We start from the raw sequence: 67,758 nt of genomic DNA, 5'->3' as shown, positions 1-67,758 counted from the left end.
GCATATTTTCAGTGTCTCCAGTGTTTAACTGCTGACACTTTTCTGGATCTGTACACACACCTTTGGCAGAGATGACATATCCAAGGTCCGTCACTTCGTTTCTGAATAATTTACATTTGGCGGGACTTAACTTTAGATTGACTTCTTTCTGAAGCATCTTTCTAAGATTTTCTCAAAACTCTTCCAATGATGATATCATCCAAGTATATGAGACAGGCTGCATAGGAAAGGCCTCTCAACACGGCCTCCATAAAGCACTCAAATATTACCGGCATATTACATATTCTAAACGTCATCACCATGAATTTCCAAAATTCTTATCCGGTAATATCTTTTCTCGGTCCCAAGATGTTATCTCTACTTGCAACTATACACTTTTTAAATCAAGCGTCGAAACCACTTGCTTCCATAAAGACTGTCAAGAATATTATCAATTCTAGGAAGAGCGTAGTTGTCTTTTTTCGCACCCTTGTTCAACGGGCGATAGTCTACCCAAAATCTAGTTCAAAAATATTTACGACCAGGACGACAGATGATTGGACTTGTTGAACGCTCAATAACGTAGCTTTCTTGCCTGTCCTTTGGAAGTTTTCCTACCTCTTCCTGTTTAGCAATTGGTAAACGTTTTGGCTGTTTCTTGATTGGTGGATGATCCCAGGTATCAGTGCTGTGTCAAACTGGTTCAACATACGTCAGAATACGAGCGGAAGAAAACTTCTAAAATTTCCGAAAGACACGTTCCACAGCAATCACCCTTCATCGCTTAGTTGTGCATTTTGCAATAACTCTGATGTTAGGCTCTCCAAAGACAGAGATTTGCGAAATGTTGGGACACTTAATACAGGTCACTGTAATACATACTGCAACCACTTCGCCTTTCCTAATGATTCTGGCTTTATCAGTGACTTTGGCTACTCTAATAACTGTCCTCGATAAGTCTACGAGTGCCGAGGCTACTAGTACTCCTTACGGAGTGTTACTGTTCTTGGGATGCTCCATGATGACGGACCGGAAATTTCAATTTTCGGCTATGGATCCAGGAGTAAAAAAATTCTGTTATTGCTGGTACTGTGATATTGTCTTGAGCTAAGATTTGGTGCACAGATTTGACTCCTCCATCTTTAATTCCAAACAGTTCTCAAAGGCAGAATGCAGTTCGTTAAACTCCAAGGAAAAATCTATTTACATAGAATGTATAATCCAAGTATGCAATCTGCAGCATTTGCTACATATGCCATTTGATGGTAGGCAGAATTTTCCAAACGTGACGTTAACATTTCCCATCGATGTCGATTTTATGCTCGGACACATTCTGTGGGTAACGCACGACGACGCCCAGATGAATTTATCTTCTATTTATTGAATCAAATTTCTTCAAATGATGGTAACATGGACTTCTGTATCAATGGTCATACTGCAACATTATATGTCTCATGATGATGTCCATTACTGCTGCCATTCACGGCAGCAATTTGAAACGCTTTAAAATCGGGCTTCTCATTATCTGGCAACCTCCGTGCCGTGAGATGGCCACTAATTTAGTTTCCCTCTTGCTGAAAGCGGTCCTAACTTCCGTACCACGGGGTGTTCTGCAGTTCCTTCATACATAGCCTTCAGCACCACAGTTCCAGCACTTTAGAATTGGTTTTTGTCACTCTATATTCCACATGAAAGCACTGATTTGTCTTGTTAAATAGTCTAGACAAGCAGTCACTTGATCCACTGGCTCTTGGACTTGAGCAGGTCTGATTGGGTAACGGTCTCTACGAGTTGTTAGCTGTGATGCCTAAAATTTCATGATGAAAACTAGAGCGCTTTTTAAATTCTTGATATTTACCAAACGCAGGGCTTTCTGTATCTCACATACCGGAAGCCATCGATGAAGTACAGCAGGGGCAGGATTTCCCTTCTTTCTGATAGGCAGTCCGAAAAGGCGAGATGGTGTTGGTGTATTTAACTATGGCAAAGCACACTAGGGCTATCTGCCTAAGGTGAGGGATGCGTTCGCGGAGGACATTCTAAGGTAACTGGCTCGTATACACGTTACATATGGGGAAAACGAAAAGGCGGGATGAGACAGCCTTACAACATCTGTGCCGAGCTCTTGGAGTGTTTCTAAGGGCTTATGTTGGCGAGATTTTAACTGAAGTCTGCTATAGTCTTTTAAACACTTCTCGCCAAAGCCCAGCTCCAACGCGCCGGATAGAACTTCGGCAGAATCTGAAGAACGTCCAATATGTCTGCTCTCAGAAAAACGGCAAGATGGCTGGCCTTAGCTTAAGAAGCTCATCCATTCTGTTCTTCAGAATTTGTTAGAAGACGTGAAAACGGGACAAGAAAAGATTGAAACAGGTCAAGAGGAAATAAAAAGACAAATTATTGCCATAATAGAAAAATTCAAGGATATGGAAGGCAGAATAGACACGGCTGAAGATAAAAGTTGGAGAAATTCAAGAAAGAGTTTTTGCTATCAAACAGAAAACTAAGTAGAGATTCTACTGTCCAAAAGAAATCGAAGAATGTTTTTCTACAGTCGAAAAACCAACTGATGACAGAGTTTCTGCTATTTTCGCCAAGAAAGCTGACAGTTTAAAGAAACCCATAGCGACAACTGGACACAATTCTGACGCCATCAAATTCTATCCGAAAACAGAATGTAGATTTAAATGCTCTATCCAGTACAATTATTAATGTCAAACAACCAACTAATAAGTTTCTGCTGCTGTCGCCAAGGAAGCTGACAGTTTAAAGTAATCCCTAGCGAGCAATTGACACAATTCTGGTGCTTTTAAACTTCACCTGAAGTAGTAGCACTGTGCAGACTTCGATGCCCTATCCAGAACAGTGTTTAAAAAAACTATAGCAAGCTTCAGTTAAAATCTTGCCAACAGAAACACTCCAAGAGCTCGCGTCAGATGTTGAAAGGCTGTTTCATCTTGCCTTTTCGAACTGCCCATCAGAAATGAGGGAAATCCTGTCCCTGCAGTACTTCGATGGCATTCGGGATCCTGAGATACAGAAAGCCCTGCGAAAGGTGATGTCAAGGGCTTAAAAAGCGCTCTAGTGTACCCCGTGAAATTCGAGGCAGCCCAGCTAACAACTCATAGAGACCGCCACCAATCAGAGTTGCTCCAGTTGGTAGTTCGGATTCTTAAGTTATCAAATTCTAAGCCTAAAGTCGTTCATTCCGAGAGGCCAGGCCCTTGCTATTGCCATAGTATGTAGTCCCTACAGTGTATGCAATGTAAACAGCATATTAAGACAATGGTCCTATTTATATGGACATTTGTAAATTTATACATTTATTGGTTTAGTATTTGATTTGTTTTGTTATTTATTAAAATTATTGCTTTAATACTGAACAAGCCCATAAAATTAATCCTGGCAAGGAGTACAAGATTATGCTTGTCGCTGGCAAAAACACTGGGCACCATATATGATTTTGCCCACTTTTACTTGTATTCTGAGTGTCCAAGGGTCTCCCTTTCCATATCACTAAGCTACATGAGAAGACTTTCAGTTCGCCATATATTTAAGAGGGCCCATATGCCACAAAAACACTATACATTTACAAGCATCCATGCCTTCTCCGAGATTCGAACCCGTACACCAAATTGGGTGAGAAATCACCAAACCTGGCACCATTTTGGTCCAGTCCCTGTAAAACTGTAAATGGACTAAATGCCCAACTGGAACTGTATCCAGCTCTTATATGTAACTGTAACCTCGTATGCCTTCAAGTAATTCCGAGAAACGGCTGTTTGTCTGGAAGGTACTGGAAATTTCTCCATGGCCAGGGGAAAACTACATAAGATGAGAGAGAGCATCAGTTCTCAGTTTTTTATGTTCAGAGTTGACTTCATGTACTGAGGAATTGTACCAGCTTTGCTCTTTAGATGCGCTTCGCATTTCATTGAGTTTAACATTATTAATAGTCTAAAGTGGTAACTACCGATTGGTCCGGCGATTTCTAAATGGACTGTAACTCTCAATTAAACTAATTTACAAACTACTTTGTAACATATCTTTATTATACTAATTTTTGAGAGACGCTCAGGCTCCCACAATCACTCTCCGCTTCGCCATTGAAGCCAACTCTAAAGTAATTCACATTCTTTTTGTAAACAGTAACGATGGCAGCGCCATCTGGCTTCAGAGGGACTTAACACTTCCCCGGATTGAAGTTACAAAATTTCAATAAATTATACAAACATTCTTAAAGTTAATATGCTTATAAACAACATAATATACTATTACTATAACTACAGCTATTAACAATACTATAACAATACATATGCAAAAATATCATTTCAGTTTTCTATCGGAAGAACGGCGATCTTTGTTATCGCTCTCTTCAATTCTCCTGATTTTGCTTTGATTTTAACCGTTCTTACTTTATTGTCAGATCCATGATAGACTTTAATAACCCGACCTAATATCCATTTGCAAATTGGCAGATAATCCTCCTTAACGAGTACCATAGTACCAACAGAAATATTGTCCTTCTCTATCATCCACTTGTTTCTCTGCTGCAGAGTTCCTAAATAGTCATTTGACCATTTCTTCCAAATAATTTGAACTACTTTCGTTGTTCTCTGCCACCGGCTTAACCGATTTTCATTTACGTCTATTATCATTGGCTCCGGAATCGTCTGTATTGATCTCCCTATTAAAAAATGACTTGGGGTCAAAACGTCATAACAATCAAAATCATTGGAAATAGGTGTAAGAGGTCTCGAATTTAGTATTCCCTCTACCTGCACAATTATAGTTTCAAACTCCTCATATGTAAAACGCATATCTCCTATCGTTCTTTTTAAATGATACTTTACGGACTTTACACCGGCTTCCCATAGCCCTCCGAAATGAGGGGACTTGGGAGGTATAAAGTTCCAGTCTATTCTTTCGGACGTGAAATATGAGGCCAAAGTTTTATCAGGAAAATTAATTACATTGTAAAATTTCTTCAACAGAGAATTTGCTCCTACAAAATTAGGGGCATTATCAGTGAATATTTTCGCACATTTGCCACGTCTGGCCATGAAACGCTTAAGAGTGGCAATTAAAGCCCTAGAAGTTAAATCTGACAAAGGCTCAAGATGAATAGCTCGTGTCACAAAACATATACATACACAAATGTAAATTTTATTTAGCATGCCCTTTCTCTGATGCTTGTAAGTCACATAAAAGGGACCGCATAGATCCAAACCTGAAACACTAAATGGAGGTGATCTATTAACTCTCTCGTATGGCAAATTGCCCATAATCTGTGAAGACAAAATCGGTTTGCATTTAAAGCACGTCACACAAAGATGTACTGTTTTTCGCGCCAAATCTCTACCACCTAATGGCCAAAATTTTAAACGTACTGCATTCAATAATCCTTGGGGGCCAACATGCAATAATCTTCTGTGCACACTAGAAAAATAAATCTTACTTAGCTTAGAATTTTTTGGTAGGATTGCAGGATATTTCTGAGAAAATGGTAAAGAAGCTTTTTCAAGACGGCCACCAACGCGAATTATTCCTTTATGATCATCAAAGGGATGTAAATTTTTTAAGTTACCTGTTATGTCCTTTTTACAAAACAGAACCTTCTGCTCATGCTTAATAAGCATTTCCTCAGCTATTCTTACCTCCTCTAGTTGAAGAGGGCCTACCTTTCTTGATTCACCTTTCCTGCAATTACAAATAAACCTACAAATATAAGAAAGAACATTAATTATTCTATAATAATTGTTACTAATATTCAAGAGTTCGTCTAAAACGTTAGAGTTCATGTCAATCAACATAGTTCTCTCAGAAATGTCATTAATGTCACTAGAACTTTTGCTTTCTTGCACAAAGGACTCCCTTTCATTTGGTGTTAGGTTTTCAACCTCTGGAACTATTGGTTGTAAGCACTTGTATGGAAGATGCGGCTCTGTAAAAAATTCTGCACAAGTCCACCACTTAGAATTGTCCACTAGAGAAGAGGCACTAACTCCACGCGTTAGAAGATCGGCTGTATTGTCTTTGGTTGAACAATAAAACCATGAATCTGGATTAGTCAACTTCTGAATCTCGTCGACGCGATTTTGAACGAAATTCTTCCATCTCCTGCTTGATCCTTTGATCCAATACAGTGTAACTTTAGAATCACTCCAAAAAAAGATATTAGATGAACCTTTACGATCTAAAACTTTTTTAACTTCCGTTCCCAATCTTGCAGCAATCAGTGCACCCAGCAATTCAAGTCGAGGCAAGGAAACGTTTTTTGACAGGTGAAACTCTGCTCTTGGAAGCCAGCAAATTCACAGAAATTTTTTCTTGATTCTGTACCTTTACGTAAACGGCTGCACCATACAACTTTTGACTTGCGTCAGAAAAAAACATGGATCTCTATATTTTCATCACATGAATCCAAAGCAAATCTTGGAACACTAATGTTACCAAGTTCTGAAAGCTCGCTACACCACTGAGACCACTCGTCGTTCAAATCAGAAGGAAGCTCTTCATCCCATGGTAATTTACGTAACCATAGCTTTTGTAGTAAAAGTTTTATTCTATTAGTGAATGGTGTGATGAGTCCAAGAGGATCATATATTTTTCCAGCTGTGTTTGGAGGATGAAGCGTTTGGTACTTTTCTTTCTCCTCGAAATTTTCGTCAAACAAGAAGTTTCTATACTCAAACTATCTTCCTGAATGTTCCATTGAATTCCTAATACCTTCAGTATCCTTTCATTTGAGCTTAGGGAATGAATATCAAAATTTTCTTCTTCCCATTTTTTAGCTAAATGATAATCATTCGTCACCCATTTGCGTAGATTCATCCCAGCTCCACGCATAATTTCCTTTGCTTCACTTGAAGTTTTTAAGGCTTCTGATACATCATCTGCTCCTGTAACAAGATCATCAACATACATGCATGTATCAAGAATTTGAAAGGTATCGGGATACACATTTCTGTACTTTTGGATATGCAGCTTTATAGTTGCAGCTAACAAAAAAGGACTGGAATTAACACCAAAGAGCACACACTTAAATCTATACACTTCTAGCTGATCGTCGGTATTCTGCAAAGGTGTATCAATATTCTTAACAAATAAAAATCTAACTGCATTTCGATCTTCCTCAGCTAATACGATTTGTAAAAATGCTTTTTCGATATCTCCTAAGATTGCAACTCTATTAAGTCTAAAATATATCAGCAAGTGAAATATATTTTGATTCAGATTAATACCTGGCCACAAACAATCATTCAGGGACAGACTGCCTATTTCATGTGAGCTCGCATCAAATACAATACGCATTTTTGTTGTAATGCTTTCTTCTCTATAAACTGCCTGATGCGGCATATAAAAAACTGGCTTGTTTACTGGTTTCGTAGAATCTAATACTCTTTCTATTATCCCTTGATTTAGGTACTCTTCTAAAGTTTCTCTATATTTCAGGTATAATGTATTATCATGCTGCATTTTTCTCATCAGGATTTTTATTCTTTTTTATGCGACACCAAAATGTTCCCAACGTTTCTTCCAAGGCAAACTAACAATATAACAACCATCTTTGAAACTAACAGTTTTGTTGAATATCTTTAATGCTTTATCTTCATCGTAAGAATTGGGATCATCTCTAATACCAATTGATTCCAAATCAAAAAACTTCTTCAACTGTGCTTCGACATTGTCATAAATTAACCCACAATGCATTAATTGTTTCTCATGTGGTAAATCTTCAATGCTACCGCTTACCAAATACCCAAATGCTGAGTTTTGTAACACTAAATTTGTATTTGGTACATAAATTTGCCCGGATCTTATCAAATCGAAAAATATTTCAGATCCTAAAAGTAACTGAATTTTACCCGGTTTGTGAAAGTCTGGATCAGCTAACGTAACTCCTTGTGGAATCTCAATATTACAGACTTCAATTTGTCTAGAAGGCATTAAATGAGTAATTTTCGGAATTACGAAAAAATCTAGTTTACGACTGTATGTATTTCCTCTATTTAAAATAACCGCACTTATTTTTGACTTCACCGTTGTTGAAATACCAGATAAACATCCTACTGATACGTTTACATTTTCTCTTTGCAAATGAAGCTTCTCAGCTAATTCCGATGAACAAAGATGAATCATACTTCCACTGTCAAGCAAAGTTCTGGCTGGAAATATTTCTCTTCCATTTCCCTTAATATAAGCAATTGCTGTCGATAGTAGGACTCTATTAACTGCATTACAATTTTTATTTACATTAGCTGTCATAAAACACTCGCTATCCTTATTTATAAATGGCTTTGCGTGAGCGTTCAGTTTCGCTACTTCCGTCGACGAACTGGCATCTGACATTTGATCCGACAGAGAGGCGATTTCGCAACTCTCTCTATTTTGGGAAATCGAAACTTTTTCTCGCTCATAACACAGTAACGAATTGTGCTTTTTTCTGCATACCCTACAAGAGTAATTTGAAGGGAAATTTCTCACTCCATGATTTCCAAAACAGCAGAAACATAAGTTGTGTTTTTTAACATACTCGACTCTATCCTTTAAGCTGAATTTTTAAAATTTAGGGCATTTAAATAATTTATGTTCCACATTACACAGTTTACAAATTAAAGCACGTTTTTCAGTCACACATGAAACCATTGAAGAAACCTTTGATTGACTTACTGAAGCTTTTGATTTAGACATTACTGGAATTCTAGAAGCGAATGTCCTCGCGTGATCCTTTAGAAATTCTAATAACTCTGTAATATTCGGTATTTTTTCTTTCTTTAAATTCCTTTCCCACCATAACTTAGTATTCTGATCAAGTTTCTGGCTAAGAATAAAGGCAAATATAGCGGATGAAACCCCATCTAACTTTTGTTCTAAACATTCTAACGATCTTACAACTTCACTTGTAACATCAATTAAATTTAGAATCGCAGAAGCTGACTCGTTTTGAATAACGGGAATACTCATAAATCTTTTAAGATGAGCATACACTTGTTCTCTAGGATTCGAGTATCTTTCTTCGAGGAGAGACCACGCTAACTTATAATTATTATCCGTTATAGCTATCGTTTGGATAATTCTAAAAGCATCTCCTTTCAGTGCTGATTTCAAATATTGCAATTTTACAGCATCTGATAAATTTGGGTTTTGATCAATACTCGCTTTAAAAATGTCCTTAAAGGAAAGCCAAGAATGCATTTCTCCTGAAAATGTCGGTAACGAAATCTTAGGTAAACGCACAACAGTATTTTCAGAAATTACTGCATTTTTTACTTTTTCTTTAACAACGTTCGACAATCTATTATTTATTTCAAATTCTATATCAATAATACTACTATTGATTTCATATTGCTCACTGAAGATTTTTTTCGATATTTTCTTCACTACTTAAATTGATAATAGAATCAAAAATATTATCGAATTCATTTTGCAGATTGTTAAATTTAGTTTTTAACAATTCTAAATCACTAACACTTAAATCTGGCTCACAAAGTTTCTTTTGCAACTTCGATAAGATAGTTTTTTGTTTTCTCTTTTTAATGAGAACATCTTTCAGTTTCGTAGCCATTTTCGCTACACTTATTAATAATAAATTATCACACAAACTTAATTCAGAATTTACTAAACGCAACAGTTAATAATGAATAGAGTTTCAAGGGTTTTTTACTTACCCATTTCTTTCAGCAACTGGCTATAATCCACAAATACAAATTCCATTGAAACAAAATGGCAAACTCACTGTTTTACACTAGATTTTTTATTTAGCTGATCTCTCTGGGGCTCTACTGGACCACTCAAATGATCCGGCGATTTCTAAATGGACTATAACTCTCAATTAAACTAATTTACAAACTACTTTGTAACAAGTAAGTAATTCACATTCTTTTTGTAAACAGTAACGATGGCAGCGCCATCTGGCTTCAGAGGAACTTAACACCGATTGCGGTCCGTCCTAATGAAAAGAGCTGCAGGAGTACTTTCGTGGAAAGTTACAGAACTGCAAAGCATTTCTTTCGTGAAAACAAATTTTATCAAGATATCATCGGTTCTGTGTGCATTCAATTCATTACTAACCTGTACATCCGTAACACTTTTTATTTATCAGTTCCAACTCTTATCTTCCCATGGGAAGTAACATCTACCAGTTTTACAAAAAGGATATACTACTTTTATTTCTGAATCCTTACTCAATTCTACCACAAATATATCAATATATGGAATTTAATAGTTATAAACTGTTTAAGAAGTGTTTCTGAGATTAGACAGCAGAAAAAGCAAAACAAGAACGCATTAATTTGTAAAGACATTGTAATACAAGGGTATTCTTAACAAAGCAGGCAAGGATTATATGCTTAGGGAAAAAAGACTGCAACTGCAAAAGTATTTGTAGTGATTGTGGTTTATCATATATTGGGCCAAACTATGAAAACCTTATAACATTGCATTAAGCAACATGAAGCATATATTAAGGAAAAAGGAATCCCATAAATACTATGTTGCATCCATTGCTCTGTAACCAAAATTATTAAAAAAAAATCTTATGTTAGGGGTTTTAGATACTTAGAGGTACCTTACATTCATAAAAATCTTTCAGTTCAAGTAATGATACAAATTCCAATCTTTACTCTCGACTTTTAAAGAAATGGTTCATAGTTTTCATTTTTTATCAAGAGATGATGCAAATAGCTTTGTTTACTTATTTGTCAAAGCGCTCTTGAATTTTCTGGTTTGGCAACACATACAGTTTCAAAAATTTTGAACACACGTTGCCCTTCACAATTTGCAAGCTGCAACAGTTGACACATAGTACTTCCAGCATTTCTTAAGTTAGCAGTGGAAAAGATTACGAGTGGGTGAGATTCAAGACACAGGGAAATAGAAATAAAGATGCCTAACTTATTAGGCAGTGTACTGCTCATGGTATTGTGCATTTTTTAGGAATGTACATTTTTTTTCACAGATATGATACTGTGAGAGTTACCAGTAGTTTATCCAAGAATATTTTTAATTTTTTATGTTGCCACTGTATGCGTTTCCATCAGAAATTAAATTATTTACATAATTTTCCCTTGATTCTTGTAAGATAAAATTAGTAAAAATGTAGAAGGAGGAATACCCAAATAAATATGGTATTTGTATAAAATTACATTCTCATTAGAATCCTTCTCTCTCTCTCTCTCTTTTTTTTTTTTTTTTTTTTGTGTGTGTGTGTGTCTGTTTTAGGTAGCTAGTAAATAATAAAAACATTAAAAAGCCACAACAACCTGTTTTTATTATGTCATGAGAAAAGCAGTTTTCATTTAAGCCACTCAAATTACAGCAGCCATACAAAAGGTCACCCATTTCAAGGGTTACATTCCATTCAAAACATTTTACAAAACAGGATTATGATAATAAGAATAATAAATACAGTTAAGAACACAAAACAAGTAAATATTAATCGCATCACATTTTACCCTAATGTAGAAACAACGGAGCAGTCAGACAATAATTGCAGCTTTACACAAGCGTGCTGTGTGCAGTGACTAGATATCAACACAGAACAAAATATATTGAAAGATAATTGGAAATAGTCAGCTTCTAAATACATAATGCAATTTAAAAATTAAACACAATTATAATATAATAAAAAGAGATTTAGACTAGTAATTAAACATGAACACCAATCATTGACATCTACTATATCTAAAATGACACTGGCTCTCAAAATGCAATAAACATTTCAAACAAATATACAACAATATACACATACCTACAGATATATATATATATAAAATTTCATTTCATGAAATATATTTCTTTCCATCAAAAATTGGATTTGGAAACTCTTTGCAGCTTTTCGAGCAGTAAAGCTTTTTTTTTTATAAAGATGAAATACATAGTTAAACACAGTATAGCAACACAAAATGATTCCATTTAAAAGTAGCAAGCTCAGATGTGAAAAAAGAAAGGGTAACTTTTCAATGCAAAGTAAATGATTTTTCTTTGTTTTCCAAATACATAAGACATTACTTTAAACACATTGAGCATGTGTTAGTTTATAAAAGATTTCTTCCCCCTAGCATTGCAATTCAAAAAGTTATATACATCTTGCTGCAATACCTTAAAAAACTGGTTGTAGACACTCAACCGACAGTCTAGCAGGGAGCACACATCGTCAACAGCACATTTATCCTAAAACACTTAGCTAACCTGAAAATTTATATGTGAACATTTGAAACTTTTAATAAAAATTATCCACAATGCTATCTATTTTCAATATAGTTTTTTGGTAGATACCTAACTCCTTAGCATCAAGATAAAGTGATGGAGTGTTGGTGCTGTGTTTTTCTGTTAAAAGATGCCAATAAGTAATTAATTACAAAATTATTTTACCTTTAAATTACAGTCATGAATCCAAACTGAACAACCACTGGCTGATTGGTCTACATTCAACATTGATACAAATGTAAATGTGGTGCAAAAATGAATGAGCCTTCAGCCCAGAGAAAAAGATATTTTTTGACTGTACAATACATTTCAGATTTAATGAAGATCTCTTTAAATATGAAACCATTATGAGAATTTAATTCCTGAGCCTTGAAGAAAAACTATTCTGAAAAATCATAATTCAGCCACAGTATCCCCTAGAAGATAAACTGAAGTAAAAGGAGAAAAGTATGTGTCGCAGCTTCTGGCATAGATTGTAAAAATTAGCTTTGGCATAACAATAAAATTTACTCACTGTTTTAAGCAATTTCTGATATTCTTTATTCTTTTAAATTTCAGTTTTATTTTTTAATTTTTTCTTTTATGTTAAATGTTGCAAGATTAAATTTATCTTATTAAATAAAAGATAAAAATTATAAATACACCTTTTTGTGGTGACACTGAAAATGGCCTTCAGCTGGCTAATTATGGTCAATTTTATTAAAACATTTTTCCATATATGTGCCATCTAAATGGTACATTGGCTAAATGAGTTTGCGGTCATCAGGTAAGTAAGTGATTGTCAGTTAAGTGTCACAGACTACTTGAAAATATAAAATACTTTACTAAAAGGGATGCATACTATGAATAGAACAACTTGCATACAAGAAACAACCAAGAATGAAACAGAACAAGATTTGATATAGCAGAATTTATCATACCATTACCAATGACTTCCTAAAGTAATTTAAACAGGTAAAAAATGACTGACATATTATAAGGGAAACTGCACCTGATATCTGGGATATCACTTTTACAACCAAGGTAGCATTTTGCTTTAAAGTTTCCTTTGTACAAAAATAGAGCTAATTCATAACATTTAGTAATTACATTACATGTTGCTTGAAATTCCATTTTAATTATATTACAAATCATCACAGAATATAAATAATACTGCCTTATCAATACTAGTTTTAAAAAAAAGTCTTGTCCACTATTTTGAGCTTTAATTACAAGAAGATATGAATAATTAGTTTTTAAAAGTACTGCAACTATAAATTTAAAATTTCATTTACAAATATAATTCTTAATAACAAATTGTAAAATTTTAAAGAGAAAATTTACAAAAATATCCAATACTTGATTTTACAAATGTAATTGTTAAAAATTCAGCCTTAAAAAATAAATAAAAATGCAAAAAAGGAAAGGAAGGAAACAAAAATATGTTGACTGCAAAGAAATGTACAAGAGAATTTTTACACATTAGCTACTACAACTAGAAATTATAGGAATGATAATCTTTGAGATACTTCATATTAACCCTTTCTACTCAGCAAGTAGCTCTTAGTTGCTGTCTAAGTACAAAACATCAATATATTTTGAAAGGCTGACTTTTGGAATATTTCACATAAACTCTCTGTACTCGAAAAAAGATTCTCAGTCATCTTCCAATGGAAGCAAAGAGTTGCTTCTAATGCAAACATTTTTGTTTTACAGGAATGCTAACTTTTCAGATATGCTGCAGCAACCCCTCAAAAAGTGGCTTTCAGTTGTGTTTCAAGTACCAGAAGTTAAATATTTTCATTTTACAGAAATACAAACCTTTTGAGGTACTTTATATTAATCCTTTGCACTTGAAGCAATCTCAATCATATTTCAATGAAAAGGATTAAAGTTTTGGTTTTACTTTTGAAATACTTTGTATTAACCATTTGCACACACATACACATACACACACACACACACACACACACACACAAAAAAAAAAAAAAAAAAAAAAGGGTCTTCATATTAACCCTCTGCATCTGTTGGATACCTATGTATTATGACATTGACTGTGAAAGTTGGCAGAGAACCCCCCCCAACCCCCAAATATGTGCCAATCGTTTCTGCAAAATAATAAAAGAACTGATGCCTCTTCATTTAATAAACAATCAGTATTCGACCCACTTTGTGTTTTCGAGATGTAAAAATGCAACTGTCAATTACAATTTTCTTTTTAGGTCTTCCTATTTTACTGAAAGCTCTGTTTAAAATGCTATAAACTTCCCGCAGGTAATTCTTCCATTCTATTAGTGTTTTGTAAGCCAAATTCAAATGACCATATTGTGTCTATTAATACATACTTTTTCAATGCAAAGATATCATAACTTTGAAAATAATCCACACCTCACTGCTCTCAGAAATTTTAACTATTTTTTTTCAAACTTCAGGGGGGAGAATATAGTAATAACAGTTAATTTATATCCTTGTTCATAAAAACAAAATATGGCTTATCAAGAATCAACTGGAGTTACATTAAATTAAAGCACAAATGTTATGAGTACGTTGTTATGTCACACTTATCCATAACTAGTGCTAAATTGTACTTACTAGCCAACAATTTCACGGTTGACAGGATAATACACAAGTACCAATTTTTGTTTTGCACTAATGATAAACTTCAGATTAAACCTTTAAACTCAAAAGAAAGTTATCCGTCATATTTTGAGGGTTAAGGGTTAAATATTTTTGTGTAACACATACAGTACATATTTTGTAGTAATTTTTTTCCTTTGCAATAAGTACAAGCTCCTAACTAAAATTTTACAGAATTCTATACATGTGACAAATGATTTAAAGGAGAGAGAAGAGAGTCTGAAAATTACATTAAAATACATATAATATTGGTATTCAGAATACACAATAAATGGTGTGTGTAATTGTAAAATAAATAGATATAAAATATTTCACTAATAACCTTAATTATAAATATATAATTAAGGTTATTAGTGAAAGGGTTCTGACAAACTTACGAAAAGGGGGGGAGAGGAAAAGAAATTACTTTTTTTTTTCTTTCCAAACACTAAAAATATCATTAAAAAAAGTATTTATGATCCTCTTCTAAAAGCAATATCTGGTACTGTCTTCTTTAACAGCCCTGGTGAAAAAGAGAACTTGGCACATTGCTACATTGGCAAGAAACAGTTACTGAACTGTGCATGTGCGAGATACAGTTATCAATCTATGCATGTGCAAGAAATGAAAGGTTAACAATCTAATTGGTTTTTCATAATACAGTACAAAGTCTTTAATCCGGACTCGTCGGGACTTCGCGATTCCGGATTATAGATCATCAGTTTAAATCCGGTAACAAGGCACGCAGAAATTATAAAATTAAAAATATGAAACCGTAATTTATGAAATAAAGAAAAATTATGATTTAAAGGGTATAAAAATTTACAAAAAAAAAGGGGGGCTTAATATTTATTTGTTTACTTTATTAAACATTTCTTTCAATTTGAGGTGTTTAAGTTGCTTCGTTTTATGTGCTAATACTTAATATTCTATAAACAGGCATAATTTCTTGTTCAGTTACAAAGTTTCGCTGTTCAAGTCCTGTAATTGCTGTGCCAAAAATACCGACTAACTCGTCAATCGAAATTTTTTCATTTTCACTAACCTCTCTGTCACTTTCTTCATGCCTTTATCCATTTTTTGCAGCAATTCCACTTTTTGTTTGATGGACATTGAAACATGTTTTTGCTTTGCAGATCCTTTGGGAGCTCCAGAATCGGAAACTCTTTTTGACATAATCGAAAGTTCAAGCTTACTTTTTATAAAATTGCTCTAACAGTTTGCAAAAAATAATAAGCCGGATCAAATTAGAAGATTAAGGAACAACAACATTAACTGAAACAGATAATTAGATTATTTTAGCCTAACTTATACCGTCCATTATACATTAAACGCGCATTTGCAAACGTATTATATGCATACGTAAGGGTATTATGCACATGCATAAACACTACGCATGCGCAGAAGAAAGTTTGTAGCTTTGAGGTCCGGATTATAGATCATTCCGGATTATGGACATCCGGATTAAAGATTTTGTACCGTAGAACTGTGTCAATACTTTTAATATTCCATCAATGGGAAAAGAAGATGTAGCTGACGTTTGAGGCATTATTATAGAAGCAGCTGCTGAAATGTGCCTATCAGAAAAAATCTATAAAAAATTAATTTCCCCAAAACTGTATTAAATAAAATAATAAATAGTATTTTTATGGTAAGTTTAATAATATAATTTTTTGGCATGTTTATTTATGTTATTTCAAACAAATTGCATATACAATTCTATTAAACATCACAATTAAAGGACAGAATTATGCTTAGAGTACAAAGTCCGAGATCGAGACGTCCGATATCTGGAATGATCTAAAATCCGGACCTCAATGCCACCAACAACTTAAAAAAATTCTTTTTTTGTATGCTTTATGCATGCGCATTTGATTCTCTCCCCTGCACATAATAAATCACATGGAGAGTACGATTCGTAATTTCACTTCGGCATTAAATAAAATATTTCGTTATTGAGTAAATAATAATTTTAACATGCATTTGTACGATTGAGAATTTGGCTTCAATCCGTATCTACTTGGTGTACATCTCAAATGGAAATATTCCGTAGTATGATTCTAGATCCAGAAAATACCGCTACCGATAGTGCAGAAAGTGGTAGAGAGTTTACTGAAAACGAAAAAATTTTGATTGACAAGTTAGTTGGAATTCTCAAGACAGCAATTACAGGACTTCCACAATGTTAACTAAACAAAAAAATTATGTCTTTTGCAGAATTAAAGTATTAGCACAGAAAACAAAGCAACTTAAACATCTTACACTGAAAGAAACGTTTAATAAAGTAAACAAATAAATATTGAGTTTTTTTTTTTCCGATTTTGATACCCCCTTTTTTTTTGTAATTTTGAAGCATTATGATTTTTATCATTATTTCATAAATCCTGACTTCATATTTATTTTTAAATTTTATAATTTCTACATGCCAGCTTACCAGATTTTAAACTGATGATCTAATATCCAGAATCGTGAAAGTTCTGATGAGTCCAGATCTTGGACTTTGTATTACTTTAAATTATTATAGAATTATGCTATATTTTAAACTGCTTACATAACTGTATCAAATATAATAATTAATGTATACATTAAATAAGTTTTGTTTAATTATGTTAGCTGAAATAAATGCTAACAAAATTAAATTAAATACAATAATAGAAATTTATGTCAAATATATATATATTAAATAGACTGTGTTGCACAGATAATGAATGATCATTTATTGTTTACAATAGTTAATTTTTGTTCATCAGCGGCTGAGCAGTAAAAGGTCAACGAAAACTGGTAGTTTGACAGGGTTTGAATCCCAGCTAATGGAATGACTGCATGGGCATTTTTATGGTTTTCTCCATGTAACGTGGATACGAGCCAGTTTCCCTTAGAAAGTCCTGAATGAAAGCAACCTTTTCTTAATCAGATAGCCCTCATGTGATCTGCCACAATTACCGTACTTGACAGCATATAAGACGCACCCTTGTTTAGAAGGCCACACACACGTAGATGTAGAAAAAGTTACGTGTGTCTAGACCTTTATCCGGGCTAAAAATAGCATTCAGTATTGAAAGTTAACCTGCGTCCTTCACGCCTACGACACAGGTAACGTTTTTGAGACCAAATTTAGGAAAAAAAGTGCGTCTTATATGCCGTCAAACACAGTAAATAAAGCAAAGCAAACTAGTAGTTAATTTCATTTTCATGGATGTTTACAACATTTGGCATCAAACTGCAAACTGCACCAATGTCATTCACTTTATCGCAAAGCCTGTTATATAATATATGTTTGCTATATCAAACAGCTTGTTTAATGCAGATAAATTTTCACACACACACACAAAAAAATAAACTACTTAAAAAAACAATTTCTTAACAAATAAAAAAAAACTTACTTTAATTCTGATGCTTTTAGATACACAAAGAATAAGTATCAGAAAATAGTTATACGTAAAATCACACAGAGTTACCGCTTAATACATCCAATTAAAATTTACATATTTCTTTGTAAAATAACATTAACAGAAATTATATATTAACATTTATTCAAAAACTTCGACATTCATGAGAATAAATTCAATCATAAAGTTACATATGCATAAATATGCACATTGTTACTTTGAAATAGATATGTAATAATTATTAGGAATGTTAGTAATGCAATATTTGTACCTCACTTCTAAATTTTATCATAAAAATACATACTGTTACATACAAATATATATGCAAAAATGACTAGGAATTTTATTAATATACTTTTATCTCAATTCTGGTAGGAATAAAAGCACAATACCCTATGAAATAAGGCCAATGTGAGTAAGCAGTCTGATTAATTTACACACACTTCATTGATACAAATATAAGACAATTATTACAATGCAAATTACAAGTTTTAGAAATAAATGCAAAATGCACAATTTTCATACTCACACTGCCTCAAATAAATATACAGTAGAAAATAAAATTTTAAAAGGCAGAAATACAGCAAACGCGTTTAATTCCTTGTGAAAAATATAAATGCAAAAACATACCTGTAAATCGTTTACAACCATATATATATATTTTTTACAAAATCTAAAATGTCACCCCCTTTTCTTAATTGACAGAACTTCTATATGCTATAAAAAGGGCTTAGAAATACTTTTTATTTTATAAATGCATAAATTGACTAGAATTTTACCAAAAATGCATCAAAATAAAATTCCTGAAATCTAAACTATATTTATAAATGGCTATCAGTCATGACATATATAACATATATATACAAAATAAAACAAAAACAAAGATCTTATAGATGTATTCAAATATTCTGATTTAAAAATTAAAGAACACATTAGTCCAAGGTTTTCAAAAATTATTTTATGACGAGCATTAACAACAGATACTTTTTCATCTGATATCTAATATGAGTTAGAAGCTATACAAAATAGTAAGAGCTCTTATAAAATTCAGTGAAAATTACTTTATATACATATGAATATTTATAGGAAAGATAGTTATGCATCAATATGTACATAAATTTATAAAAGAGTCATATTTCTTATTATCTCAATAATTTTATAGAATAGAAATACTTCAATTTCAAATTTAATAAAGACTGCTCTGCTTCAAATGCAGAGCTGTAAAAAAGTGTGAGCATTTCAAAATGTTACTTTGGAAATAAATTCCCAATACAGTTTGCATAAATTTAAGCTAAATATCTCATGCAGGTTATAATCTATAAGTTACCTTGTGCGAATGATAGCAAGTTTACTCCAAGCTTGAAATTCTACTTTATTTTGAAAGAAATTATTTAACCCTTTCCACACATAGCAAAAATTTTAACATACAATCTTTAACCTTTTCATTCCTGATGCAGGGAAACTGCAACCCCTCCCCCAATAGGCTCATGACTTTACAGTGCCGAATGGACACTGTGTACCTAAGTGCTTTTGAAATCAAGCCTAACACCCCCCCCCACACACAAAACAGTTTAAAAATCTGCTTTTTATAGAATCATTTGTGTTTAGTACGTAAGTATTACCACAATCACCTTAAAAGTAATCACTAAATTTTCAAATATGCCAAACTCTGGGAACTCAAGCATATATCAGTTATTCAGTTTTAACCCTCCATGGGTTATGGCTGTAAAATTCCAGAAGGATGGCTTTTCAATTCATTACACACAAAAATTTCTGCCAGCTCCTGGTGCATTCAATTTCAGACTGGATGTATACTGAAAGAAAAGTCAAGGTACAAAGTGAGAGGGTCATACTGGAATTATATTCAAGAAAATACCATTTATTCATGACACTTTGAGGAACTCTGGAATTTCAGGTACACACCCATAATGCTTAGAAGATCAACAAATGGTGTCACCACTTTCCTATACATTCTTTGTTATATTCTGATAATTTTTAAAGACAAATCATATTTTTTAAAAAATTCACTTTTAAAATATGCATTTATGGTTATATGCCTACAGTGGGAGAAACTGAAATAAAATTTTGACAGGAATGCAGTATTTTGTTGCAAATTTGCTAAACTTAACAACAGGAAGGGGGGGGGATTTAAAAAAATATGAAAAGGGGTCAGATTTTAATGACCATCTAAAAGGGCTCATTTAAAGTTTAAAATGGTTATTGGTACAGATTATCAAGACAGATGGCCCAGGTGGAACAGTGAAACATTTTATATGAGGATAGATGAATAGACATTTAGACTAAACATGGGAACAATCTAAATCTTCCATTAGAAAAGTGAAAAAATATAGAATGTCATTCTGTAAAAATACTAAATGTTTTAAGCATATATATCATAAATTACATTTTATTTCAATCAATCCACTTCAAAAGAAGTAAATAAATCTGTTCACAGTCTCCAGCTAACCCATTTTTTGCCTTTTTAGTTTTGTTATTACACACAGTTTTCTTCGCACATATGACACATACAATTCAACAACAAAATCACAAAATTTTTAAAAGCAGCATATGTTTACAATTCCTGATTCAGTGTTAAGTGCTGCCATCAATTTTCTATTTTTATCAGTCTCTTCTTAGTTCATCATATCAATTTTCAGTTTTCTTAATAAGATGACATACAAAACATTGTTTTGTCTTACTTTATTTATTAATTAACTATCAAGTTCTTTGTATTTACCCCACATAAAATTAAATTCAACAGCAAAATCACAAAATAATTAAAAACAGCATATTTTTAGAATTCCCAATAGAGTGTTAGAGGTTGCCACACACATTTTTATACAGTCAAAAGTTGTTAATTCGGACACCCATAATCCGGAATGATCTACAATCCGGACCTCAAAGCTAAAAACTTTCTGCGCATGCTCCGCTTTGACACATGCACATAGGCGTTTACGCGTGCGTGTAAGACCTTTATGACTGCGTATATGCGTGTGCGCAAGTGCAGAATACGTTTTCATGTGCACGTTTTATGTATAACGGACGATATAAGCTAATTATCTATTTCAGTTAATGTTGATGATTGCGTTATTCCTTAATCTTTGAATTGGATCCGGCTTATTATTTTTTGCAGACTGTAAGAGCAATTTTATAAAAGTAAACTTGAACTTTCGATTATGCCAAATAGAATTTCCGATGCTGGAGCTCCCAAAGGATCTACAAAACGAAAGTATGTTTCGATGTCCATCAAACAAAAAGTGGAATTGCTGCAAAAAAAGGATAAAGACATGAAGAAGGTGACTGAGAGGTTAGTGAAAACGAAAAATTTCGATTGACAAGTTAGTCGGTATTCTCGGCACAGCAATTACGAGACTTGAATAGCGAAACTTTGTAACTGAACAAGAAATTATGTCTGTTTATAGAATTAAAGAGAAAGTATTATCACATAAAACGAAGCAACTTAAACAACTTATATTGAAAGAAATGTTTAATAAAGTAAACAAATAAATATTATTATTATTTTTGTAAATTTTGATACCCTTTAGATCATAATTGTTCTTCATTTCATAAATTACGGTTTCATATTTTTAATTTTAGAATTTCTGCATGCCATCTTAAAACTGATGATCTATAATCTGGAAAAATCAATAATCCAGAATCACCGAAGTCCCGACGAGTCCGGATTAACGACTTTTGACTGTATTCACTATACTATTTCTTTAAAAAATAGCCATCTGTACGGCCAGGCATCTAAAATAGTTATCATAAAAAGAAAAATATATAATGATTTTAAAGAGTCCAGCTGGCATAATTTCATAAAAAATACTAAATATTTCTAATCAGACATCTCATGACTTGAATACATGTTCATTTACATTAATCACAAGTACAAATATATTCTTAAGAACTCTTAAATCACTTAGTTTATTACTCAATAACCTCCCACATTAAATTTGCAAGTATCTTAAATTTCACTGAATGCCAATGTGCTAGAAGATAAAAAGCATTTTATTTCTGGCTGCAGCAACACATTGCTTTCATGGGTTGAGTTTCTTAATTAAAAATGAAAGATAAATATCTTGCATTTTCCTGAGAATCAACAGTCTCCTACACTAGAGAAAAATGCTTTATTTTGAGTAGTGTTGTCACTGCTTGCTTTCAAATCACTGAGTCTGTTTATCAACAATTCCTTAAAATTTTACACAAATGAATAAACAATAAAAATTCAAATTTTGGGCTTCTAGGTGCACATTCAGGTGGATGGCTTTGTTAAAACTGGACCGTCTAAGTACCGTGATTTTTCAAAAATCTGAGGAACATATACTGATATATTTAGATTCTTCATTATTTAATTCCTTAAAAATAATACAAGGCAATAACATTTTGTGGCAACAATTTCAAAAGTGAAATAATGCAAAATCCCATTCCGAGACTAAAAGCCCTTTTCAGGCTAATAATATTCTTAAGAACTGAGCCTATTGCTTTTAAATAGCTTAGTTTGTTAATCTACAGAGATTCAATTAGAAAGATGAAACAAATACCTTGACATTTTGTTAAATGGCAACAGACTCGAATGAAATGTGACATGACATATTTACAGTGAACAACATTTAAGGTGAATCCACACAAAATAATTGCATTTTGAAATCGATAATCCTTATGGGCTTAAAAAAAAAAGTGCTGTAAGTAAGTTTATTTGATTTTTAGAATAAATATCTAATTAAATATGCATGTATGTAACAAATATATATATTTTTAACAATTATACATCATTTGTCCTCTTTTAAAAAAATGCCAGACTGTGCTAAAACATTCTCGACATTCTCATATATTTTATTTCAATCTTTTTTTTTTATATAAATCTGTATAAAATAATTTTCATTTACACAATTAAAACTGAATTTAAGACAAAATGCAATATTACTTATAATGATTATGCTCACAAAAATAGAAATATTTGTATACATTAATCTGTTATTAAAAGCCAACTGATCACACTTAATATTATATTTTGAATATTGTTATTGAACTGGCTTAGTGCTATCCATCTCTATACAAAGAACGTAAAATGGTACTATTCAGTTTCGAAGGCCGTAAAAAAATTACAGCGAAAATGTACACGCAAAAGCACCCATCTAACAGCTGGGCAAATCTAGCGTACGCGCCGATTTCAGATTGCGTAAGTTTATATAGTTCTATATTTCTTAAGATGCCATTGAAATATTAATTTAATTTTTAAATCCTTTTTTGATATCCTATGGATTTAACAATTTGGGAATAGCCCATGACGAAAAGTCGGCAATTTTTGGTAATTTGGGTAACGTGCAGAATCACCCACTGCTTGACGTGTTTTTAAGAATTGCACATACTCGGTATCCATGCGCACATCGACCTATTTTCACTTAAAAAAAAATCCTAGAATTGCACAAAAATGGCACTGCGCACACCCTTGACTTTATCTATGTACACATCAACCTATTTTCACTTAAAAAGTAAAAGAAAATTGACAAAAATCTAATTGTTTTTACCCTTGTAAAAAGCGGCAAACAAATAAGTGAACGATTCTGCACTTTACCGAGAATATTTTCAAAGAAAAGACACCATTCATTATAGAAAATTATGTTTGAACAACCAACGAGATGAAATTATGCTTTAGCGATACGTCGGTAGCGAAATAGCGATGCAGGCATCCGTTCAGTTATGTTTAGCAATTTTTATATAAATTATAATAATGATCTGAAACAGTTATTTACTCTTATGCTTCCATTCAGTCGTGTTTAGGCTTTTTCATATAAATTATAATAATAAAAAGAGTATTATATGAAATTAACCTTTCATCTAAATTAAAACATCAATCTTAAATAGTTATTTACTATTATACTTCCTTTCTTGCCACAATTATTAGGGTTGCCGCAACTATTTTTGGCAGCATTGGCATCAACAATAGTTTGGCGGTTTTTTGCGACCCTCGAAACCGAATAGTACCAAAATTACAATCCCTTTTCACATGAATTTTTAAGCACTATAATTAGATAAAATATTAACAGATGACTTCAAGAATAATATCAAAATCTAAAATCCCAACAAACACTGTAATTCGTTTTAACAATATCAACAATAGTTTGGCGGTTTTTTGCGACCCTCGAAAAATTCAAATGATCAACACATATATTACAGCCCTCTATTTTTACAGTTAGCAGTAACAAACTATTCAACTCAACTAGTTTAGCAAATGCTAGTATAACTCAGAAATTCAAATATGTAGATCTAGTTAAGTTAAATTAAAAATTGTTATTTACTAGTCTTTTTATTTTTATGTTTTGATTGTTGCATATAGTTTATTTTAGGTTTACATGCATAATTTGTGTTGGGGAACTTTCCAGTAGGCAAGAGTTTCTAAATTACTTTTCCTACTCTTAATTCATTATTTTAACTCTAGTCATTTACTTGCTATTTACTCAAAATTCCACTGTTTAAATTTAGTACTCGTAAAATATATCGCTTATTGTGATGAACAAGTGGGTTCATGTTTGCAAAACATATATTAGTGAATATTTTCTATTGAATTAAGTTTCCAAATAAAAGATGAAATTGTCAAATAATGTAACATTGATATATATCACAAAGTAAGGAATTATGTAGCTATACACCTCAGTTTTAATGAATCGTTGATTCACATTCAGTAATTTAAAAGCAATGTGCTGCCACTCGACAAAGCGCAAAATAGTTATGTCTCAAATTTAATCAAAAAACTCAATTTAAAAAATGTGCTGCCACTAACCAAAGTATAAAATATTTGTCTTCCACATTTCATCAACAAACTTTGCATTTTAAAAGAAATGTGTTGCCCTTGCCCGAAATAAAATACTTTTTATGTGCCAGCCATTTCATAAAGAGTAAGATCTTTTTTTTTTCAAATTAAACCTGCATATTACTCATTAACAAACTAAGCAATCTGAACGAAATAAATGCAGTTCTTCAGTTCTAATACAGTCTCTGCTATTATTAATTACCAGCTGAACTCATTAAAATCATTATACATTTTTTCTGTTTTTAATAATTCTTTTAGGTTGCTGGCCATACCAGCAGTTAGTGTAACAATCACTTTAAAAATTCAAATGATCAACACATATATTAGAGCCCTCTATTTTTACAGTTAGCAGTAACAAACTATTCAACTCAACTAGTTTAGCAAATGCTAGTATAACTCAGAAATTCAAATATGTAGATCTAGTTAAGTTAAATTAAAACTTGTTATTTACTAGTCTTTTTATTTTTATGTTTTGATTGTTGCATATAGTTTATTTTAGGTTTACATGCATAATTTGTGTTGGGGAACTTTCCAGTAGGCAAGAGTTTCTAAATTACTTTTCCTACTCTTAATTCATTATTTTAACTCTAGTCATTTACTTGCTATTTACTCAAAATTCCACTGTTTAAATTTCTTTTTTAGTAATTCACAACATTTGATTTTACTTTTACCCTTGCCTATATGGATGATGAAACACGAATTGAGTAATTGAAGAGTTAGGTTTAGGGCAACTTTCCCTTGATAAGTCTGTCTCCAGCCTGCTCAACAATTATTCACTAATGCAATTTTTAGGAATAATAAATTTAATTTTTTGGAGCAATATATTTTTTCATGGTTTTAGATAAGTGCAATTAATTTGTATATGCTCCTGGAATTTAAATGATGTTGCAAATTAGTTCACAGCAATAATAATTATTTTCAGTGCAATTAAATTTCATTGCAATTTCTTTGCAATTAAAATTTCTTAATTGTAATTTAATTTTTGCTTTATACGAATATAGAATATTTGTTATATATTATTGCAATATTTATATATAAAATTAGAAGTGCTTTTATTGAATGATACATTTATAAACACACTTTCATTTGGCACTGAACAGCCTACTAACCACCATTGTGCATTTCAAGTTAGATGAATAAACTATTAAATAATAATTGTAACAAGGCTGAAACCCAAGAGATTCCACTGAACCAAGCTAATAGGATGTTACGGACCACACAGAGATGAGAAAATTGTATGTGCGGTCCCCACAAGTCACTGCATTCAAGCTCTTACGATGTGCCACACAACATGGTCTGACACTGCAGACGCAAAAATTCATTCCAGTTGACAGTACAAAGGACATAATTTCATGACCAGTGGCAAGAGATTTTAGCATTCTACATTGTGTCTGTCATTGAAGCTTCTTCATTTCAGGAGGAATGAATGATCTTGTTTTTCCTGTGATATCGTTCCAGATATAATGAATCAGAGGATGTAAAATACTACTGGAAAATTAAGGAGGCTTGGCTAATTCAGGCTGCAGATTTTTTCCATCACAATAACATGCCAGAATGCTCTTGAACTCTCGACTAGACAGACCCTGGTTAATGGTTTCTCACATCACGAGGACTGTACTTCACTACAATAATTGTTCTATGCTATCCATGAATTATATAATGTAAAGAGTTTCACGTAATTGTAATACATTTTGAGTTCAAAAAAATGCAATGGGTATAAGGAACCTCACAAATGTACTAACTATTCAGAGTTGTCAGAAGCACTATCTGCCGCCAGCCACCACAAGGTATTCTAACACCACACATTCACTAAGGTGCTTTTTTTACTGAATCCAAAATGATGTAGTGAACAGCCACTGATAATTATCACATTCAATATAGGGGACCTATAGAGGGAAGCTAATCCACATCCTGCATGGAACACTGGGAGTGAAAAGGTTAAGAAAATGCAACTCTTTTGGCTCACTATTTTTAATATTTCAAGAATTTTCTTGAAACCTGTTAGGAAAAGCATCTATAAACCTAAATGCTTTTCTTTTTTAGTTAAACATTTTGTAAAGCACACACTTTTCTTGATATTTTGTTTTAAAAATAAAATGAATAACATGGCTTTAAAATTAAGAAATTTCAGTTGCTATTTTATACACAGTTTGCTTTAACTTGCTCTCAGTGGTACAAAATACAATGCAAATACTTTGTTTGAATATCTACAAATAACATATTTCCTGAAAGTGAAAGCATTTGAAAATCTGTTTAAGTACTGAACAGTAAAATCCCTAAAAACCACCCTGAAAAACATAACTTTACTAAAAAGCAAATTCTAAAAACTTAAGTTGAAAAGAATTGTCTCAAAAGGTTTTAATTATCAGTTATTTAGTCTCATTTTAGATAATTTTGTTAATATTTAAGGGGGGGGGGAACCATTCTTAAATTCTTTACTTTTGAAACAAGGTGAGAAATAACATTTAATAACTGGAAAACAAATATCTCATTAGCAAACAATTTCAATAAGAGATCCCCCCCCAAAAAGTTAAAATTACAAAAATACAGAATAATAATGTTTTTGCTAAGCGTTGCCATCTACAGTAAACTGTTAGTTCAATTAATGCTAGATAATAAAATTTTATCATGAATTGCATATTTATGTAATACTTAAAATTAAATCAAAAAGGTCAAAACAGAATTTTCAATAGTATGAAATGAAATTTGATGGTCTAGAAGAAAGTTAACCTGTTGCCTTTCTTTCATGTTTAGCTGCATTTGCAGAAAATAAAGATTTCTTTGTGTATATAAAGAGGCACATCCTAACGTCCCACTTTTACCATACTGTAAACCAAGCCATAATTCTAATTTAATTTAGTAAAATTCTTTGATTTCTGATTTAAAAATTGAAAAAAATTAGGTGACATATGCAATATAGGAGACTAAAAATCTTCAATTCATTAAGATCAAATATAGAGATATTTCATTTTCTTATAAACTATGTGATAAGGGATAAGATTCCTTTCATAACTTTACTAAGGTAAACAAAGACCCAGATTCTAATTTTCGAACATTGACATAGCCTATTACAAATTAAGAAACAATCTGTTAAAACTATATTTATTACATAACAACAAATAGAATGCAAAATTGAACTTTCAATAATACAAGATATGAATTTAAAATGTTCTTTCTAAGATTATAGTGGTATAAAAATAGTATGATTTGCTTCTTTGAACTTTTTTGAAGTTCTCTATTACTGCATACACAGCCTTTTAGGCATACTGCAAAATATAAGCATCAAAATTATTCTGAAATGCACTATACTTTCGAATCTACCACAAAACCAAAGGCAATTGAAATCAATCTCCGAACACTAAAATGACACTAAAAACTGGGCAAATGAGCAATCTTATATTTTGGCTTCAAATTTTTAATAAAACTTTCTTGATTTTGATGGCAATTAAACACAAGTCCTTTTTCTTCAAATGCAAAAAAGTGGTAGATAATTTTTAAATGGTATTCCAAAAATAAAATAGTATATGTTGTTTACAAAGATATAAGATTCATAAGAAGATTGTCATTTTTAATTTAAAATTCAATACTAATTGGCTTTGAATTTAAATAAAAATGCTTTGTGCATAAAAAAGGGGGATTTGACAATCTTCTGACTGCAGCAAAAACCTTTTTTTTTTTTTTTTTCCATTTATGGAGCTAAATTTAAATCCTGTTTCTACCACTGCTTAATGCAGTGGTCTCAAATTGGTGGCCTGAAAGCAATAGAGAAAATGTACAATGTCACATGGAATAAACTCAACTGATTTTGCTAATATAGCATATTATATAGCAGTTCTTTTCCCTTTCTTTCCTTAAATTTCAGTTCTTTTTCCAAAAACTGTACAGATACGCACAACAGAATTTCATACACCTTTTTTTAAAAGCGATAAATAATTTACTGATATATTTTCCATATTATTTTATAACAGCACATGCAGAATTTAACTTATCTCTGAAAAATACATTATTTTATTTAAGCTTATTTCTATGTAGTTATCAAAAGAAAAATAAAATAATACATTCTTAAAAGGTTTTTTTTTTTTTTTTTTTTTTTTTTTAACAAACAATATACGTCTTTTCACTCAATCCAATATACTATGCATACATACTAACATGTCACTGCTCGAGAGTAAGGCAGAGGTGTTAAACATTTACCTTCATGAGTCATGATCCACTAAGCAAGAGGAAATGAAACATATAATGGAGACAAAACAATTTTAGGAGCAACAGGTTGATGCAAACACCAAGAAAATCCACAGATAAGATTAGGTTAGGTTAGCACTGACAGCTTGCATTAGATGGTGTTGTATGCTCATTCAGTCTAGCACCTTTAGAAGCACTGACTAAGCTGGGATCAGAATCAAGACTTTCAGACATTTTGTCACAGATGATGTCCACCAAACGCTCAAAAACTGCTTTGACATTGACATTTTCTTTTGCTGACGTCTCGAAAAACTCCAAACCTAGCTGATCAGACAATTGTTTTCCTCTTTCGGTTGATACCACTCGTTCGTCTTCCATATCGCACTTATTTCCGACCAGTACCACTTGGGCATTATCCCATGAATACGTCTTAATTTGTGTGACCCTAAAAGGGGTAATCTACAGTTAAACACAAGGATACATACATACATATATATATATGATAAAAACTTGGAGTAAGCTGCAATGGATTGATGATGGTTGTCAGCATTATAACTTGGAGAGACTTTACTACATAATTAGAAAGATGGCACTCGAAAGAGAGACTTGTAAACAAACATAGCCAAATTGAATATAACCTTTATTGGTGGATATGAACTAATTATCAAAAACATATCTTTCATCACGCATGATCACAGGTGCAACAGGCACACCACAATTTTATACAGAGTATCACATTTTAAATAATGGCATAGTTAGCAGCGCGACAAAGGACAGCATTCAAGCAGCGACAGAGCTATAAGCTAAATGCGCATTTATCCAATCTGGTAGTCTGTTAAGGGAAAGGTTTTGGCCTTTATGAATTTAACAGATTGGTTGGAAAAATTCTCCAGCAGTTTTCCAAAGAACCCTTAGACAAATTTTAAACAAATATCAGATTCAGTTAGTTTTAGATTATTTTGATGATATGATACTATTTCCCCCAAATTTTGACGATTACCTAAAACATCTTAATACAATATTTGACATATGTGAAAAAGTGAATTTAAAATTGAAACAATCTAAATGTAATTTTGCTAAAGAAAAGATAAATTTCGTAGGAAAATATCAGCCTCGTAATACAAATATTGAAGTTATTAAAAAATTACTACCTCCTAAAAAATGTTAAAGAATTACAGATTTGTAGGAAATATTAATGTTCCTATGAATTCATTCAAAATTAAGCCAAAATTAGAATCCCTTTAACAAATTTATTTAAAAAAGATACTCCCTGTTAATGGACAAATGAATGTCAAATAGCCTTTCAAAATTTAATTGATGCATTAATTTCTAGAACCCATTTTTAACTTTATTTAATCCAAAATATCCTTGTCATGTATTTGTAGATGCATCTAAAGAAGCTATTGGTGCAGTTTTGAAACGATAGCACCCAGATGGCAATTTACATCCAACTGCTTTCCATTCTTGAAAATTATGGTCTTGCGAGCAAAATTATGCAATTGCTGAACTAGAGCGTTTAGCCATTGCTGATGCCATAGATAAATTTTATTATTATTTACATGGTAATCATTTTACTGTACATACTGGTCATGCTGCCCAAGTTTGCCTAAAGAACACTACAGGTAGATTATTCAGATGGTCATTAAAATTATACATGTATGACTTGACTATGATATAAAATATAAGAAGGTTTCTACCAATATTGAAGCTAATATGTCAACTAAAAATCCTATTTGTCAATATTTGAGTTTGCAAGTAAATTTATCATCGTTAGAAGAAATTAAATAGCATATAAATTTAGATAATGTAGTTATTTTAAGTATAAGAAAACTAATTATATGTTAACTATTAAGAAACAAATGTATAAAATTGTAATACCAATATATCTTCTTACTAAATTACTTGAAAAATTCATATTGAATTTGGTGATATTAGGGTATTTTCAAGACTAAATTTATTATCCCCTCAATATTATTGAGCAAGAATTGTACAAGATATTAGAAATTGTGAAGTCTGTCAATTTAATAAGAAAATGAAAATTTTGAAGGCTCCTACACCTCATAATTTTTTCGTATAATTATTTTATTTTTTATTAATGGAGTGCAAGTTTGTTTTTATATATATGGAATGCATGTGCAGGTCAAAAAGGCCAGTTTCCTTTAAACAAAGAACAAAGGCCTTTATAAGCAACTAACCAGGGCAGCCCTTAACTGCTGATGAAATACATCAGTTAGTTTAAGTGGATTTGCCCAGCAGATGAAAATATTTGTATTAGAGAAAGCTGTGAGATCTTCTAGTTTTGCATAAAATAAGAAAATGAGAAATATAACAATAACAGTAAAAAACAATTTTAGTCATATTATTATAAAATTTATGATATGATGTTAAAATATAGCAATGAAAATTAGTTATGTTTTGAAAATTTTGAAATTTGTTGTGATTATTCAAAATAAGCAATGCGTGTGCAAAATTTTTACAAATGTGAAACTGTGTGCAAAGCTTTGGCCTTCCCTTCAGAGGCCCATAAAGTATTATCTAGGTTTATACTTTTCAATTATTTTAAACAAATATTTTGGGCAAAGTTTTATTTGCATTTTTCAAATTATTTCTCTTCATTTGCTAATTTTTTAGTGCTTCCTCTCTAAAAAAGCTTTTCTCTCACCAAGCCATTTTCTTCTTGAAGGGAAGAAGGGGATATACGTCAAATATAAAATATCTATCTTTCAAATAATAAATTAATAATAGCCCTTTAACTCCCATCTTCATTCTAAAAATAATCATAGCATTTCTGGACTGCATCATTTCTAGATTAATCTATGCCACAAAGCTTGCGTAATGCTGATGACATAGTAAGTAGGCACCTAAACTCTAATAGCTGAAGCCTTTCTAACTCAAACTAAAATCTCTCTCTTCGTGAGCTTCCATATTGGATAACTACACACTTTAGCCTCTCTCTCTATGCTGCCTGCATGTAATTTCGCTGTGCCACGCTTCCTATTGCAAAAGTCATGAAAATTCCATGCAGTTGATCTATTCCGTCGCTGAAAATAGAAGTCTACAAGAATTCATAGTGTTGTGTTGCTTCAGCGACTAGATTTCTCACTTTGATTTTGTAATTAGAAATATAATTACAAAGATCTCCACTAGAGGAGATCATAATTCATTATATTTTTCCCACATATAAAATCTGGTTAAACATGTTTCCTCGTTTATAAATTACAGAAGTTTTTTTTCAATAATTCCTGATATTTTAAAGGAAAATTTTCATGTATTTTTTTTTTTTTTTTTCTTGTAGCAGGTTTAAATAATCGTTGATTGAAACCACACTAATTTTAACTAACAATCTGAAAATGACACAAATGATGTGAACTCTTTCATAATTATATTGCTCATTAGCATTAAAAAAACTTAAACTTGGGTTGAAGATTACCTCAAGAGTTTTTTTCTTTAATTTCTTAATTTAGATGCCATACAGTCTGATAATACATACTGATAAGTCTGGTTATACTACAGCCATATTAGTGGCCGATAAAAACGCTAAATATTAGTTGTTCGATTTGGATTCAAACTCAGACGAACGAATGCGATGGCTGTATGGTATTTTTCCATGTATAACATGAGTATGAGCTATTTGTTAGAAAGAGTTTTTGAAGGCATCTTTCTACTTAAAAGCAAATAGTCCTCGTGTGTTTTGCTGTATTCAAATAATCCTAGCCTTCAAATTATGGCACCTATCACTCTAAAAAGATGAAAGTTTTTTAAACAAGATTTTTAAATCGCGCTGTGGGGGTTCCAGTGGCCAATCGCTAAAACCGCTGAATACTGGTAATTCGACGTGGGTTCAAATCCTAACGAACGCGCTTGTTCTATGAAAGTTTTCCAGGGTTTTTCTACGTTCAGTGTGGATGAGATCTAGTTTCCAATAGAAATTCCCTCCATGATAGTTTTAGTCCTCTTGCGCAGATTCCAAATCCATTAAATTTTCTTTATTAAATACAATTATAATTCTTTCTTTTTAGAGAAATCGCAGGGGAAAAAATTGTAAACATCAAATCGAGTGCGATTATGAATATTTTAAAATAGTTAACATTTTGAGTGGGAAAGCTTTTTTAATACGTTCATAAGCAACTGAAAATATCTACAACATAAACGATATTTCTATTTGAAAAATTAGCGACAGTAGACTTTTAGAAGCTAGAGACTATGTTTTAATGTTATGATTCACATTTCAACATGGTATTAAAATTACTGGACCTTCTTTGCCCATTCATAATAATGAGACTGCAGATGCTCTAAAAATATTCCCAACAAAAAGAAGAATCAATCATACACTATATTTGAATGGAACTGAGTTCCAATCATTTCCATGTCAATTTTACCCAGAAAAAAGATTATCAGTTGGCTTAAATTCAAAAATGAACTACATTATAACCTTCCATTCATCAGAATAAGGGGAGGGGTGAAAAAGGAATTTGAAAGAAAAGATTATTTTTACAAAATGACTCAAAATTTCCTGAGCTAGTAGTCAAAAGTCGTTAATTCTGACACCCATAATCCGGACCCCAAAGCTACAAACTTTCTGCGCATATGCGTGCATGTAAGACCTTTACGGCTGCGAATAAGCATGTGCGCATGCGCATAAGACGTTTACGCATGCGCGTTTAATGTATAATGGACGGTATAAGCTAAACTAAAATCATCTAATTCAGGTAATGTCACAAATTGCGTTGTTCCTAAATCTTCAAATTGGATCCGGCTTATTATTTTTTGCAGACTGTTAGAGCAATTTTATAAAAGTAAGCTTGAACTATCGATTATGTCAAAAAGAATTTCCGATTCTCGACCTACCAAAGGATCTACAAAGCGAAAGCATGTTTCGATGTCCATCAAACAAAAATTGGAATTGCTGCAAAAAATGGATAAAGGCATATCCTTTGTTTCTCTAACCATTCCGAAATCTGTTTATCAATTTCACGTTGATCTGCAGGGAAAGGGGGGACGTCACATCGTTCAATGAGTTGGAAGTTGATCTGTCAGAACTATCGTTATCTTCAGGGCAGATGTTTTTATTTTATTTGGCTTATAATTCCTTACTAAATGTAGTATTTTATCTCGATGTACTCCGTCTTTGATATGATTTAAATCAAATTTCTCATCATTATAAATATCACGAATACACATCAAATAGTTTTCAACTTAAACAACTTACATTGAAAGAAATGTTTCATGAAGTAAACAAATAAATATTAAGCTTTTTCTTTTTGTAAATTTTGATACCCTTTAGATCATAATTGCTCTTTATTTCATAAATTACGGTTTCATATTTTTAATTTTATAATTTCTGCATGCATCTTACCAGATTTAAACTGATGATCTATAATCCGGGAAAATCGATAATCCGGAATCACCGAAGTCCCGATGAGTCCGGATTAACAACTTTTGACTGTATAAGTAGTTATGCAACTCAATTAAATATTTGTGAAAATTCTGTTGACCTCTCACAATCTTACAATATTTCTGTATAGATACAAACCATAATTAAATATCGATAATGAGTATCATAGATAGTGGAGCATATAGAATAAACATCACAATAGTACCAAAGCAGCCACTTTGACAAATGAAGAGAACTGTCAGGAATCGCGTACGAATGTCACATACATGCTTTATAATACCAAGAATGTTATAAAAATGATGGTTATGTGATATCAACAATTTACCGAGCTTTCCGAAATGTTTAAAAATATAATATTTAAGAGTCAACAAGTTTGTTAAAAAAATTGTATGCATTTTAATCACGGTGTTTTGTCGCTATAAGCAGAAGCTTGTCATCGATTTTTAAATTATTTCTCGATCAGCTACCGAGTTCGAATTTTGTACTCGCATGGATTACGAATGAAAATATGGCGTGGCAAACCGAGTTTTATAAATTCGAATTAGAGGTCTTAAAATTTAATGTTGAAAAAGTTTTTTGTGCATATTTCCATTTGCATCATTTTACAGAGTGTAAAATAGCTTTTTAAATAAAATTTGCATGAAATTAACATAATTTCTGATTTTGGGCAAATTTTTAAATCTTTATACTTTTATGAGGTAAGAGGATTCTTGGAAGTAAAAGACTGAACCAAAAGGAGAAAAATAATTTGTTGTACAGATTAATGGGAATAAGAGCCCCTTTGAAAAATTCCTGTACAGTCTTAAAACAAGAATAATAGATTCTTAAATAACGAAATCAAATAATCAAATTGCATTGTCAAAAGTATAAGATTTATAAATTTATCAAGAAAGCCGCATGTTTTTTTTATTATTCCTGATATAAATTTGTAGAATATTTTTTAAAGAGAATTATTTTATGTGTTCCCAGTAAATTATATAATACATTATTTTTCTCATTTTAATTCATTAATAATTTTATTAGTCATAAATAAAAGTTTATTTTGTAAAAACTTATTTATTTTATTCAATAATTGTTGGTAATAAATTTGTTTCCTTAGAGTCAGTGTAAGGCCTTTATCTCAAAACATCAAGAAGACCCTGTGCTAATGACAGCCATTAACAGCCATTACCCATTATCGTCAGGGGTGTGTCCACCCTTGTCCCCTTAGGCAATGGGGGTTGGAAGAGGTAAAAAAATACAGGCTAGTCGTTTTTGGCGTATTTTTCCGCTATTATAAAAACACGGGATGATCCGTTTTTGAGGGTACATTTAAACTAACAATAATCCGTAACGAACCGTTAAGAGACCTGCATAAAAGAACGAGAAAATACGGGTCAAACCGTTAAAGGCACTGGGTGTAGGAAAATGGCAAAAATGTGGTTTGGTTATTTGATTATGGCAAAGAACTCCTAAGAGAAGGTTAGGTTATTTAAAGACTGCACACACGAAAGGGCTATCTGCGTAAGAGATAGAGCACATTCACTAAAGACTTTAGGGAAACTAGCTCACATTTACATAGGTCCAAATTGGATTCGAACTCCCAGTATTTAATGGTCTTAACTACTCGGACACTGATAGGATTACACATATAATAACTAACAGGGGGAAAATAGAATAGAATATGGGATAAAAACTGTAGAATAAAATATGGAACAGAACAGGGCAGTAATCGTGAAGAACCTTTCAAAGAAACTTGGCCACATCAAACATGGGAAGAACTATGAAAATGCCAATGTAGCCAACCGATTCACCTAACATCAAAGCTAGAACAAACTACCAGTGCTCAACAATTTTACCACTTGGCTACTATTGGGAGCGAAATGGCATAATGCATTTGATATTAGTGAAAACTGTGCCAATTAACCAGCAATAAATTAATATGGCTTTAAGGAAGTTTTTGCTCTTATATGTAGTATTAAATAATGTTAATATTTAACTCCAGTTGTGAAAATTGTTCCACAGTTGTTCTCCAATTGTTCCTCCAGTCATGTAACATTACTTACAGAAACACGATTTGAACATATGTAGTCCTCCAGCCAGACATGAGATTTAGAAATCCATATTTTAAATTAAAAAAAAAATGATTTGATTTATGTGTGAACTTAATGAAATTTTGACTGACAAATTTAGTAATTTAAAAGAAATGTATTGCAACTTGCTTGAAATAAAACATTTATCTTCCACCGCAGGTGTGCTGGCATTGGAGGAAGCGTTATACTCAAATTTAATATGTCTGCTACTGATTCACAAACAAAGCGATTTAAATGCAATAAACGCAGTTCTGAAATATATATTTGTTAACTTTTTAATCTGATTGACTTAAATCGAAACACATTTAATTCATGAAATCGTTTATTTCAGTAAGCCAATCCTTTATTAAAATTTTCATAGTGTTTATAACTGAGCTATAAAGAACATGCATTATTATGAAAATACACAAATATAGTTACGTTATTGATAGGAAGAATTGTGATGCTATTATTGCTGTGATACTGTCATGTTACTGTTATAAAGAAACTTAAATCAACTTTACTTTTCCCTCTCAATATTTCGGGCTTCTTATAAAATGGTTCTAATTATTTTTTTTAATGAAAAGAGCAGTGTTTATGGGCCATAAAGATGGCCAAGCAAATTATTTTCTCCAATCATAAAGTCACCAACAAATTGGTGCCTCGTCATAGAAATGAGAATAACCAGAAAGCCAGAAAAATGATTACATTAGGTTTTAGTGACAAAAAGCATTTTATAGAAAATTATTTTTAGATACCTTTTGGTGTGCAGATATTATAAACAAAAAACAAAAGAAAAAGAAAAAATATAAATGATATTTATTTTACAATTGTAATCTGCAGTTCCATTTATTTACCCCAGAATTCAATAACATAACAAGAAAGATGATCATTTTGGGGAAAGATAAAATATATTTTCATCAAAATTTTACTATATATCAACAAGTGAGGAAATATAGTAGTGCACTAAAGGAAAAGCAAATGCCTAAGAACTTTTCCCCAAATGATTCCAAAAACATAAATAAAACCACCAAAAAATCAAATACTAGCGAACTAGCAAAGCATAGAATGGACATACCAGTCATGAACACTATTGAAAGATTCTTCATTTGTAACATCATACATAAGAATAAAGCCCATGGCTCCGCGATAATAAGCTGTAGTGATAGTTCTGTAACGCTCTTGTCCAGCTGTATCCTAAGAAAACATGATGCAAACAGCATTAACATACTCATGAAGTCTTATTATTATCAATACAAACAAAAGAAATAAATAAATGAAGAAAAAATTATTCAACACATTTTAAAATTTTATTCAACCTTTCAGAATTTTACACAAATTAAAGACTTGCAAAAGATGTCCAAAATTACAGACAATTACTGGTTTATGAATACAATGTCCCCTTACAAAAAATGTTATACAGGCAGATAAAAACAGAAGAACTTTAATAATTAATTAAGAAGGTAACACTTTTCAGCAGGTCGAAGTTGAAGCAGGGTCACTATCTGTATATTTCTATAGGTATATATTAGATATCACTAGGCCTTGATAACTGTTAAGCTTCTGACCCAGTTTTGAAGAGGACCTAAGGAAGGACAGCACAAGGGTCTCCACAATCTCCTAAGAGGACTTTGGCTAGCAGTACCTTCTTGTTGCACAGATAGTCTACACTTGCAAACAAACTGCTGGCCATCCAAAATGCAACACCTTGAAGAAAGCATCTAAACAGCATGAAACTTGGATCAAGTGTAAGCACAAACTTGCATCAATGAAACATGTGCTTACGATGATATGATTATAATATCAGTGTACATGCCCATCATGGGCAACTGAGCGGAAAGAATGTTTGAATAATGTAAATTGCTTAAATTGAATAATGTACATTTGAATGTTTGAAATTGTAAACTGTTCTCTTGCAAGATTCTTGCTGTTTGCAGCTTCAATATGACTTATAGACAAATATGGGCATTATTCAATCATGTTTCCGAGTTTAACCGAGGCAGAATCATTGCATACACAGGCTGTGCATTATTCAATCATGTTTCCGAGTTTAACCGAGGCAGAATTATTGCATACACAGGCTGTGGATTATCTTTCCAGGAAATCGATCATCATGTTGGATGTAGCCAAACAACAGAGATGTGGATATGGAACTGGTGGATGGAGAAGAGAACAAATGATGGACAGTAGCAACCACCTAATTGCACCACTCGATGAGAAGACAGTCATATTTTGCACATGGCACTGATGAAGCACACTGTCACATCCGAAACTACATCACAATGAATGCAGTCTGTAACATAATAATTGGTGTCTACATGAACAATATGACATCCTTTGTAGAACAATTGATAATCAGCTCATTTCCATTGCTTCACTTACTTTTAATTTTAAACCCCAAGCATTTGTGTTTGCAATGCTGCACTGAATGACGAAGATGGATTCCAAATGACATGGCATCATGTATTTAGACAAAGCACGTTTCTGCCTGCAGTAACCACGATGGTGGGATTAGAGTTTTGAGACATTGTGGAGAAAGGCTGCTCGACTGTTGGGTTGTGCATCGTTGTACTAGTCCTGCATCATGTTTATTGGGGGCACCATGTTTGGGTTGAATTACACTCTCCCTAGTATGGATTATAAGTAAACTTACCAGCCAATGCTATATCTCTAAAGTTTTGCAGGCTGTTCTCCTTGTTTATTTTCAGGGCTTGCTTTCGGCCACATTTCAAAAGGACAATATGCAACCCCACATTGCACACAACGTTCAAGATTCCTTCTTAGCCTACCGTATAGCACTGTTACCACCTTGGCCTACCCATTCTCCAGATCTACTACCCATCTAGCATGACTGGTTAACGATTGGATAACATCTCACCAGGTACACCATATGAAACATTGACTACATTACTACTGTGGAAGCACCATGGGCTGCCATTCCATATTAACACATCCAAAGCCTCTTTCACTCAATGCTGCGGTGCATATTAGCGATTACTGACAAATTCAAGGCAACATTCATTACTAATTTACTTGTCTTCCTCATTTCAAAGAAGGCTGTATTTCAATTTAATTAAAATTGATACTATGTGTAATCTCTGAAATAAATTTGGCTTTGATATCGCTTGTCCTTTGTGTCACATTTTAGATGTCCAGCAGCATACATGCCGTCTCTGAAATTCAAACTCAAACTCATCAGTAAGGTAGTCGGGATCACTAACCATTATACCAAATGGGAGGTAATCCTCTGCGGCAGCAGTTCCCAAACTTTTCTATTTTCTTTGCATACCCCTTAATAAGACTAATTATATAGTACTCGCAAGTTTTTCTTTAAAACTTATGACTTCTTCCTTCCAACATAAATTACTACTGTATTATTGTAATATTAGAAAATTTATAGACTGTAATAAGTTAGGTTTGAATATAATCAAGCACGGATTGATAATAAAAAAGCACAATGACAACATATAATTTTAAATCAAAATATCGCCGTAGCATAATTATTTGCTGTATCAACTTTGGTAAAAAGGAAATGTGAAAATGAGCGAATTAGTGAATTTATTGACAATTAATAACCATAATAAAATTTTAAAAATATTCTTGAACTAGTGATATACCACAGTAAAATACTAAACCTATTAAATATAACTTTGCCCACACTAAACTTAAGACTCGATCAGTAAGAAAAAAATATGCCTTAAACATAAAATGAATAATAAGCTAAAAATCAATAAAAAGGCACTGCTGAACGCGATATTTGAAAATCTAGATTAAATTTGAAGCAATAAAGTCTTAGACCAGGAATAGCATCATATTTATTATGGTAACTGTTTTGACACAAGCTCAGAATTTTGAAAAAAGCAAAAACAATTTTAAATGCCTTCTCAGTTATGTCTTCATGCTCTCTTGGGCCAATTAGTCGAAAACTTTTTTAAGAATAAAAAGGAAATTTATTTTTCCTTTTATTCAATAACAAATTTAAGCTTCCTAAATAGTTTGCTTTTCTAATAGAATTATAATTCTAATGCTTTCCACCATTAGTGATAACATTTTTACATAACCTTAATTAAGCCATCACTTATACCGAGAACCACTGCTCTACAGAAATATCGGGTCAGTCCATAAGTTCGTGCGCATTAAGAGTATGCGTGGAATTCACTATGATGCATTTACTAAAACAATACAATTTTGAACCTGTTGAAACTTGTCATTTTGACTAACATATTATTCAGTTCATCACCAACTTTCGTAAATATCGAACACATTTTAGTACCCATAGAAGATGAATATAGATAAACAGTACAAACGTGCTGTGCTACATTTTTTATTTTCGTGTGGTGAATCTGCCAGGTTTGCAACAATAAAAATTAATAGTGCACATGGTGAATATGCTATTAGTGTAAGGACTGCCACGAAATGGTTTAAAAAATGTAAAGTTGGAAAAAGCAGCATTGATGATGAACCCTATTCAGGACGTTTTGAACTGTTAGAACCAAATTAAACGATTAATTCAGAAGTTTATAGTGAACAACTTTGCCGTCTAAACTCAGAACTGATAAAAAAATGCCCACGATTGGTAAATATCAAGAAAATGTTGTTTCATCATGATAACGCTAGATTGCATACAGCTCAAACAATGCTGCAAAAAATTAGTGAATTTAATTGGAAGCTTTTTCCACATCCTGCTTAGTCTCCAGATATTACCCCGAGTGATTTTTCACTTATTTCGTGCCGTACAAAATTTTTACTGGGGAAAAAATTAAATTCTAAATAGGATGTACACTAAGAAATTTCAAGTTTTTTTGCATCAAAACCAGAGTCTTTCTACAGCAATGGCATAAAAAAGCTGCCTGTAAGATGGCAAGACATTGTAGATAATGGAGGAAAATATATAATTGATTAAAATGTTAAATTGTGTTTTTTTTATATTTAAAAATTTACCAAAAAATGCACACGAATTTATAGACTGACCCAATAAATAATATAAATATCCTTTATAAAATTTTATAGGATTATTTATAAAGTTTTCACACAGCAGATTTCTATAGAAATATTTTTTTATAAAATCATACAGAAATCTTATAACACCTTTGTAATATTTCTTGAAGTTTTCAGACTGTAATCAAAGCAAGCTTTTAGTTTCTGGTATACTGATGAATCATTTCTGGATAGAAATTTTTGCCTTCTCCTTTCAGACTGATATTTCATGCAATTTTTTGTACAGTGCTGTTTACATAATCTAGAAGTTATAACTTGTAAAAGGGTAAAATGAATTTGTCATGAAATTAGTTAAACCTTCGGTGGTTGTGAAATTAAGTTCTTTCTTCCCATATACACAAGATATCTATCAGTCATAAATTTGTAATGGGAGCTGGTTCATTTGCACACACTGCTGTCTGTAACTAGAATGAGAGCTGAGCTTGTTTGTTAAAGATTTTGCAATTAATGGCAAAAATACTATTTAACTGTAAAACGTTAATTTCTGAAATGAATTTTTTAAATTATTATATATGAATCACACGGATAAAAGATATTATTTAATTAAACTTAATTATCATTTAAAATGCATTTATTTTTTATTAATTATTTTTTAAATCAAAATAATACTGATATTTTTCATTTGAAAGAAAATCATGTCTGTTCCAAAACTGTTTATTCCCCTCCCCTTTCCATATCATAGATCAGTTTGGTCCAGTTTCCTATAAATTTAATCTGATATTTTCAGTAAAATTCTATTAGTGATTAGAGATGCTAAGGCCAAAAAGAATCAGTGGTAATTTTCATAAATTTACAGGAATTATTTTTGAAGGTTTAAATATAGAATATTGGGTAAAAATGACAAAGGAGAAGCCTTCGTGTATGTATACAAATGATAACAGATAAAGAAATTCAAGAAAGTTCCATTAAAAAAATTAACTACCAGCACGATTCTATGTTAAGAAAAATGAAAATAATAAAAAATAATTTTCTTAAATTCTAAGGGTAAAGATACACTGGAATTCGGATCATTAACTGGAGTTATAGGGTTTTTATGAAAGTGAAACGCCTCTAAAAAATCTAATTTGAAAATAGATTACTTTTTTTTGGAATAATTTTGACCAGAAAAAAGATAAATGTGATTTTTGACCAATAATGTTGGGGAAAAGAGGATTTATGTTTGTTTTTATTTCCTTCTAATATATGTTTCATGTTTCTTAGTGCAAAATTTTATGGCTCTTTTAGTTTGACCACTGTATATTAAACCACACTGGCAAGGAATACAGTTTATATATCAGGAGTTTACATCCAGAATGGGATCTTTAAGTACAGAACTGCAAATTTTATTGATAGAGTAAAAAACAACATGAAAGTTAAACTTCTGTAAAAAGTGCGCAGTTTTATAACTAACCAACAAAAAGAAAGCAATGACTGCAAAATTTTTACAGTGTTTATCATTAAGTCGAGATGAGAATTTTTTAACCGCTTGGTTAATGACACTAGGTGCTTCTGCTTTGCTTAAGAGCAGATAACGTAAAAACTCACATTACACATAATTTAATTCTTAAACAATGGAATTTATGGAAATGTAGTGTGAAAAATTGCAAGCAAAATGTTAGAATGTGAGTTGACAAATTCATGCAATTCTCTAATTTTTCTAAGTGAAAACACCGAGTACTTCATTGTGTACTCGGTATTGTGTACTCGGTCCCAGCTCATGCAACAATAGCATGAGCAATGCCAAGAACAGCAAATAACAGTTGCAGAAACAGAATGCGGGATGCTGAATTCATGCAATTCTCCAATTTTTTTAAATAAAAATGCTGTGTATATCAGTTATACAATTCTCTGATTTTGCTTAAGTGAAAACAGATGGTTGTAATGGTGAGAACAGCACAAATAAAATTACATCGATTTCTTGAAAAAAATAACTGATGAGAAATGGTTCTTGCAATTCTAATGTTATTGATTGATTGCTCTTTGATTAAATTCTTAGTCAGCCGCCATTTTGAAAATGGCTGTTGCCTTTTCAAATTAGTGACTTTTCAGGAGAGGAGTACAGATAAGCTGCAATTTTAAAAGGCTATCATCAAGATATAACTTGTCCTGATGTGACTCAAATGAATATACACATTATTAATAATAATAACAGAAGAATGATAATACGTCAAAATCATGAAATAGCCAAGCATGATTTGCAAAATGTGATTTTGCATGTAAGTGTTACCTTAATTATTTCCATTTAATCTGTCAAATGCTAGAATTTCATTCATGCATTATAGTTCAATGTATATTCATCAACAATGAATGCTTCCCAGCCATCAGCTCAGGCCAGAAGTTATAAAATTTTTTAAGGATTTCTATCAACCAAAGAAAGTGTATATATGGGAGGAAGGTAAGTCAAAGAATTTGTCAAGAAATGACAAATGAAGACTTGAAAGATCTTATAGCAGCCGGCAGTGAAAGAAGAGGTAAAGAAGATTCCTGTAACTTACAGGGAGTGAACTGCTAAACAAGGCAGAGAAACTGCCTAATTTTGCAATGGAATTTGAGCCAAATTAAGAAACAAAAGGATACCTTACGGAAGGCACTGAAAAACTCTGCACTCCCACAAAACTGTTAAAAAGTTGTGTCGGTCATTGTCCCAAGCAAAAATCACCAGCTTTTTAAAAGAATAATTGCATCTCATACTTATTGAACAATAATAAAAATCCTTTCCATCAACATGTGTTTCTTTTTCCCCTTTTAAATATAAGAATATTGGTTAATCTCCCATAAGTGGGGTGAGTGCGAGAGTTTTTACTTGGCACAACTTCAATTTGGTTGCGGTTTTTGGCTATATGTTTTCTTGTGGAGCTTTATTTAGGTGAGTGTAATAAGTGTAAGTTTAGTGTAGCCAGAATTTTTTTAAAAATTTAATTTTGAAATATTGTGTTTATTTTTAAAAGTTTTACTGTTTAATATTTGCAGGAGGTTAAGCTATAGACTTTTTCTAGTTTCCCCCCCCTTGCATGTGGCAACCAAGAGATACGGAATGCTTAAGTGTGTTGAATTCCACAACAATAATAAGTTGTACATTTTAGCAAGCTTATGATACATCCATTGTTAGTGAATTTGAATATATTTACTTGGTTTATTTTTTTTCTTTGTGAGTGAAGAGACATTTGGTATGTATTATTTTTGTAGTAATTTATGAAATATTGTGTTTATTTTTAAAAGTTTTACTGTTTAATATTTGCAGGAGGTTAAGCTATAGACTTTTTCTAGTTTCCCCCCCCCTTGCATGTGGCAACCAAGAGATACGGAATGCTTAAGTGTGTTGAATTCCACAACAATAATAAGTTGTACATTTTAGCAAGCTTATGATACATCCATTGTTAGTGAATTTGAATATATTTACTTGGTTTATTTTTTTTCTTTGTGAGTGAAGAGACATTTGGTATGTATTATTTTTGTAGTAATTTATTTTGGTATTTTTTAGTTTCGTGTTTGTGACTTGAATTTTTTGTAATTTATTTTAAATTTACGTTTTAGTTTGTAGTAATTTATATTTGTGTTGTATTTACCATTATTTTTGTTTGGCGATGTCATATTTTACATCGCCCATTTTTTTGCAATTGGCAGCTGTGAAATTAAACGGCAATGTGAAGTTTGACATCGGAAACGAAAAGAGTTTGGAGCTAACTTACCCTGCTTATGGATGAGCCAGAATATTTAGGTTTGTTTAAATTATTAATGATTTATTATTCTATATTATAGAATTTTCTAATGAAAATTAACTCTGCGAAATGCATGTATTAATGACGCAGCCCCTCATTCAGCAAGGATTCATTAATGAATCCTTGCTGAATGGCTGCATCCTTCTGCCATTCAGCAAGGATTCACTGTACAGACATATTAAATATGTAAGTAATATTATGAGGAAAGCAGAAAATAAACAGATATCATACATGAAAAAAGTAAATTATTTATAAGATGGCTTACCCAAATTTGAAGTTTAACTCTTTTGTCTTGCCTAAAGACAGTTTTCACTTTGAAGTCAATGCCCACGGTGCTGACGAAGGCTGACGTGAAAGAATCCTCAGCATATCTAAATAAAAATGACGTTTTTCCTACACTGCTATTCCCAATTATCAATATTTTGAACATATAGTCAAAATTTTGATCTGCTGCATCCTTCTGCCATTTTTCCTGACCAGCTGCCATCTAAAAATAACAGATTACTTCAAAATGACATTAAGTACACAAGCATACAACATTCAATGCTACTTTTTGTCATATTATTCAGATGTATAAAATTTTTTAGGTAAGAAAAATTCTATTATGAATTTTTTTTCAAATTGCTAATCAAGATTTCTACATTTTACATGGCAAATGTTTCACATATTAGTTACAAACTACAAATTTATTCAGATGAAAAAAATCGCAGCTAACTTTACTATTGCTAACCTAAAGTGAAATATCAGGTGCACACCATATTTGTTGATTTCATTTTCAGATAAATGACTTTAATCTGGTAAGCTGTCTTCATACTGATCTATTGGTGAGAAATGCGAAAAACAATTTCTGCATGTCAATTCACACAAGGAAGGCAACTTATGCTTTAAGTTAAGTTGTCATACGCAAACATGAGATGGCTTTTCATCTCAGAAACTTGGGAAAAAACATGAATTTTTGTGTGGTATTTTGGCTTTCTACAGTTATGTTTTTAAATTAAAATGGATACAATTTCTGCTAGATTAAAACTTACTTTTACTTCTTGCCTTGCATAAAAGAACAGTGGTTTATATTAATACGTGAGAAATGGCTGCAGCAAGGAAATGCAAAAAATTTAATTGATAAATGTGCTCAAGTGACATTGCAATTTCTTTTAATTACTTTCACATGACGCATTCTCAAGTCAGTGAATTTCTAGCCCTTATTGAACCACTTATTCAAAAGCAGAACACTAATTTTTGCCAGAATATCACAGAAAACAAACACTCGGAAGATTGGAATAGAAGATCCCAGAAAAGGATCATTGTATATATCTACCTTAATTTATTTTTTATGAATTTTGTTGAAAAATTACAAATTCTTAATTGCACATTTCAATTTTAGAGTTCTTGGGGGTAGAACACCATAAAATATTTTGCATGATGTATGTGCTTCCATTAATATAATTGGTTTAATTAATGAAATAAAAATTATACTTTGTTTCAATGATGTATGTAGCATTTACAGGATTACGAAGCTATATATCACACTTGAAAACAGAAGCAGTTATTTAAAAAAAAAGTTAACACTAGAAATTTAAAAAAGTGTTTTAAAATACAGTTTCTGCCTTATGTACAGATTTTTTACCTTAAATGTAACTGCAATTTCTTCAATTAATCATTCATATATTAATAAAGAGCCACTGTCTAAAGTCTTTTTTTTTTAAAAAAAAGTCACTTTTGTCTAAAACTCATTTAAAAAGTTCATTTTATATTATATATATATATTTATATTATATATATATATTTTCTGTTTTAAAAATTGAATTTCTTAATTAGTAAATTTGCTAATGCTCATGCAAATGTTCTTTAAATTAATGAAAAATTATTATCGAGATCAAACCTCTGGTTCAGTTCTTGTACAAGTTGTCCAAAAAGTGATCATGCATGTTTCGGAAAACAAATATAAACCATTAAAGAGGTAGAACTATTTCATAAAATCAGCTTTTGTCCAAGATTTAATTTTGTCTTAATTTAAATGTCACATATTGCCAAGCTTCATTTCTATATAAATGATAGTTTTCTTAGTTTTCTAAGCAAATGGTTTACCCATCAGTAGTCATTTAAAACTAAGAACTCACAAGATTTTTTAAATTAGGTAGAACAGCAACTTTATACTAATACCAATATCGTTTTTGCTAGTCTGGCATCAGCTGAAACAGAATCAGATCAGAACAGTCAAATCATCTTATGAATTGGCTAAAGGTTCATTGTTATAAGAACAATAATGCATACAATGCTGCCAGGAAGGCGAAAATTATATTTATAGTGAATGAAAAATGCAAACTTCATTGCACCCCCCCCCCCAAAAAAAAAAAAATTCAAAGTAGGTAAAAATTTGGTCTATTTGTACCATCATCAAAGGTGGGAAAAGCAAGGCACAAACTTGCAATGTAAGTATGCAGTATCATCTGATTTTTTCCCTCGATATGTTATCTCCATGTGCTCGTGGAAAGCTGGTTTTCAGACCTCAACTTCAGGAAAGTAAATAAGTACCTGTGATATTCTGAAACTAGCCATAAATTTTTCTATAAATATTTTTTTTTAAATACTAGTGCTGCCCCTGCTGATACATGCATCCACAATTTTTGATTCCAGAACGCAACACCTTATCCTTTAAGCAACAACAGTAACCTTAAACTGATGTACACATTTAAGTAAAATCCAGAATTAACCAGGAATTATGAAAACCCAGAATTAATTTCTCACAGCAATCTAGTGCTTTAGGATACTGTGTAATAATTATCAACCACATCTCATTTATGGTTGATTACTCTTAATAAACTTGAAAATTTTCCTTCAAATAATTTTTTAAGATACTCTATTAACTTATGCATTCTTTATTATCATCTGAAATTTTTATTAAGATCAGTCCATTTGACATTATTAAAATATTTTCCAAGAATTTTTGAAAGTATATTTATTTAAAAACTGTGGTTCAAACTGGACATTTGAAACCAGATATCTGAAACTGTTATGAAAAGTTGCAGTTCAGTCAACTAGTGTGGAAAATACCACCTCTGAGCTCACTTCTGATTGGTTACCCACTTTCGCACGAACATGTTGGTGTGAATTGGCCTGTAATCTTAATTTCTTCAACGTTAGGCAATGATTCTGTAAAGGAAAGCATTTTATTTATTTATTATGCATCATATTTTCTTTATTTAATTATTTACAACTGATCATGGCAAGTGTGAAATGTCGAGAATGTGCACGATACCAAGTTTGCACAATTCTGATATTTGTTTAAATAAAAACAGACTGCTGTGTATACAAGAACCAAATATCATCAATACATTATATAATCCTTATTTAATGATTAAAATTTGTATTTTTGATTGATAAACTTGTCTTGTTTTGGCACGTTGATGCTGTCTACCGATTTGCAATATATATCAATAGTTTGGCAAAATTGCAAATATGCATCCGATAACTAACTTTTACCAGAATCTGAAAGACATTAACTTCATTTTTAATGGAAGCTGAAATTATTTTGGATATAGTTTGACCATCTTAAATGCAACCTTGGCTGGCATTCTGCCCAAACACAGACTTGTCCAAAAGGGGCGTTATTATTTACTGCGTGAGTTAAGAGAACATTTATATGCTGGAGGGAATGAATTCACTCTGAATGGCATATGCGTGTTTGCGCTCATGGTCGCGGATGAGGCAGTCGAACTATACTTATATGTATTATTATGCTGTTGACTGTGAAAGTTGGCTGCCATCAAACCACGAAAGTCAGCGGAGATTGCTATGAAAATTGCACCAACTGTTCCTGCGAAATTCTGAAGCAACTAGTCCTTCCTTACTTAATAAACAATCAGAATTTGACGCACTTCATAAAAAGACTTTTGTTGATTTCTACCATTTTGTTAGGTCCTTTGATTTTAATGGGAATTTTGATTAGTCATATTCAGATGATTATTTGTGTCCATTAATACATAATTTTTTGGTTAGAGTAGAGAGAGGCTACCCCTTGTATTATTGTGATATTGTTGTTTCATTTATGGTAGCCTGAGTAGTTGAATGTTATGGAAACCCTATTATGACGTAATCGGTTGCATGATTGCGGTAAATTCGTAAAGGCTTCTTCTGTGTGTTGGTCAGGAAGTATATTGCTTGTTTTGTGATTTAGACGGTAAAATGGCTGAATGTGGTAAGATTAATTTGAAATTTCTGTATGATTTGGAAAGAAAGGGGAAAAGAGCATTACTTGACTGGTGTGTAAATGAAGGTTTACTTATTAGCCATTATTAAGTGTCCTGTTTGGAGAAAGGAAATTCGTATGGTCGAATGTCAGACGATAACGATGCTACGGAGGATACTTTTTACTCTTATTTTGTGAATTTATGTGGCGACGCCAGTGTACAGATTCTAGTTCAGATAATTTTAGGAAGTTTTTGGGTGCTGTTAAGGAATTTTGTTTGACTGAAGACATGTTAATTCGTAAATATGGTAAGTGGATATTTCCTTTGTGTAGTGCGAAGATGAATTTCCTTTTTTATGTTATTTTATTGTTTGATTTAAAATGTAGTTTATTGACATTATATATATATTTTTTTTTGTTGGCTGCTCCTTTGACTTTTTAAGTAAATATAATTCAACGTGTACATAGGCAAACAAAGTGCACAATACCTAGTTTGAGCATGATTTTTTTTTTTTTTAAGTGAAAATAGGTCAGTGTGTACATGGATAAAAAAGGGAGTGCGCAATGCCAAGTTTGTGCAATTCTCTGATTTTTTTAAAGTGAAAATAAGTCGATGTGTACATGGATCTTGGGCTGTGCAATTCTTTGTCTTGTTATTTTGACTTTGCGTAATTGCCGCTACATAAGCCAAAATTACACGTCAAAGAATAGCACAAACTCGGTATCCATGCACCGTGAAAAATCACAAATTTTTTACAAGGAGTATATTTTTACCAATTCTTTTTTTATAGCAGGATCTTACAACTATGAAAATAATTCATTGCTTTTTATTGTGCAGAATTCATAATTTTTTTTTTTTTTTTCAAATGCAAGCACTAACAGTTAATTTAGATCTTTACCTATAAAAACAAAAGATGGCTTCTGAAAAACCAATTGAGCTAATATCAAACAAAAGCACACATGTTATGTGTGTGCAGTTATATCCTGCTTATCCATAGCTGGCATTAAATTCCGCTGCTAGCCAACACTTTTACAGTCGACAGTATAACATGCAAATACGTTATTTAGCTGGTATTTCTTGATATGCTGATGTCATGTAGTATCCCTAAAGCAAGCAGATCATGTATTAAAACTCCTTAAATAAGTTTTTGAACATGACTACGTTGCATTATTATTATTATTTGCCAGCTCATTCAAACATATCCATAACCAACTGCATTTTTCCTCTTCAAAGTTTTTAAAAATCCATTATTCAACAAATAGAAGTTTGCTTTAAATTATTCAGATAATGGCAAAGCACTCTACAGCTATTTGTCTAAGGGATGTGCCGTCTTTGTGGAGAATTTTCCTGAGAGAAATTAGCTTGTATTCTCATCACCTATGAATCACAAAAACTTCTGTCAACTAGGAACTTGAGCCAAATTACTAATGTTAGTCATGTGAGGGCAGGAGGATGAGACATAGATGCAGCTTTAACATTATATGGAATCAAAGCCACATCCTTAGTTTTGGACTAACAGTCAGCCTCACAAACCACAATATTGTTTAGGGCAAGAAAAAAGAACACAGAAAAGATAAATTACAGAAAGAGCATTTTCTTAATATTTTTGTTAAACAAATTATATCATAAAAGACATTGCAAGTGTAAATTTGCAATGTCTTTTATGATATAAAGGTAATGGAAGTATCGGCTTAAATATTACAAATTCTATAAGGAGCTTTACAGAATACTTAAACCTATCTTTTGCATATTTTACAAAATTAAATAAAAAACACCTATAATTTCTTAAATTTATTTTGACACATGCAGTTTTACTGCATATTTTGATCCTTAAAAGTTAATAAAAAATTTTAAAAATACTGATAGAATTACAGATATCTAATTGTAAATACAGAAGAAAATACATCAGACTGTTATAAAGTTTCAAAAATCAGATTTCCAGATGTGAGTTTACTTGATTACTGAATCATGTGTTAATTCACTAAACTCAAACTCTTGCTGACAAAGTCTAAACATTCATAACTAAAGCAATGACAGTATACATAAAAGATAAAGAAGACGCTGAAGTCCGAACAAAAGTAAAATTTTCATTATACTCTTTTAATCTTTTCTGCCTCTTTTTTTAAATTATATGAAAAATATAGTTATATGGCTACATGGGAGGGGGGACAGCATTTCATTCAAAAGAAAAATTTTCATTTTTTACAAGACAAAATTTTGAAACTGAAATGTCTTACACTGTTCTGAAAAGTCTGTTTTACATGTATAGATATTAATGATGATATTTTAATCATCATCATGAAAGTTTCAAATATTTACAACAAAGCAATACAATTTAAGCGAACTTAGAATAAAATAAAGGTAATGGAATTCAGAAATTTAATCCTATATTCCAGGAAAACGGCATATTTAACATTTAAAAATTACCAGACATCATGAAAGAAATTATATAAATGAAATAAAAGTTCTACACTTATTAAAAATAAGACCATTCATACAATTTAGACGAAATTTTATGAAATAAAGCGTATTCATCGAAATGAATATTCGATGAGCATAGCAAAGATTCTGACTAAAATGGAAAACAATACAAACTAACTAAATATTTTACAAACAAAAATTAGTGAAGCATTGTTACTTTTTTATTTGTCTCGGTAGTCTATATATTAGGATACCCCTTGAATTACCGCCAAGTAATTACATTCGTCACCAAGTTGTTTCATTTATTGTAACCTGAGTATTTTACGGTGAATGTTATGGAAACTCTATTATGATGTGATTGGTTGTAATGCGCGACTGTAGTGAATTTGACTGTTGGTAAAATATTTCTAAGGTTATTTCTGCATTGGGAAGTTTGTTGGTAACTTTGTGCTGTACACCGTAAAATGGCTGCCAGTGGTAAAATTAATTTGAAGTTTCTGCACAATTTAGAATGAATGGGAAAGGAAAGATCAATTGACTGGTGCGTAAATGAAGATTTAAATGGCTTTGTTCACCTCAGTAAATTACACAATGCCATTTAAGGATTCGAAAACCAGAGCTCATACGAACATTATGGAAGGTATGTGGGTCGTAATAAAATGGGATTTTCGAAAGAAATGCCTTTGACAGATGATTCTTCTGAGAATTTATGTGGTGATGGCAGTACAGATTCCAGTTGAGATAACTTAAACAGTTTTTAGATGCTTTTAAGAGAACATATGACAAAAATTTCTAAATATTAAAATTTTGGGCTAAAAAAATAAAGTAGCCTGAGACGATTCCAAAAATATATAATTTATCCATGTTTAGAAATTTTAAGACCCAAATCTTTCATTAAAAAATGTAAACAAGCACTAGCAAACCCAAAATAAGCGCCGAATCAAAAGTTCTCTCGAGAGGTGGGTGGTAGGGGAAAGAAGGGTGGGAAACGTTCAGACCCACCCTTTCTGGGATGCTCTCCATCAAAATTGGGGACGGAACTGAATTAAATTGCACTGTCACCTGTAAGGTACTCAAGGCTGTTGCCAACGGCAGGTGCACCTTGTGCTGTTATACGTCAGACAAAAGTGAACAACAACAACTCAAAACCCGAATGAAAATTTCAATAATTGCATTGGACACACATACCAAAAACTGTTTTGTGAGTGTCATCACATTAAAATTAGGTTTATTAGATGCGGTAATATGTTTTAATAATAGTGTAGAAAGTCACAATAAATAATAGAATTATTGGGAAGAATACAATCAGGGTTTTATGCAGTAAAGTTTTTGGGAAAATAGATTGCGATAGAATATGTGAGGCCCATTTCGCTTAACAAAAGCTTTCTAAAATGGCTAGAAAGAAACATTAGTTAATAAAACAAAAATAACTAGATGCAGAAATGTCATTTCAAGATGAATATGGTGCAGGAAAATGTTAAAATGATTCTTTTTATAAATTATTAGTGTTTAAATTGTTTTTTCAGTTTTTCCCAAAACGTGTTTTTTTAACTTTCAGTACACTTTCCTTGAAAACTATTCAGCCTAGAAGGTATAAATTTTCCACAGTTGTTTAGCTTAACTATCTCTTTGAAGCTAAGCACATGATATAAAATTTATGATCATTAGCTTTGGATATATAAAAAATTGGCTAATCTTTGGAATATGGTAACAGGTAGTTTGGCGACATTTTGGTACGGCGATAAAGGTTACTAGCTAGGACTTTAACAGTATACATGGATAAAGTCAAGAATGTGTGAAATGCCATTTTGGTGCAATTCTGGGATGTCTTTTTAAGTGAAAATAGGTCGACGTATACATGGATACCGTGTATGTGCAATTCTTAAAAACGTGGCAAGCAGTTTGCGATTCTGCACTTTCTCCCAATTTCGCACCTAATCTTCGTCATGATTAAGCACTTTTGTTCCATAAAAGTTCTAGCATAAGCGTAATTCGGCTAGCAGATTGTTGGAAAAAAATGTTGAGTAAAAAAATTACAAGCCTTTACTTCGTGATAACAAAATGGCGTCCAAACAAAAACTAGCAGGTTGCTGTAGCAGGGTTGGTCGCAAAATTTTCACCAAGTTACCATAATTCAAAGATTAACCAAAAAATTCAATACAATTTTTTCTACGATTTTCAAAACATTTTACTAATTTATTTTTAATATTTTTTCGGTTAATCTTTGGATTATGGTAACTTGCGAAAATTTGGCGACCAACTCTGCTACAGCAACCCTCTATTTTTTTTTCGCCGCCATTTTGTCTTCACGAAGTAAAGACATATTTCTTTTATTTTTATTTACTCAACACTTTTTCCAACAATCTGCTAGCCAAATTACACTTATGCTAGAAATTTTATGGAACGAAACTGCTTAATCATGACGAAGATTAGGTGCAAAATTGGGAGAAAGTGCAGAATCGCAAACTGCTTGCCGCGTTTTTAAGAATGGGAGGGCATTGCACTTAAAAAGGGATGGTACCAAAAAAAATCACCAATTTTCACCAAGAGGTATCCTTAAATATATTTTTCCCATTTATTTTTTTTTACAGGTATATCAGTAACCAATGCAGTAGATGCATTTCTAAACTAAACAGCTCCGCTACACATGGATAATTAATGATATTTATGTCTTTTGAACATGTGCAATTTATTTAGATTTTAAATAGTGTAATTAATGGTTAGAGTTGACTTTAGGGTACCCCTTGTATTATCACGAAATTGTTGTTTCATTTATCGCCAAGTTGTTGCCTCATTTATGACAGCCTGAGTAGTTGAATGCTATGGAAACTCTACTATGATGTAATTAGTTGCGGTGAATTTGAATCATGGGAAAAAGTTTGGATTGTGGAAAAAGTTTGTTTTGTCTGTGGGATTTTGGGTAAGGGCTTGTATGTGATGGATAAGTATGTTGTTATTTTGTGATTTACTCCGTAAACTGGCTGAATGTGGTAAGATTAATTTCAAGTTTCTGTAGGATTTGGAATGAAATCATTAATTGACTGGTGTGTAAATGAAGGTTTATTTAGTAGTCATTATTAAGTGTCCTGTTTGGGGGAAGGAAATGTGTATGGCCAAACATCAGATATTTTTTACTCTTATTTTTGTGAATTTATGTTGCACACAACAGTATACAGATTCTAGTTCAGATAATTTTAGGAAGTGTTTGGATGCTGTTAAGGAATTTTGTTTGACTGAAGACACGTAAATTTGTAAATAAGGTATGTGGATATTTCCTTCATGTAGTGCTAAGATGAATTTCCTTTTTTATGTTATTTCATCGTTTGATTTAAAATGGAATTTATTCAGATTATATATATTTTTTTATTGGCTGCTCCATTGTTTTTTTAAGTGAATACAGTTTGATGTGTACATGAACAAAGTCAAGGGAGTGTGCAAAGCCTAGTTTGTGCAATTCTCTGATATTTTTTAAAGTGAAAATAGGTGGATGTGTACATGGATAAAGTCAAGACAGTATGCAATGCCATTTTTGTACAATACTGGGATTTTCTTTTAAGTGAAAATAGGTCGATGTGTACATGGATACCAAGTTTGTCCAATTCTTTGTTTTGCTATTTTGGCTTTGTATAGCAGCGATTTTTGCGCCATAACAAGTCGAAGAATTGCACAAAGTCGGTATCAATGTACCGCCAAAAATCACCAAGTTTTTCCAAGGTGTACCCTAAAATATACTTTTACCTAATTATTTTATATAATACAACTAAACACGGGTAAAGTGCAGAATCGCCCAATTATTTGTTTGGCGCTTTTTACAAGAGTAAGAAGAATTGGATTTTTGTCAATTTTCTTTGACTTTTTACGTGAAAATAGGTTGATGTGTACATGGATAAAGTCAAGAGAGTGCGCAATGCGATTTTTGTGCAATTCTGGGATGTTTTTAAGTGAAAATAGGTCAATGTGTACATGGATACCGAATATGTGCAATTCTTCAAAATGCACAAAGCAGTGGGCGATTCTGCACTTGCCCCTAAACACCTTGTTATTCTCAATTTCAGAATAAAAGTATAAAATATGCAAAAAAATAACCTTGAGTAAATATGAGACTATACTGATCAGATAAATTTGTTTAAAGCTCTAAATTATGATATACTTGTGTTTTAATTAAAGAATCAACTGAAAATCTTGATAATTATATGAATGTTACTTAAAATTAGGATTCAACACCTTAAATAAAACGGAACTACTCTGATATGCGCCCTCAAGTCGCCAAATTCACGCTGCCATATTACTATCTAAATTTTTTGTCTACATTTTGAACTTTTAGCCTAAAATGTCTCCAAAAACGCGGTTTTCTCACATGCAAAAACTACGTTTGAACACACAATTTAGCTAAAAATCCGAAACAAAAACAAAAAATTTAGATAGCAAAAACGTAAAGTTTCTAACCAAAAATATTTGACAAGAATCCATGTACACAGCGACATGTTTTAACTTAAAAAAAATCTACGAATTGCACAATGTAGGCAACAAACGAATCTACAAACTACGCACACCTCGCTTTAATAAATTAACATAACAATAATAAATTTCAAAGAATACCATGTACACAGCATCCTGTTTAAACTTTAAAAAAATTCTATGAATTGCACAATTTAGGCAAGGAAGGAATCTACGATCTACGCACTCCTCGCTTTAATAAAATAACATAACAACAATAAATTTCAAATAATACCATGTACACAGCATTCTGTTTTAACTTTAAAAAACATCTACGAATTGTACAGTCTAGACACTAAACAACAAAATAAACTAAAATAAATTTCAAACAATTTAAAAAAACAACAATAACGAAGAACCAATGAACATAACATTCTACAAAATAAGAACAAGGATAAAATAAAATGCACTTACCATGAATTAATGCATTTTCGAATAGCAGAAATATAAATTTCATACCGCCTTTAACATGCTGCCACGTAACCACTATCGTATTTACATGACAGCCAGACACACTATCCAGAAAATTTATACTATTGTTCACAAATAAATAAAATCACAAATCCCTACTTCTATCATGCACTGCCATTAAAAATAATCTCCCAGACCCTCTTTCCACTTCCAAATACCCACTACCCCTCAACAGGATAGCCACAATCATATTTCCTTTTGCCGAACTTCAATTCAACAACTACCATTTTATCTTTCCCTCCCATCTTCTCAGACACAGAGGCGAGCCAACGAGCTCCAGTGAAAGATTTTTCAACGTCAACAGGGTTGCCATGAACACGCAATCGTGCCAAAAACCAGCGCAGAACACATATCGCTACATTTGGTGAAATTAGGGCGTATATTAGAGTTGTACCAATAAAACTAACAATCTAATTACATAATTAGGTAGAATATGAAATTTAAAATCTTGAAAACTAAAATCTTATTAAATATACCTCAAAATTTAAAAAAAAAAAATCTACTTCTCGTATTCTATCTAGATTTGTTTATAACACAAACTATTATCATGTTAAACTATTGAGCCATTTTTCTTAACTGAATTAAATCAATATTCTACATTATACATAAGTTAATGCTGCTTTTTCTTGGTTAAAAAAATAATTAATTACATAAAAAAGTTCATATGTACAAACAGTTATTTAAAATTAAATTTTAAAAAAGTATCCAGTAAATGATACATTTTGAAATACATTACTGAAATTTTACTAATTAGCAGTTTATGTTCCCAAAATATTCAAATTACTAATTAAGCAAGTACATAAATTAATGTATGCTTGGTAACAGAATTCGGCATATTAAGGCATTTTATTTGAGAATACATTTCATGGTATTGCGACCATGCATTATCGTTTACCTTGTCCAGGCAACAGAAACTACGGTACTTACATATTAACGCAACCAGGCCAAAATTCGCCAAATTTGGCGACCCTACTTATGACAACCCTACGTGTTATATGTAGTTTTTCGTAAAGAAATTATTTTTCTTACTGGTTAGATTGAATGCCCTGAAATACTTTAACTATGGGTATTTAGGATCTGCCTGCGAGTGAGAAAGATGCTGTTGAATTGTTGCAGGGATATGGAATTATACCGAACGAACGTACTTGTAAAAATTCTCATAAAATGAAACTGTATTTTGGAAAGCAAATCTTCTGGAAATGTAACGTCGAAGAGTGCAATCAACATTTGGGTGTGAGAACCGGAAATTGGTTTGAAGGTAGCCGAATTTCATTTGCGACAGCGGTGCGCTTCATTTATTTTTGGCGTAAAGAGTTAACCTCAATTAAATTTGGCGCAACAGAAAAACAGAGAGGAACAGCCCGTCATCATCTTGACTCGTACCTTATCGAATTTATATGGCGCTAAGCTCAAGCTGTTAATGGCGAAGACAGTTTTCAATCAGTGCTAAAAGCAATAGCCAAAAATTTTTCCGCCGAAAAAATAATTCTGCAACTTATTCAAATTCGAAACCGGAAGAGTTTAATTGCTATTTTATATTTTAAAACAAAATAATATAAAAAACTGTATTAAAATTATCTGTAATTAATAAATGTACATTTTCTTTCTATTCATACCTTTTTACTCAAACTTACAAATCGCGCCAACCTGGTTGCGATAATACGTAAGTACCGAAACTACTTTCTGGAAACTTTTTGATTTCATAAAACTACAAATAAGATGTTACAGTTACACAATTCGTAATCATTAAACATTCAAAATAATAATAATAAAATAACTACGAATTTTGATATCGCATACCTCATATAAATGAATATTTGCAAATCCAGCCAGAAATCTGCAAATTTTCCTATAAAATCTAATCAAAAATAGAAAGAACTTATAAACTGACGCTAATAGGAAGGAACGTGCGCTGTTTTTTACAACAAAAAACGTAACGTTTATCCCAAAAAAATACAGAATTATTACACATAAAATGTATTATAATTAAAGAAAGGAAATACCAAGGCTTTATATATTAAAATGAAACTATGACATTCCCTCTACGTAACGGACTAAAATATTTGTAACATACAAGTAATCATTCCTTCATATAAAATTTCATATAACAGAAATAAGGTTTCAGCTTAACAAAATGTGTCTGCGCATATAAAAATGTATTGCCAAAGAATTGGTACACGGGTTAACACAAACAACATTTAAACATCGCATACTTTAAGCGTTGCTAAACTGACTTGGTATCAAAAAAGGAAATTAATTTCAACATCTATAATTTCATTTACATATCACACACATAATAAAACAATGATGACTTATTTCGCAAAATATGGAAAGGGAGGAGTACATTTAAAAAACAGGCTTATGGTAAATATTTGCCTTCAATTCTCGAATTACATCATTTTCTAACATGGTAACATTCTATTTAATAAAGAAAGAGCTGAATTACCGTTTTGAAATGAAATTAGCTTCTAAAAAGACTAGATTTTACGACTAGGACAGACACGACTAGAATGCACTTTGAAACACTGCAGTAACTCAAGACAGCAATGGCGCCAAACCAATCGCAACCAACGATATGTATACTGGCAGGGGGGGCCCAAGAACGATGCGCAGTGCAGGGAGAAAGTTATGCCACATGCGCATGACGTCATGTGGGTGACAGCGTTAGTTCTTGGCGTTTGTTTACTTTCGTTGCATCAACAGTTTGATTTGATTTGTGTTGTTAATTTGCTATAATACCTAGGCGGAAGTGGCAAATTGTGCTATAGCGTTGTGTCAGAATTATACACGTTAATACGTTTTTTGGCGGAAAACACTCTTTACAACCAGATAAAATAACTATTTTTTTAATGAATTTATGTAATTTTCATACATAAATGTTATGTAATTTTACATTTATTTTTCATTTTACTGCTATTTTACATTTAAATTGAAAATTTTCTCATTTTAAATCATTTTTTATCATAATCTTCATTTTGTGTATGAGACTTACATCGTAGTGAGATATTTAAACTCAGTGTCATGTTTACCAATACTGAGTACCTGAATGATTAGTTAATAAATTCGCGTATCCAACTTCATTCACATGTTTTGGTTACTTTCTTTACATCCCAAACGTAATTCTATGTATTGAAGCAGCGTCTGGGTTAAGCTTTGCGAACTAAGTAAACTGATACATGCCTCACCGTGAGGAAAGAACAATTTCTCGACCACACTATGATGCAAACATCGAATGAGTGAGTGACATATTTCCTTCAGTGTTATTTAACTGATGCATACAGGTATGTGTGATGTAATTTAATTGATATAACTTACACATGCTTGAACCTGAAGGAAAACAAATCTGTGTATAATGCCAAAATACAAATAGCGAAAGAGTAAGTAAGATATTCGGTTCAGTTTTATTTAACTGCTGCATATGTTTTAATTTTGATTCCATATAACTTGTTTTTAATTATAAGAGAAAGAAAAATAATTCAATATTGAACACATATTTCGAGTATAAAAAAAGTATTTTAAGAAATAACCTGATAAAAATACATTAGTAATTAAAAATATTTAATTTGTGTACAGGCTGAATTGAAATTAAGATGTGGTGGTGTATTTAATTATGGCAAAGCACACTAGGGCTATCTGCATAATAGGTGTGATGCCTTCGTGGAGGACTTTCTCAGGGAAACTGGCTCGTATACACGTTACGCATGAGGAAAACCACGAAAACACCCATGCAGCCAGCCCGTTCGCGGGTTTCGGACCGAACTACCAGTGTTCAGCGACTTTACCGCTCGGCCGCTGGTGGGCCGAAACGAAGATGTAGGGCAAGTTTATTATTATTATAATTGTGCGTATATGTGTAAGAAAATGTATTTTAATTGTTCCATTTTTAATGTATGGAAGGAAGAATAGGATGCCAATATCGAAGATTATTTACTATAGCAAATAATCACGTCAGGATAAATGTTATATAGAAATCTTGTTGAGTGTAAGGGATTATAAGAGTACTTTTAGATTATAGTGAAAATATACGCACTTCTGCTAAAATCTGAAGTGAATCAGTATGAAGTGACTTTTCACTTTAAAAAGAATGAGATAAGTATACTATTTAAAAGTATAATGACGGATATTAAGAAATTTGTAGAATTTTATAGTATTTAAATATGAATTTGTTAAGTCAAATCTTTTTATATATATTTTTGCTTGAGATATGTAATTTAAACTGAAATCACGATCATATATTTCTCATGGAATGTCAAAGTTCATTTGTATTAAAAAAAAGTGCATGAGCAATGAAAATAAATAGAATAATACTTTTTGATTATGTTTTTACCATGGTCTTAGCAGTTATGCCATCATGTGTTCTGTTCAACAAGATTTATTTAGTGCAAACAATACTACGAAAAAATATTGAAAAATACCTTGTTTTACAATATTTATTTCCCTTAATTAACTTAAATATCGTTTTTCATTTTCTAATGCTTTCCTTTACGAAAAGAATTTAATGTTTACAATTATTTTCAGCATTCGTACGAATTCTGTGCATAAAATAAACATTTTCTTTAACAAAATACTTAATCGGAAAGTATATACCCGGTATTTCCGGTGTATCTACCACATATAAAATGATCATTTTGCTTTAGTTTACATTTTTTCCATTACCAAAATCATGTAGCAGACGCGTCTTGTCTCCCGGGTGACGTCACTACCAGCAACCAATGGCACGCTTTTTCCGTTCCTGGCCTAACCTTAGTATATTAAAGAACCTTGGTATACTGGTAGAGAGCTTATTGCAACCTCCAACCGGTTCCAACATTGGTGTCACGTGATTGCTGGTCCAATTCCGAAAGGTCCGGAAATACTTTACATTCAATTCTATGGGGACGAAAGACGTTTGGTCACAAAAAATTTAAGAAAATATGGTTATCCGCTGCAGCGCCTATGGATGTAAAGAAAGTTTTGTAAAAAGAGGACCTGTAACCTTTCATAGCTAAGTTTAAACTGCATGATTTATTATTTTATTTCCAGTATTTTTGTCATTTTACTATCTCTGTTGAATTGGTTGGAAAGTTTCAGCCATATTGTATAAGAAAATTGCCGTTGTATATGACATTTTCAGCATGTATTAATAGCATCAAAATGTAATAAATACTGTGACATAATTTACTGGAATCACCTTTTACAAATAATTGAATTTTATGTTCTTTTTCCATATACTTCGTTGAAATAGAAAGCTGCGCTAATTGGCTCTAATCTTTTTTCGCCAAGTTGTACGCGTTTTGGTTTCGTAAACAAGTACTGCCTGCGATAAAAAATTAAAAAAAAGAAAGAAAGAAAAATGCTATTATTATTAAATTATTGAGATAAGATTGTGCGATATGTTTACTTTGTTAAAAAGGAAGCTAATTCAAAATGTATAAATGAGCTGAAAATTTGTATACTAGTGTATCTTAGCTAATAATCAATGAATAAATCCCAAATTTTTTTAATTTAAGCTAATGCATAAGAGTGATCTGGTAAAGCAGGAATAAAGTGGCAGTGAATTCGAACTTACTTTAAAACATTTTATAAGTGTAAGGAATAAAATGGTATTAACTCGTAACGTCAACAGATTGCCTATACTTAAAAGTGCCACCTATTTATAACTTAATCACCTCAATATTTGATTGCAGAGTTTTTGCTTTCATGGTAATATTTGTTTAATTTAAGATTTTTTAAAAACCTTTTCCTTTAAAACTATTTTAGCAACATAAATATAGCATAACTATAGAATTGGTGCTACTTTGGTAGACGGTTGCACGGATTTTGGCGATTTTTCTTTTGGCGAGTAATACAACTTATGGTAAACCCATTGATGGATAAGTTATTTATGGTAACCGATATTTGTTGTCATTTTATTTAAAAAATAATGTGTTTTATTGTGCATAAATTCCGTGTTTTAAATATTATTTATGGCTTCTAAATATTAAAAATCAATTTAATTTTGCATTTTTATTTGAAATAAAAATTTTATTGTTTATCATATTTTATGAAGTTTTATATTGTGGATGATGTAACCAATGACGTCACCTTACTTTAAAAGTAATTGGTTCTTATATGTATAAATTTAACCTAATGTTTTAAACATTATTTATGGCTGTTAAATATTAAAATACAATTTAATTTTGCATTTTTTTAAAAAATGATTTTATTATATATGAATTTTAAATAATTTTAATTCTAGGCGTGATGTAATAAGCTCTCTGATTGGTTATAGAATATTTGTGCGTTAACGAGCTATAATCAGCTCCCTGATTGGTTACTGAAAATTTGTGCATTTCCGCGCCGTTTTAAAATTTAATTCATATCTTCGAATTCCTTAAAAGATGTCTTCAAAGATGTTATTTAAATTATGATTCCGATTTTTTTGTGGTACTTATCAATAAGCAATAGGTTAAACGACTAAAAAAATGTAAGTACATATTTTTCCTTTATTTTATAATTGTATACTTCAATTTTTTGTTGAAAAAATTAATACACTGTTTTAAAAAATTGCTGAGATAATTATTGTCCACATGTTTTAATGTTAATTATATTCTATATAACGTATTTTAAAGTATTTAAATTTAATAATATTCTAATTCTTTTAAATGTTGGTATGATGGTTTTTAAATCGATATTCAATTTCAGTAATATTTTAATCTAATTAAACGTTGGCACAATGTTTTTATAGCGGTGTTTTTATTCTCTTTGCTATATGAAAGTAATAGTAACCTTATTTTACTATTTTATACTCATAGTAAATGTATTTATTTACCCTTGCTGCCATCTTAAAAAGCGACATTTTCAACAAAAAATTAATCCATTACTTTTAAACATATTTATTTTTTTTAAAGTTTTGAATACTTTACTATGCGTAAAAACAGCGTTTTTCAAGATGGCTGACGTTTGTAAAAATCGCGCCAACAATTGCGCCAACGTAAATCGCCAAAAATTCGTGCAACCGTCTACCAAAGTAGCACCATAGAATTTTCTTTAATTTATAATGAGGATTAAGTGCGTATTAAGATTTTTAGAAGGAGTTAAATTAAAAAAAAATCCTTGAAAACAGGCCTTAAGTTTTTGTTTTGATGGGTTAATATATATATATATAATTTGTCAAAAACAACCCATCAATACTATATCTCAGTAAACTTTTGCAGGTTTGAATGAGGCTTTCATCATTATATCTTTACTAGTTTTTACTTTCTATTCATAAAAGCTTTTTTTTTTTTTTTTTTCTTTTCTGTGAAACAGTCAGTTTTATTTAAGCTCTGTATTTGTTAAAATAAAAGCATGTAGTTTTAATTTGTAGTTTATATTTTATTCACACTGTTTTATGTATTGATTTTTTAAAAGTAAATATCACATTCTTTATATATCTATAAAGATTTCCATGGTTTTTACAAGCTAATTTTTTTTTTTAAATTTATATCATCTCAAAAAAAAAAAAAAAAGTTTCATGAGTCAAATTTCCCATGTCAGAGCCATATATAAAGTATTGTATTTCATAATGTTATTCATGTAGTATATAATAATGTGTAGTTTCTATATTTCAGCCAAATTGTGTGTTTTTGTTTTAAAAAGCTCTTTACTTATTCACAAATCAAAAACAGGAAATTTGGAAAATACTTAACTACCAGTTTGAGTAGGTGATTTTTGGTACTTGTTCCTGATATACGTTAGAAAAAATAATTTAAATAAATAAAAAATAGCATTAATCCACTTAAAATAAAAATATACTACTTTGTATGAACACCAAACTTTTAACTATGAGCATGACATGCTTTTCGTTTCTTCATCAGATGCAAGTTGGATCCTTTGCAGCTGGAAAGATGGGTTAGGTTAGGTTATTTAATTACGGCAAAGCCTCGAGGGCTATCTGCTTAAGGGGAGGGATGCCTTCGTGGAGGACTTTCTAAGGGTAACTGGTGAAGAACGAAAGCTTTTTTGTTCAAAATGTGCGTCCTGCTCGCGTTTAAAAGATTGGTGTTCATACAAAGTAGTATATTTTTGTTTTACGTAATTTTTGAGTGTTTATTTGTAATTAAATCCACTTACTTTATAGTAAATACTATATTTAAATGCACATTTTCGTAATGTGTTTATTTAATAATTAACTGTTTTATGAAGTTGTTGATCGCAACTTCATACGAATGGAGCTTAGAATAGGAGGAGGGAAGGTCAAACCCAAACCGTGAATCTTGCCGGCTGTGTTACTACTGTCGCTGTGACTTGTGCAAGAAAGTCTGTCATTGCAACATTTTCTTTTCTTTTTGAAGCATTTCATTTTGTGCTGCATGTGGATGCACAAATCGATTTTCAAAAAAGATTCCTGGGATTACTTTTCACGCCAAAGTATTGATGTTTTTAATGTAATTTGATAAATATGTTGAAAAATATCACAATTTCATGTTATTTTCTTTCCAGATGTAAAAAAGGACTTAATAATAATCAAAATATGTTGAATACATGTTAATATTTCCGATAATAGTTGCTATCTTCGTTCCTTAACATACAATAATTTAAACTGTATAATTTGAACTATTTAGGTAATTTGTTTTATAATTTTCATGAATAGTAAGAAATCAGTTATTACTATTTTTATGACTTGGAAAGGTGTTAAATAAAGTAATGCTTTTCTTTGTGTATTAATTATTATTAATTTTTAAGTTTTGTGAACTTTTTTTTTTTTTTTGCTTATTACATGCTCGGCCCTTAGGCACTACACGGAAAGGGAGGGATGCCTCGTGGAGGTCTTTTTAAGGGAAACTGGCTCATATCCACGTTACACATGGGCAAAACCACGAAAACGCCCATGCAGCCAGCCCGTTCGCTAGGACTCGAACCCCGGACCGAACTACCAGTGTTCAGCGGCTTTTATCGCTCGGCCGCTGGTGAACCCTTTGTGAATTGTTATGAATATAATTTGTGCATTTGATCAAGATCAACTGTTCTGTTGTTAAAAACTGTTTGCTTAAACTTGCATAAAACAAATTTCTAGGCACTATAGCGATAAAAGTAAGTAAAATATTTACGCAATTGAACATGGGAAAGACGTATCCAAAAATTTATATAGGTATATTTCTGTAATTCAGCTTAATTCAAGGCAATTTCTTTGAGATTCATAAATATGAAACATGGATAAACTGAAACCATTAAATTCGCATAAGTCTGTTTTATTTTATTAATATTTGTTTTCTTATTGTTATAAGGTTGTTGGTTCTGCAAAGGGTCTATCTAAAACTTTCACTTAATAAAATCATGCAATCTTTTTTTAAGATAATTATCTGCTAAATATGTGAATTTTCTGCTTTAATCATAGTCTTTGAGTCAATAACATTTCCAGAAGTATTTCAGTTTTTGTAATGTAAAAACAAGCCTGCATTTGCACAGAATATCCATTGGCAGTTGACTTCAAAAAAGGCTTCAATTCATTACAGCGACCCTATTTAATCTAAATCTAATGATGAATTCACGCTCCGACATTTCAAAAGGATTGCGTCTGACGCAATCCTCTTGAAATGTCGGAGCCTTTTGTCGACAAATGTCTGCCTATTCTTTCAGCATAAGCAAATTTATCACGCAGTGGCTAATCGCACCGACGGTGCTTGAAGACAGCTTTGGTTGCAACTTGAAGACATCTTTGGTTGCAACTTGAAGACAGCTGCTTACATACAGCTTTGATTCACACCACCTACGTTCGCGCATGCGCACAATCAGCCCAGGACGCCTATTCTATGATCACTGGATCTGTCTACAACTTAAGCGAACAATATTGACTCAAAGAAACCGGTATGGACAGCTATCAACAACTTATCGGAGAAAGCCATTCTGTGGTCCTCAGTTGGTGGGCGGGTGGGTCCATTTAACTTTACTGAAAGGGGACAAGGCTTCAAGGAGCTTTAGACCAATCGCAGTACAGACGAGTGACGAAATTTATAGCGCGCGCAGGCTGAAGTTCTAGGAATATTCTCCCATTATTTCACTAACTCACACGCTGCATTTGTAGTTCGAAAAAAATTGCACAAAACAGTATTATGACCAACACGCAGCGGAATATGCTGCTGTGTTATGTGAAGGAAAATTCCGTTTTTAAGGGGAAACTTAACTCAGGAATTTAGAGCTAAGAAATAAAGAGTGATATGGGATACCACGAAAGCAATGGTAAATAGATAAAAGTAAATGAATTAAGCTTACTTCAAATCCTTTTAGAAATAAACAATTTTAATCATTTAAATTTATAATATGATTAATTTGCATTACAATCTAATAGCAAACTAAGTTTTTTTTTTTTCCATGCTTATATTAAAACTGTTTTCCCGCAATTTATTTTACAGTTACTATTGGAAAAATATTTCTTTACATAATAAATTAGAAAGAAAATATTTCTTTCTTAATATTTCTTCCCTTTTTTTTTATTTTCTTTTACTATGAAAATTATTTCTTTCAGGAAAAGAAATAAAATTCATTCGCTATTACAGTATGGCCGATTGCTGCTGCATTCAACTATCACACACGCATCAAAATGCTTTATTTTAAATAATTTATTCTATAATTAACATGAAAGAAAATATTTTTTCAATATAAAATATATAACCAAAATTAAACTAATCTATCCTGTATGTGTGATTAATTCGTTTTGCAATTTTTGTCACACAATTACTAACACCTTTTTTTTTTTAATATTACATTGCTGTTACTTGAATTTTTTTTATATATAAGAACTGCTCAGTTTAAATATTCTTCCTTCTCAAAAGATTTTATTCTGTGAAAATAATTAAAATATAGTAATATTTTCACAGTGTAAGTACTAAAGTAAAAATAATCAGTGTAGGTCTCTTGCAGTTGAAGTCCTTGTC

At 31.7% G+C, this 67,758-nt stretch overlaps 1 protein-coding gene across 2 annotated transcripts; it reads right to left on the bottom strand.

The window, feature by feature from the left end:
* Nucleotides 1–11,232: 11,232 nt before the first annotated feature.
* Nucleotides 11,233–59,446, bottom strand: LOC118185441 (ras-related protein Rab-3-like). 2 transcript variants are annotated; one of them, XR_004757597.2, is made up of 5 exons: nt 59,331–59,446; nt 45,574–45,795; nt 37,691–37,809; nt 29,179–29,611; nt 11,233–19,987 (listed from the first exon to the last, which is right to left on the bottom strand). XR_004757597.2 is itself a non-coding variant. In XM_035355287.2 (4 exons), exons 2-4 carry the CDS (start codon nt 45,793–45,795, stop codon nt 29,299–29,301), a joined length of 654 nt encoding a protein of 217 aa, XP_035211178.1. In that variant the 5' UTR covers nt 59,331–59,446; the 3' UTR covers nt 11,233–29,298. The 2 variants fall into 2 exon arrangements, 1 of the variants encoding a protein (XP_035211178.1); XM_035355287.2 differs by having other exon boundaries at nt 11,233–29,611.
* Between the last annotated feature and the right edge of the window lie 8,312 nt (nt 59,447–67,758).

The sequence above is a fragment of the Stegodyphus dumicola genome, chromosome 5 (genome assembly GCF_044657685.1).
Source record: "Stegodyphus dumicola isolate Sdum_Otavi_A_Nest chromosome 5, ASM4465768v1".
Lineage (NCBI taxonomy): Eukaryota > Metazoa > Arthropoda > Arachnida > Araneae > Eresidae > Stegodyphus > Stegodyphus dumicola.
The sequence above is the reverse complement of the archived record's forward strand: the minus strand, read 5'-3'. Positions and strand labels throughout refer to the sequence as shown.

What these genes read in the sequence shown, in the direction of transcription:
- LOC118185441 (XM_035355287.2), bottom strand. Translation starts at nt 45,795, where the DNA reads ATGGCAGCTGGTCAGGAAAAATGGCAGAAGGATGCAGCAGATCAAAAT. An exon ending in GAGTTAAACTTCAAATTTGG is followed by an intron (nt 37,810 to 45,573) that starts GTAAGCCATCTT and finishes ATGTTTTCTTAG; the next exon opens with GATACAGCTGGACAAGAGCG. An exon ending in TTCAATAGTGTTCATGACTG is followed by an intron (nt 29,612 to 37,690) that starts GTATGTCCATTC and finishes TACCCCTTTTAG; the next exon opens with GGTCACACAAATTAAGACGT.